A 71,652-nucleotide genomic window follows, 5' to 3' on the forward strand; every position below is an offset into this window, starting at 1 on the left:
GTTTCTGTGTCAGCTCTTAGGGGTGTAGCCACAATGACAAAAAAAAATAGGTTTGGGATCTTTTTTTCCCTCACCTGAGTAGAAAGTTAAAAGGAGAGGGAGGGGGAGGGAGTGGGAGATGCTCTGGCAGGGCACAAATCAGGATGGTCAGTTATGTCCTGAAATTACCTCAGGGGAAACTTCCCTTTTGTGGTCTGCAGAAAGATCCCCAAGAGCTCAGACCTCCCAACCTCACTTTCTGATGGCGCTTTGGAAATACCACCATGGAAAACTCTGAATAAAGTGGCACCACGGTGAGCCAGGACAGAGAACCACTTCCCTTTTGTGAACGTGAATCTATTTTAGAGTTGTGCTGACCTTTGCAAGAACCTTCACTTAATAATACCTCAAATAAAGAGACTGGCTCAGAGAGAGCACTTTCTAGCAAGGATACAAGGTGGGCAAGGGCCTCAGAAAAGTCATCAACCATTAAGCTGAAATGTCACCATAAGCCCATAGGAAATAGCTAAATGAGGTGTTATTATTGGTAACACAGACATTGCAGAAGAAAGATGAAGGAAAGGGAACTAAGCATTTATTTCTGTTAAAAGTGAGGGGTCATCCTTTTCCATCAGTCAGCAGGGAGTTGCTTTTATTTCCACCTCCATTTTATCATTTTTAACATAAAAAATTGCAAAGACTATCATTAAAAAAGATTCAGCCAAATTAGCTGCACCTATTCATCATCTTAGGTCTTTAGATGCTGAACAGGATCATTTTTTTTTGGTAGCTTATTTTATGTTTCCTTTCCTTTCCATGCCTCACACTCCTCTCAGCAAACCAAGCATGGCTAAAAGGAGAGATTTAACTCAGTGGGACAGAACAGGCTGTGCTAAAGTGCCTGGTTTTGGGTATCTGACTATGCCCATTGCTAAATGGGTATTTCTACAAGGCAGCCCAATGTGTCTCAGTCTGTTGTTGCACTTCACAGCTCAGAAATTAAAAAGTGCTGAGCTCACCTTTCCCTTGACTGGCTCAATTTCTGAATGTTGAGTAAATACCTTTACCTTGCTAAGTGGAAGAGATTCTACTTTGTGAATAAACCGAGTGTAGAAAATAAACCTTGATAGGGCCTCTTGAAGTATCAAGCCCATTTCATGCTTCCTACCTCCAGCCCATGTTGTATGTAACATTAATTCTAACTGGCTCTGTTCAAAAATCAGGCATGCAAGGGAAAAAAAGGCCCCAGCAGCTGAGGCTGAGAACTGCCAAACTTCACTTATCAGTCCATAAATATATTTCAAAGAAGGGATTTAACAATAGTGACAACTCCTGCTGTTCACTGGCCTTCTTATGTGTGAGCCTTACACTGATAAGGGTTTTCCCTCTCCAGCAAAATGCTCTGTCCTGATCCATGCCCTATCCCTGCCCATCCTGCACAGTAGAGGCATTTTTTGCCCTCTGAGAAAGTGAGGAATCCCAACATGTATTTTCATGAGGGAAGAGCAGAGATGAAGTGAGTTCATACTTGTTTCCTCTTTTGGCAGCCACTAACTATGCATCACTTGACCTGGTGACTTTAGCTTCCTTTTACTGGAATATGTTATGTGTAATTACTGTCAACACAGCAATAAAAAGGTTTCTGGATGAAGTGGAAAGAAAGGGTTTGGATGTCTCAACTTGATTATTCTTTTTCCTGTAAAAAGTCTGGCAAATTTTGGGACTGCTACGACACAAAGATCAGAGGTTGTTTTGGGGGCTGTGCTCTGTCTAAAAGATGAAAGACAAAGAAGAAGAGAGAAGCTCTTCTGAACCTCAGCTTTTTGCTATTACAGAGACCAAGAAAAATAATAATCCAGCAGCTCCCCCAGTCCCAGCAGCACTGCTGGGTGGTGCTTGGTGGATGGAGTCTCCTTTTTGGCCAAACCAGTTCTCTGCAGCTAGGGCAGGAGAAAAGGATGGGATCCCTAAGGTCCTCCCAGAGGTTAATACCGATAGGAGTGTTACCTCAGCCCTTTTGAAGCTGGGAGCCTTCTAAATCCATTATCTGAACAAGGATTTAGGGAAGAGACTCCCTGAGAATTTGCCCTTAACCTCCCCAAACTCACTGAAGTAAAGTAAGGGAACAAATCTACTTAAAACTTCCTTATCTCTCCACATCACAAGTTATAATTGTGGATCTTTTAAATCACATTAATTCCTTTGCCTGTACAGAGATTGAAAATTGTTAACTGGTAATTATGATGTCTTTTTACCTTCTAATTAAGAGGGGAACTGCCACAGGTAAGCGCCAGGTAACATCTGAGTCTCCACATCTTCACATCCTCTGCAGAGCTGAGCCAGTCGAGGACTCAAACCCCAGAACATTCCTCAGGCTTTCAAAAGTTTAGGGAGTTTGGCTTAAACTGAGAATGGTTTTCTTTACAAGTCTGTCCAAGTTAAGGACACAGCTCTGAATTAAATCCGTCAAAACTCTTTGGCCAGACAGAAGAATTGACACATATATTTGGGTGATTGGTTTTTGGGCTGTATTTTTTTAGGATGGAAAATGACTCACACTCTACAGTAAGTCATGTCTTGTAACTCTCCTGAGAAAAGACTCAATTTTTCAAATTATATTTGATATCTTTGTGACAACGACAGCGATAAGATTTTGTTGGAGCCATTGACTCATTCCTCTTGCATGGGAACAAAGGGTTAGCTTGTAACAAAGGCCCTCAGGCCCAGATCTTTAAAGGTATGCTGTTGATTAACTACCCCACAGCCATTAGCTTCTTAATTAAAAGGTAAGAAGGCATACTAATGGCAGATCAGCTGTGGAAACTGTCTCTTTAGATTTTTTCTTGGGCAAATTAGCTGATAAGTCTGAGATGACCAGTCATCCATCATCCAGCATCTGAGGTATGCTTGTTAAATCTATTGCCACCAAAGCCTATAATCACAGCATATTCTGTGATTAAGGCTGTGATCCAGATCCTCTCCTGCTTTCTAGGATTCAAAAGCATACATCTTTCTGAAACAAAAGCTTTCCATTTGAAATCAACATCCTTAATTTCACCTTCAACATGAACTTTTTTTTTTTCCCGGGAAGTTTGTGTGAAATTGTTCCTTCTCTTTAAAAATTCATAGTGTAAAACCAGCAAGAGGCAGAGGTTTCACTTCACTGTACCAATTTCAAATGCTGAGAAACTTCAGTTTTTGCAGTCACAGTCGAATTCAAATGTATTCTACCAAGCAGAGCAGTTCTGCTCTGATGGAATTTGGAATGCTGTTCAAGGCACAGCCGTATTTTCATTTTGATCTTTTTGGATTTGATTTGAATCAAATTTTGACTGAAAAATACAGCAGCCTGAGGGGAGATCTTCCCCTGCACTCTGTGGTACCTCCTGAAAGGAGTTTGGTGCCAGGTGAGGGTCAGGCTTTGCTCCCAGGTGACAAGTGACAGGACAAGAGGAAATGGCCTCAGGCTGGGCCCGGGGAGGCTCAGGTTGCACATCAGGAGGATTTTCTTCCTGGAAAGGGTGGTCAGACCCTGGAAGGGGCTGCTCAGAGAGGTTTGGAGTCCCCATCCTGGAGGTGTCCAAGGAAGGCCTGGACATGGCACTCAGAGCTCTGGGCTGGGTGACAAGAGGGGCGTTGGGCACAGCTGGGGCTTGATGGTCTTGGAGGTCTTTTCCAACTGAAGGATCCTGTGGTTTTGTCTCTTCTGGAGCAATTCTGTGCTTGTGATCAAACCACTTCACTTTGCAGACAATTTCAGTGGTGGGATCGAAAGCAAAGCGAGACTGTGCAGTTGTGTGTCGCTGTCGGTGACAAACACTGAGCACACAGTCTGCTCTCTCCTGGTACAAATACAGCACCAGAGGGGCACCTCTCCTGTGAGGAAAGGCTGAGGAAGTTGGGGCTGAAGAAAAGACTTTAGAGCCCCTTCCTGGAGGCTCCAAGAGAGCTGGAGAGGGATTTTTCACATGTACTGACAGGACAAGGGGGAATGGATTCAAACTGACAGGGGGCAGGGATGGGTGGAATGTTGGGAAGAAATTCTTCCCTGTGAGGGTGGTGAGGTCCAGGCACAGGTTGCCCAAGAGGTTGTGGACTCCCCACCCCTGGAACTGAAAGCTCTCTGGGCCTCTGAGCAACATGATGTAGTGGAAGATTCCCTGCCCACGGCAGGGGTTTGGAACAAGATGATCTTTAAGATCCTTCCAACCCAAATCATTCCCACACTTTGGCATACGCTTCTCCAATTATGGATTGCACAGTCTGGCAAAGAAGAGCCATCCTGAGTCCCCTCAAACAGGTGAAGCTCCTTGAAAGCCTGAGAGCCTTTCTGTTCCAACACCCAGCTCAGATTCTCTTCTCTTCTCTTGTCTCTGCTGAATTTTTCAGGTAAGTGGGAGTAAAAGGCAGTAAAATTGCAGTCATATGCCAGCAGACAAGATTGAACACACACTGAGTGCAGACTTGATGAATAAGAAGGTGGTATTTTAATAGTCAATTTTCAGAATATAATGGCTCTTGAAAATAGATTGCTTAGAATATTTTCTGTACTTAGAAGTGCTACTACTTAGCTGTGCACTTAAGTAAAAGCAGAACTTTGGGACACCTTGAAATTGAGGGATTGCCATGGGTTAGAAAGGCTGACAGGGAGAGGGGTACCTCAAAACTAAAATACGGTGCCATCATTCAGCATAAATGGCATGGTATAAATAAAACAACTACTAGAGCTACCTTTATTGTAAGAACCTTTGGAAAAGCTCAGGTTGCTGCTGCATTCCCAGAACTTGGGATTTGTCCATTTAAGATGGTTAGACCCACGATTTGGAGGCATCTGTGCGTCTGTGTTTGTGAATTGAAGAATAATTAAGTTCAGCAGGTCTGCACTGAGAAGTAGGAGAGGCACAGAGCATTTCAGCCCGAAGTTCATGTGTGGATTGCTCTGGCTGGCTCCAGAAATTTTCTGCAGCTATGACATGCAAAGCTGGGAGGCAGGGAACAAGATTTAGAGGGAGAGAGAGAACAGCTGCATCTCTGCAGGTCAAAGGCTTTCCCTGGCAGAGGGGAGCTCTGTGCTCACTCAGGAACCTGTCTGAGGGCAGATAATGCACCTTTTACTGTGTCTGCGCACCACAAAATGTGCAAATTGTCCTCAGAGCGGAGTCACTGCTTGGAGGGCACTGCCACACCTCAGCATTGTCCCCTAGAAGAGGCACCAGGCTGGGTGCTGTGTTTCCAGAGTGCCACCTCCTCGACACAGTTCAGCGTGCTCTCCAGGGTGCCTCCCTTGAAACTGTGACCTCCTCCAAACAGATCAGAAAATAAGGATTTTGTAGGTTCTTCTGCAGCATTTAGTGCAAAGAGCTTTCTCTGCTAACCTGCTTCTCGGGGCACACAGCTTGAATTATCACCAGGAGATTTTCTGCTTGGATTTGACACATTTATTTTGAGGGTGAAGAGCGAGACCGACGTGATTCCCCCTCAGAGTCAAAGGGACCTGAACAGATTTCCTCTCAGTGGTTTGTATCCCTTCCCATGACACTGGGAGCCCTTTGATCAGCAATACTCTGTTAATAATTTATGTTAGCATTGTGCCTTGTATCCATAAGCTGACAGACCAGTGGCACTCCTGTCAGAACAGGAATACTAATGCAATACACCCACAATTTCTCTTCACTGGAAAACGGTGTCACATGAAACACAGCTTCGTCAGGGGCTAAACTTCATCATCTTTATTTTGGGTCCTCACAAGGCAGCTCCTGAAGCTGCTCATGCAGTGAACTCTTACCATGTTTGTTGCCTGCTTGGGCCACTCACACCAAAATCTGGGACAATTCATGTAAATTTAAAAAAAATGCCAGATGCTGGTGGATGTCCTGGGAATAGTGGTATAATGAAAGAGGAAAAAATTGTGTTCAGTACCTCGGATTTCCTGTTTTGTTTCCAAAAAGGGTAAATTTTCTTTTCTCCTCCTTTTTTTGGCCAACACACTTGTAGAAGCCCTTATTGTTTTTCACATCCCTTGCCAAATTGAGCTCCAATTTTGCTTCAGCTGTCCTGATCCCATCCCTATGTATTTGGCCAGCATCCCTAAAATATTCCCAGGATACACACCCCTGGTTCCACTGCCTGTGGAGCCTCCTCATCCTCAGGTGAAGGATCCCAGCCCCTCCTGCCTCTCCAGCTCCAAGGGAAAATGTGATTTCTCATCAAGTTTATTTCCCTGCCTCTATTAATACCGGCCCTGAAGACATGTTGGCGAAGAGAGGAGGCTGCTGCAAGGTAGTCCCTGGAAGTGGGAGGGCTTGTCAAGCTTCTTGGGCTCTCCAACATAATACTTTAACTTTTTTATTGATTTGAGAAAAATTTGAGGGAGTTAAGTGCATTCCCAGAGCTAATTGAACCTATATATCTTCACAGATACGTGAGTCAGAGCATCTGAGTGTGTGTATATTGCCAAATATAGCGATTGTGTTCCATCAAAGGACGGATGCTGGAGCACAGCAGCACACATCCCAAAGTCTTGCTTTAATTAACCATTCAGAGAAACGACAGAAAGGGCTGTTTTCCGTGTATCTGTGGAAGAAATGCTGTATATTTTAACAGGGATGGCAGCAAGACTGATGAGACAGAGAGGAAAGGCAGGGGGGGATCAGAGCAGTGATTCCCTGCCTGGTTTATAGGATCGCAGGACATTAAAGGGGTTAGGAAAGGATCTTAAAGATCATTTCGCCCCAACCCCTCTGCCATGGGACACCTTCCACCATGCCAGGCTGCTCAAGGCTCCGACCTGCCTTTGAACACTGCCAGGCTTGAGGCATCCACAACCTCCCAGGCAAACCTGTTCCAGTGCCTCGCCACCCTCACCGTAAAAAACCCAAAAGCGTTCCCCATTTAATTTATTCATCCGATCTGCCGCAATAATTCCCCATTGCCGGGCTGCCTCCAGCACACAGCGAGTGCGTGTCTCTCCCCTGTGGGGATGCCCTGAAGCCACCTCAGAGTGGCGCGCATGGTGCCGGACACTCGGGGAAGTGCGGAGGGAATGGGGAAGAGGAAGAAAAGGAGGAAAAGGAGGAAGAAAAGGAAGAAAAAAAGAGGAGGATGAGGAGGAGGAGGACGCGGGGAGCGCTCCCGGCCGTGAGGGCTCTGAGGGCCGCCAGGGGGCGCCGCGCGCTCTCGGGATGCGGCGAGCGCGGGGATTGGGTGGGGCCCGCGCGCGCGCGGCGCTGATTGGCTGGCGCGGGCCGGGCCGGGCGCGCGGCGCCGCTTCTTAACGCGCGTCGCGGGGCGGCGGGAGCGCTGAGCGCCGGCGGGGCTGCTGCCACTGTCACGCCGTCACTGTCGCGACATGAGCGAGGTGAGTGAGACATGAGGGAACCGGGGAGGGGACAGGACAGCGGGTCAGTGTCACCTCGGCAGCCGGGGAGGGAACGCTGCGGAGGTCCCGGGAGGGGGTCTCAGCATTTCCTCGTGGGCGCGCCTGCAGAGCGTAAGGCAAGGTGCGGGTTTTGCCCTTTGAAGGACCAGGCACGACGATGGAGAATCCTAATTAAAAATCCGCGGTAATTGTGTCATAGCTGCCCAGCGCTTTGCTGTGTTGGAAGGAGGGTTTCGTTAAGTTGTGGGAAAGTTGCCTGGTAGAGCTCATGGAAAAAACCGCTCTGGTTTTGGTTGGGTGCTGATGTAAACTTTGTAAGTAGCGTCCTGAGAAGGATTACAATCGAGGCGAAAAAATGTAAATAGTGCCAAACATGTAAGGATCACTTGTCCCCTTGTAAATAAATAAGCTGAAATTTTGCACTTGTGGGGATTTTTTTCTCTCTGTAGCAGAAAAGTTCCGACTAGAAATTTTTTTAGTTAAATGTGTTATTAGACAGAATGACTCCTTAGACTCGGCTGAGAGATCCCACATTCTCCAGCTCAGCTCATTCTTTGGGAATCAGCAGAGGTACCTGTAACCCAGCACCTATTTTTGGAGGCTGTTTGTTACAAAACACCTGCTACTCCATTAACAAATGGGATTTTCCTTTTTTAGAAGCAAAATTGAGAGTGACACGGGGTAAGCTGTGACTCTTTTCTGTGCAGGTGTTACACTCAGCTGTGGTTTTCCACGAGGTGTAAAGCAGAGATGAAAAGCAGGAGCAGCCTGGTCTGTGGTGCAGGGATTTGTGAGGAGCAGCTCACATTTTGGCTTTCAGGTCATGCCAGGTGGGGAGAGCAGAGGAAATCCTCATCTCTGCTGCCTGCAGGGATCAGGCACAGGGAGCTCTTCATAAGAATCCTCTCCTCTGCTGCTGCCTGTATTTCTGTCACCTGGCTGGGGTTCATGCAAAGGAAGTTTGGGGCTTTTTTGCTTGGTTTTTTTGTTTTGTTTTGGGTGTTTTTTTTAATTTTTTTTTTTTGTTTGTTTTTGTTTCAGTCACTGTGACTTTGCCCAGGTTGGCTGAAGCCTGCTGTGAGATGCAGCAGGACTAAAATTTACTTCAAATTTATAATTTGGGGGGAAATTTTATGGAGAGGAGTGATGCTTGGGTGGTGCTGCTGTACCTGCTATAACTATACGAGGATTCTTGTCCCAGCTTTGTGCTGGCTTGTATTTGCTCAGTAATTGCCTTTCATAATTTGAATTAGACTGATTTCCTTTTGGATTTGAAGAGACACAGTGAAGATAAAGATCCTCCCTGCTACCAGCACAGGGATTCTTTATTCCCAGTGCATTTGTTGGTGCCTGACAGAGCTGTATTCCTGGCAAACCCCTGGAGCTGGGAGATGTTTCCCTGGTGCAGAGCTGCATCCTGTGCCTGTGACTCTGAGCACTGCACTCGGTGTCTTCAGTGCTGCTGTCATTCCCCTGACAAAACTGGGGAGTCAATCACTCCCAGCTCCAGTGAAGAAAAGCCTCCTTGCTGTTCCTTGCTGTCAGCTCTTCCCCAAAAGGCAAAGGAGAGAACTGCACCACCCCAAATCATCTCACTGCAAAAGATGGTTAAAAAATGAGGCAAAAAACCCCTGAACAGAAGGGAAGCTCTTGGATAGCTGTTGAGGGGCGGGGGGATCTCAGTGGTTTTTGTCTTGCAATGCTGCAATTGAAAGCTATTTTTATTTTTGGCTTAATCTGATTAAAAAAATATCTGTGGACAGGGTGATTGAAAAGAGGCTCAATTAGAGCCTTCAGTAGATTATCCCACATACAACAGAGTTGGGAGGGTGGGAAGGTGTTTTTTTCTTGCTTTGTTACCAACTGCCTGGATTTGAGCAGCGCTGGAAATGCAGTCACAGATCTCTGGAAAGAGCTTTCATCTCCCTGAGTTATTTACTGAGACTTTGCATGAATTCTCATTTTACTGCTTCAAGCAAAATTAACTTCTTTCCTGTTTATGGGCTGTGATTAGGGTGATTGATGAGTGTGCTGAGGGTCTTCAACAGGTTGTGCAGAGCACCTGTGGCTGCCCCTGGATCCCTGGAAGTGCCCAAGGAGAGGCTGGATGTGGCTCTGAGCAGCCTGGGATAGTGGGAGGTGTCCCTGCCCATGGCAAGGGGTGGAACAAGATGATCTTTAAGGTCCCTTCTAACCCAAACCATTCTGTGATCACCAATCTCCTGGAAGAAAAAGATGAAAAGGAAGCAGTTATTCATCTGACTGTAGCACTTTTCTATTTTCTAACAGCTATCTTATATTTTTTCAGGAAGGATAAGGACCTTTTCTGCAGGAAGACCATTACATTCCCTTCTTTGCAGTATTTGCAAATGTGTTTAATGAGTTCCTTTTGCTGGGCAGAAGTCTGGCCCTACAAGTAGTCAGTGGGAATGTGAGGTGTAAGAGTTGACCTAGTGGCTTTGCAAATTGTGATTTATGCTTCCTGCTGCCTGGTTTAGTGGCAGACATGTCCCTTAGCTGTATGGGAATTCCTTGGAAATGTCAGTGTATACTGAAACATGTTTTTAACTGTGAAAGTCTGTCCTCAAATAAGTGGGGAGCCTTTTCTGTAGGTCTGTGGCTGTTCTCTGTTGTTTTTAATGAGCCCAGAGAGGAGAGCTGTGCTGAAAAGTATCAGCTGCTGTCAATGAGCAGCCATGAGAGGCAGCCTGGCTTCCATTAAAGATCTCCAGTCACACAGGCTGAACTGAGGGAAGAGATCTTGGTTAGTGTGCCCACAAACCAGTGCCAAATCTTTATTCACAGTCAGCAGTTGTACCAGTGAGCCTCTAGACTCGCATCTGGCACAAACTCGATTCACCCAGGGAATCCTGTCATCTGGTCAGTCATTTAACTATCCTGACATGTTGCAGATGATGTTGGGTCGTGGTATTCCCCTGCCATGAGGCTTCACAAGAAGCATTCAATCACACAGACGTTTTTATGATGTTCACTCTTGCCTTCTGTGTGGAATGTTCGTGGTTGTCATCGGGAATCAGCTCTGGGCTTAGGAAGGAGAGCACTTAAACAATGTGGTGTTGCAGCCCTGGGTGCTGCTCCAGTGGCTCAGGGATCACAGAATAACGAGGCTGGAAGAGACTTCTAAGATCCTAACACCTCAACTCAGAATCTAGACTATAGCACCAAGTGCCATGTCCAGCCTGTTTTTAAACACATCCCAGAGATGGTGATTCCACCACCTCTCTGGGAAGAGCATTCCAGTACTTCATTATTCTTTTGGTGAAACATTTTTTCCTAATATCCAACCTATACCTTCCCTGACGTAGCTGAGATTGTGTCCTCTGGTTCTGTCAGTGCTGCCCAGTGGAAGAGACTGACCCCACCTGCCTACAGCCTCCTTCAGGAAGGTGTAGAGAGCAATAAGGTCACCTCCAAGCCTCCTCTTCTCCAGGCTAAACAACCCCAGCTCCTTCAAACGTTCCTCCTAGGGCTTGTCTTCCAAGCTCCTCACCAGCCTTGTTGCCCTCCTCTGGACACGTTCAAGCATCTCAACATCCTTCCTAAGCTGAGGGCCCAGAGCTGGACACAGTATTCAAGATGCTGTCTCACCAGTGCCCTGCTCCTGCTGGCCACACCATTCCTAATGCAGGCCAGGATGCCATTGCCTTCTTGGCCACCAAGGCACATTGCTGGCTCATATTTGATGAGGAGTCTCCAGCAGAGATTGCCTTGGATGCATTTATTTCCTTTTGATTTTAAAGGGTCAGAGTGGTTTTGCTGGTGTAGGGGACAAGATCAGCTTTAATACATGTCTTTTAGATGTGTGAGTTTAGGAGAGCCATTTGGGAAATCACTTTTTGATTGCCTGAGGCACCTATGATTGAAGAACATGGGCTGAAGATCCTTGTGCAATGTGAGTGAAGTGCAGCACTGATTGCCAGGGTGCTGATGTGTACCCCTTGAGTGGTGTGTACTTTGAGCCAGCAGCCTTTTATATTTGAGAATCAGCCTGGTTGCCAGACAGCAGCAAGAATATTCTGGCTTTCCTTTGGGAACAGGTGTCAAGCAGCCAGGCACATGAAATTCAGAGAGCTGTTAGGGTCTGACTCTCTTAGTTGGGAAGGTGAAGAGCTGGGGGCTTGATCTCTGCATAAATGCAGAATTTTTGATCAAGCTTTGAAAACAACACTAAATTTTTGCTTCTTTGAGCTACACCAGGCTCTTTCCATTTGTCTTAGGTTGGCACCAGAATCCTGCAGCCCCTGCTGTGCTGTGCCCACCTTCAAAGGGGTCATGGAGGGTGTTTGTGTGTCCTGTAACGGGGAGGTGCAGGGTGTTCCTGGGGGGTGAGCTGTCCTGGTGGCTGTGCTCATGCAGCTCTGCTCTGCAGCCTGGAGAGCTCAATCTTCCTTTGGAGCTCAGACCACCCTCACTGGGAGGTGTCTGAGCAGCCAGCTCAGCAAAGATGCAGGCTGACGTGGGGATAACTCTGGGGTCAAAGATGCCATTCTGAAAATCACCAGTGCCTGAGGTGTGTCTGCAACACACCCATGGTGCTGTGCCCACCTTCAAAGGGGTCATGGAGGGTGTTTGTGTGTCCTGTAACGGGGAGGTGCAGGGTGTTCCTGGGGGGTGAGCTGTCCTGGTGGCTGTGCTCATGCAGCTCTGCTCTGCAGCCTGGAGAGCTCAATCTTCCTTTGGAGCTCAGACCACCCTCACTGGGAGGTGTCTGAGCAGCCAGCTCAGCAAAGATGCAGGCTGACGTGGGGATAACTCTGGGGTCAAAGATGCCCTTCTGAAAAAGGAGCTTCACCATTGCCTGAGATGTGTCTCTAACACACCCATCAGCAAGGCAGCCTCTGCTTTCCAACAAGTGATACCCCATGGGTTGGGCATGTCCCACAGCAGGCAGGCTTGGAGAGAGTGTCCTTTTCCTGAGGGAGAACCTGAAACATGTCCCTGTCCCTCTGGACAGGTGTGTTCAGCAGGAGGCTGTTGGAGAAGGGCAGGCAATGTGTGAAATGTTAGGTGTAAGTGGAGGATTTTGGCTGGAACTGTGTCTGCTTCAGGTGGTTAAAGGTAAAACTGGGGTTCTCCCTGGGTTGTTCTCCTGAATTTTCTTGAAACCATTCCATTGAAATGGTATTTAGCATCTTGGAACCACGTGAACACAAGGGAGGGTTATACAACCATAATCCTGATGGCACGAAATCGGAGATCTGCTTTTTGTAAGGGAAGAACACACCATATTTGTGTAGAGGAGCTCCTGTTCTCTGCTCTGGTGTTTCCAGTCCTGGTGGGTGTCTGAGCCAGCCCCCCACCTTGGGGGAGCCCTTCTGGTTGCATTTTTCAGATATTGCCACATCCCCAATTGTTAATTATTTGCCTTATACCCACAGTAGGTACAAAAACACTGCAGCTCTAAAAACCCCAGCAAGAACATGGCAGAGAGGAGGAGGAAATTCTGCAGCTGTTACAGGATGGGGGTGGGATCGATAAGCACATGAACATCAGTTTTTAATTTTAACTCACATCTATTTATTAGCTGAGTGGTAAATTGCAGCTCAAAAGAGGAGGAAGAAGGGAGAACAATAAGTTTTACATCTGTCACTTTGCCTACTCTTTCCATCAGTGTGGTTTCAGTGGGATCAAGCATCTTCTAAAATAGCACTTAGAAGTGATGTTGGAAATTGATCTTAATTTGATGACACTGGCAGAAGCTCATGGGTTTTCTTGCCATGTATAGAATGCCAACAGATTCAGGCAACACACTAAAAAAGGACATTTAGCTTTAATAGTGTGCTTTGATGTCATGTTTCCTTGTAAAAGAGTAACTTATTCCAACCTTCATGCTGCAGGACTTGACAGTACAATATAATTTCAGGTTGCAGAGGAATATTAGTTTCCAGTCCAATATCCCTAAATTTGTAATGAATTGGCAAGCTTATAGGAGTCATCATCCAACAGTTATTACATTATCTAGATCATGCTAGTGATGAAATGTGGTGTAAAGTAGCAGTTAACTTCAGGAATAGCAGTGGCATTTCCATTAAAGATTTGCCTGCAGCCCCTGCTGGTGGTTTTTTTTTGTTTTTTTTTGTTTTTTTTTTTTTTTTTTTTTTTTAATTTGAATAAAATATTTGATTTCCAAACTGCCATTTGCTCTTGTCTGTCTCAGTTTTTTGTGGGAAAACATGGCTTGGAAAATGTGTTTGCATGTTTTGCCTCTAACTCAGCTATGGAAGAGCTTGTAACAGAGTGGGGTAAACACTGGGTCTGTCAATCCTGAGACACCCCACTGGCTGAAGAGGATGGAGGAAAGCAATTCCTTCCTTCAGCCTCTCACTTGGCAACAGAACCTTAAATTCCCTGAGCCATGTTCTCTGCAAGGCACAGGATCATCTCAGGAAGATAAACATGCATTCCCCTCTTTCTAAGGAAATATCTTCTGTTTCTTCAGTTGTTTGGGTATTGGGTTTCTAAATAAAATAAAAAAAGGCTAGATACCAATAAACTAGATCAAATTACAAATAATCCCTTTTTAACTTTGTCTTCTAATTTTAATTCAGAAAACCAACCTCTAGTTCTCTTATAAAAAAGAGGTGGGAAACAGACTGTAAACATTAGTCTTGTTAGGAAAATAAATGGCTAGCAACTGCAAAGAAAATCAGTTGTGAAATATTGTAAATGACAGGATTTGGGGTCACAGTTTATCCCCACTCTCCATGTCTGCTTCCTCTAAGTCTGCTTAGAGGTAAATGGGGCAGGTGTCACATAGGTCTTTGGCTGGTGCTGTCTCACCTCATCAATTCATACCTCATCAAGAGGGATAAAGCCTTATTTATGCACTAACATGGAATTTGGAGGGAGAAGCACAAGTTTAGTCAGAGAAGAAATGAAAATTGTTTGCCTACATGACTTGAATATTAGTTACAGCTGAACTGTCTTTCCTCTTAAAAAAAGTATTACTTTACAGACACTGAATGTTCTTGCATTCTCACCTTAGTCTAGAGTGCATGAAACATGACCTTAACCAGTGGTGTAGCTGACACTGAGAGTGCTGTAACAGCAGACAGAATGATGTTAGAGAGCTCTTTTGTGAGAGATGAAAGTAAGAAACAAAAGGAAAAAGAAGAAAGTAAAAAAACTTGCAAAATCTGGTGTCCTTCTGTCTGACCTTGGAGACCTCAGAGATCCCTGGGCTGAGACAAGGAGGTGGTGAGAAGGGTGGCACCAGGTAGGAGGGCATCATATCTTGGAAACACAGACTATCTAGCTCTGCCAAAAAGTTTGGAGGTGTGCATTTAATATCTTTAACACTGAGACTGAGTGTCCAAATGACTGACAGAAAGGTCTGAGCTGCTTTGTCACCAGCCTTACCTGGTGTTTCTTGGCTGGCAGTTGGATTCTTGGTGGGCTGTGGGGCCACAGCTACTGAATGGTGCCAGCAGAAGTGGAAAGCTGCATCAGTAGAACCAGAGAAACCTCAAATGTGATCAACTTACCATGGTTTAAAGTTGGAAGGAGTGAGCAGGGCTGTGGAGGTTCACTGCACAACAGGAGTCTCCTAAAAGGGAGAGATCCCATTGGGGATCCTGGCTGGCTGCACGCACTGGTGTGGATGGATTTGTAGGAATTTCAGGTGCACCTTTTCTGGGAGTGATGGAGCCCAGTTCAGAAATGCCCAAGCCAGCTCTGACCAGGGCTGACCCTGGAAATGAGACAGATCCATGTCCTGCTAAATCAGCTTGACAAGAGTTCACAGGCTCTTCTGGAGTCAGTCAGGGGGTGGAAGAAATCTTCAAAGAAGACTTGGGGTCTGCACATCTTCAAAATCCCTGGGCAGAGTGCTGGGAAGCTGACAGCACCCACTGCTAATATCTGGGGATGGTTTTGCATCTCCATGTGTCCACTGTGACCAACAAAATCAGCTTTGTTACCCAGCAGGTACCATGACCCCAACAGCCTTTTCCCAAAGTGCAAGTGTGTAACAGCAGATGAAGCAAAAATTAATAGAGCTGAGGACATAGGTGATATCTTGAGGATTTTGAGGATATTAGGCCTTTTCCTAGTGACACTCAGGACATGAAGGAACACCAGTGGTTTGTAAGAATGGTTTTCACAAACATCATAGCATTTTCCCATGAAATGTTACCTCACCAGGCAGTAGGTTGAGGGTGGTTTGCCAGGTGAGTATCAGAATGCAATGCCTAGATAAATTTGAAAACATATTTTAAAAGGCTGAAGTCCAAGTTTAGGTGAGAGGTATAGAGGCAGAAAAATAACCCTTATAAAAATCACAAGTGTGTTCTCCATTTGAATTCTAGTGATTATCATTCTCTAACCTTAATGTTCCAAGAAATGGGGTTCTTTTTCCCTTAGAGGAAAAAGGCTTTTCTTTGCCATAGCCAGCATTAAATTGCTCTTGTATTAAAATACTGAATACTCTGCATGTTGACTGTAAAGCACATAATTTTAACATTAATGGAAATGCTCTGAATAATGACTTTTATTTGAACTTTTTACTGTAGTGTTCCAGGAGGAAATCTGAACAACATGGAAATCTGTTTCTTGGAATTCCAAAAGAGTACTTATAAAATGTGAGGTCAAGGGAGGCAGAAGATAAACTGCCAGAAATTAGAAGCATTAAGTTGATGGGAAGGAAGGAGGAGGAAGGATGGCTGGGCAGGCAGATGACATGGGGGGGAAAATGAGCCATGTGGCTTCATGGCTGCTTCACACTTATCACTGCTGCAGTCAGAGCTGACAGATACACACCCCTGGAAGAGAGCAAACATATTGTTGGCTTGGCACATTTGAGGGTGCATGTGCCAGCACACATGTGCTGCAGTTTAAGCAGGGCAGCCAAATGCCTAAGGCAGGCCAGCTTGATGCCAATTTTAATTTGCCAGTCAGACTTGGCTAGTTATCACTTCTTTCCTTCAGCATATTTTGCAAGCTACTGGAGAGCACTAACACCCAAAGCAAGCTGAATGAACCTCTCAGGATAGATTACAGGAGATCCTCTCTTTCTCACAGGGCTTTTATTCTGAGCTTTGCTTTGTATCCCTTCCATGGATCAAAAGCTTTGTGCGCTTCTGCCCTGGAATTGGACTTAGGGGATGGATCTGCAGGTGTGGGAACATGGGTAGCAAAGGTCCTACCTTAATACTGTGCATTGCAGAGAACCCAGGTTGCAAATTACCTGAATTCTAGCAATAGCTTTTGCAGTCATGTTGTGTAAGTCTTTAATATGTTTTTATTATAATCATGTTTTTGTCTGACTGCAGTGTGTCAGGCAGCACAGCTGGATCTAAATCTGCTTTCTGCATGGAACTTCTAAGGAACCTATTTTCTTTCTAGTCACAGGATAAGTATGGGAGACTATTACCAAAATGCATGACTTTCCCTGTAGGGGCACCAAGGGCCATTTTTAATGGCATTGCTGGATGTTTTGTCGTGTTCACGTGTGAATGAGGTGTAAATGTTTTTTATTTTATTTCACGTGCAAAGTGCAGAATGGAACCTGGTTCATAATGTGAGACTGAAGACAGAGGGAATGAAAGAGGACTACATGGGGAAACTTGCAAGTTTTCATTGAATTTGAATTGGAAAACACAGTTTATAGGATCACAGAATGGTTTGGGTTGGAAAGGACTTTAAAGATCTTTTTGTTCCAACCCTGCCATGGGCAGGGACAGCTTTCACTATCCCAGGTTGCTCCAAGCCCTGTCCTGCTTGGCCTTGGACACTTCCAGGGATGGGGCATCCACAGATTCTCTGGCCAGCCAGTGCCAGGGCCTCCCCATCCTCGCAGGGATGGATTTAGTCGTAGGGCAGGTAACCTGGTCTGTCTCTGCTCGGCCAGGGAACCCGGGAACTCTTACAGCTTTTCTGTGAAAATTGCTTTCTTATCTTCTCTGCTGCTCTTAGCAGTGAAATGGATCGCAGCAACAATTTCCCCAAGCAGCTGCAGGGTCCTCAGAGTTTCTGATTTGTGGAAAACCCAATTTTCTGTCCATCTCTTGGACAGAGGCAATGACCTGACTTGTCTTCTGCTTGTTACATGTGAGCTTATTTGATCTCTGTCCCTGATTTGTGGCCGTCAAGGTGACCTTGTGCCTCACCCTGCCCATTTTCCTTTCACTGTGGCAGGGCTGTTTCCAATCCCTTGGCTGTGGTTTTTCCTCCCAGTGCCAAGAGCTCTGCTCTGAACCGCATCCCCGCCTTAACAAAGCGTTTCCTCTAAAGCTCTCAGCGGGTCATTCCCGATCCAGATTGGAACAATGCTGGACAAATCCTTTGTTGAGCTATGCTGCACGTCAAGGGCAGCTCCAGCAGCCCATCCTGGGTCCCCCCTGGGAGCAATGTGCCCGTGGCACAGAGCCAGGGGTGCCAGCTTTGCGTCATTCCCCTGGGCAAGGCTGGGCACACGCACGATCCAGAGATTCCCTGGTGCTGGAATGACCCTGGAGAAGTTCCTGCCATCCCAGCAGATGGCTGGGGGCTGCTCTGAGCCCCTCCCTGGGACCAGACTGGCTCTGGGGTGGGTGGAGCAGTGGAGTAAGTGATGCAGAAACATCCCTGCCACTTGGTCTTGCTCTTGTCTTGAAAATCAAAGGCTTTGCCCGAGGCTGAAGGCAGAAAGTTCCTTTGCGTGGTGGCTTGAAACTGCCATAATTAATATTTTTGGAAAATCCTGGCTGGCCCAGTTACTAGAGCAGTCTAACTGACTGTGGTAATACCTGTTTACCTCTGAAATATGTAGGCAAACAGCAGGGAAGTAAGAAACAGATTTTTTTTTTTCTTTTTAATTGTACAACTGGAAATAAAAACATGCCAGCAGGAAAGAAAAACAAGCACCAGAATTTTTGCAGTCTGGGAAGAAGCAGCCTGTTTTATTAATGACAGCCAATATGATCAGAGATGAAGCAATTTGTCAGCGCCGATTTTTGCTGTGAATAATCCAAGCTGGCCCTTGAGGACAACCTCTAACTCAATTACAGCTGGGTTTAGAGCTCAGCAAATTGCATTACCCAAAACTTCAGAAGGGCTTGGAAGAATAAAATATAAATTTTTTGCTACAAAACCACTATCCATAATCAGTTATATTATGCCTAGGCAGGGACTCTGACCCCTTAATTGGCTTAAGACACTCTTCCTATTTGGGGATGCTGATATGAAAGCATACCCAGGATACTGTCATCCAAATGCTGTTTCCAAATCCCCAAGGTTCTCTTGTTCCTTATGAGGCACCCTGCCTGTATTTCCTGCACAGGGGACCAAGGCTGATAATTTAGGTTGCCCTGGTACAACTGTTTGTGGATCAGAGACATCAACTACGTGAGTGAAATGATCAACAGAAAGAGCTGAAATATGTATTTCTTTTTTTAGCTGGATCATTTCAATGATTGTTTTCAACACAGCTCTGCTGAAGGGTTATTTTTAACTTGAATCATTTCAGTGCTCCTATTTTCCGTGTGACCTTGCAAACAATTGTTTCCAAAGAAATGAGGCCTTGGGGATGGGAAGGTGTGGTTGGATTGGGCTCTAATGGGAAGTAGGAGTTCTTAAGGCATGTTTCCTGCCCAAAAATGCCCTTTTTGGGACTGTAATGCCAGGTCTGATGCTACCAATAGATAAGAAGTAATAGGAGGAAAAAAAAGGGAGAAACCACCTTAAAAACCCCATTCAGTTTTTATTTATGCCATCTAGCTTAATCAATTTTTATGTAATTGAAATATTCCTCTTGGGTCACCTTGGAAATGGATAAAGAGGAGACCTCAGTGTAACTGGGATCTGGGCTGTATCGCCCATGTCCAATGAGAAATGAGGTCATTTTTTGGCAGGTGGTGTGAGAAGGTTTTTTTGTGGTTGATTTTACTCTCTTTGCCCTTTGCTAAACAAAACCCAACACGCAATTCAGGGAAATTCCACAGTACCACACTGAGGTTCCAATTCCACTCATAAAAGTAATTCTGCTTTGTTGAAGGCGACTCCTTGTGCACATATGAGTTAGCGCCCTGTAAATAAACCATGCTGGATCAAATCTTCCATTTCCTGCAGGAAAAAAAAAGAAAAGGGATTACTTCTCATGGCTGGCATGGTAATTAACAGGATTTGGGAAATACATTCTTGCAGCTGCTTTCAAAATTAACTTCAAAGATTCTATTAATCCCTGCCTTGGAAAAAAAAAAATTAAAACTTGTGATTACAATGTCTTTGGAGAAATAATGTTTTAATTCAAAATATGCTAATAACCTAAATATTAAGCAAGCTACTGTTTGTGCTAATTATGTTGATTACATTTGGTGTTGGTGTAAATATTCAGTTTACAACATTATATGGTATCTGAATACAAAATCAGCAGGTTCTCACTGTGCTGATTTATAAATTACAGCCCAGCATCGGCAAAAATGGGGCACAGCTAAAGTTCTTTTTCTGTGCTATTAGAATATTTAAAACCAGCACTGTAAGTAGGTTCCTCTATCCCAGGCAGTGATTCCTTCAGCCCATTTTCATCAGATGCCTCCTGATTTATCCTGGGATCTGCCTCCAGCCCTGGGGTGTCCCAGCACAGGGAGGAGCTGGAGCTGCTGCAGAGAGCCCAGAGGAGGCTCCAGGATGAGCAGAGGGATGGAGCAGCTCTGCTGGCAGGAAAGGCTGGCACAGCTGGGATTGTTCAGCTGCACAGGAGAAGCTTTGGGCTGAGCTCAGGGTGGCCTTGCAGGGCCTGAAGGAGCCCCAGGAAACCTGGAGAGAGACAATTTCCAGGGGATGCAGGGACAGGACACAAGGAATGGCTCCCAGTGCCAGAGGGCAGGGCTGGATGGGATCTTGGGATTTAGGAATTGTTCCCTGGCAGGGTGGGCAGGGGCTAGGATGGAATTGCCAGAGCAGCTGTGGCTGCCCCTGGATCCCTGGCAGTGCCCAAGGCCAGGCTGGACAGGGTTTGGAGCAGCCTGGCACAGTGGAAGGTGTCCCTGCCATGGCAGCGGTGGCACTGGATGATCTTTGAGGTCCCTTCCAACCCAAACCATTCCATGGTTCTAAGTGTGCTCAGCTCTGAAGGACCTCCTGCTGTCTGTGTACACTCTGAGCATTTACCTTAAGCCAGAAGTTCTATCTGGACAAAAATGAGCAAATCACACTTCCTAAACTAAAGCAAATGCCCTCAGCCTATGAGAAACTCTGTGATTAAGGGCTCAGTGTGCATTTTGTGTAGCCCTGTAAATAAAAACGTGTGTTCCACATGGGCAATGGCTATACTGCAAACAACACCATTTGTAGTTATCAGAGACTTGTAAATTTTGGACAGATTATACTGTGCTTTCCAGGATGACAGTGTGTATTCATGTGCATAACCATGTCCCTTCAGTGACTAAAAAGGTCACAAAAAACCACTGTCCCTCTGTCAGCTTGAAGCCACTGCAGTTAGAATCCCATCGGCTCATCTCAGCCCACCTGTGTAGTTTTAATTTATTAAAATAGCTGTAGGATAGCCTTAATAAAATCAGGGACAATCAGGAGCCCAGTCAAGTAGAAAACTGTCTGACCCATGAGGATAATTACAGGAGTTGTCAGAGTGCCAGGGATCATTTAGCTTTGACAGTCAGTATGGAAAGATGGATTTTGGTGCTCTTACTCTGGCAACATTGTGCTGCCCTGGCAAAGCAAAACAAACAGAAAACTGGCTGTGGAAAACTCCCTTGGAGTAGAGAAGCATGCAGGGAGGAGGGGATGCATAGGTGAGGAAGTATAAGATGATAAATCATTTTTCTTTCTGTCAGGCTGCTCAGGAAGTGTGGTCTGTGATCTCTTACAATGATGTGTAAGACAGAAATAACAGGCATGTTACCAGATTTATCCATCATTCCAACAAAATCTTGGCTAGGTGTTCTGTACCTTCTGCAATTCCCTTAAATGTGGCCTTTGAAGGACACTTCCATCTCATAAATATTCAGTCCCACTTCTATAAAAATGTGTGGAAGAGTGGAGGAACTTGTAAAGGAGGCACAAGTAGACAAGTGAGGAAGGTTTATTTGTGCAGTGTCTTGTGCAATTTTTATTGCTTTATCCCAGCTCCTGTCGGGGGTTCTTCAGCTCTGGCTGCAGATGTTCTTTAGGTGACTGATGTGAGTGAACCTGTACGTCACAGAGTTGGTTTGGGATTTGCCATCTGTCTGTGCTGCAGACCAGTTTGGAGAAGAAATAATTAGAAGGAAATGAGTGAAATGATAGAAGTTGTGCCTGGCTCTCCAGCAGTGTGCTTTATTTCTCCCAGCTGTTCATTTCTGTGCTTTCTGACATATAATTCCAAAAAATACTTTTTAATGGTGCTAAAATTGCAGTCCCATTACTGGAATCCCTTGCAGCTTCAGCAACCAAAATCTTTTTGTCACAGCATAATTTTCCCTGCTCTTAATTTTTATTTTTAAGCATTGTGATTTATTTTATCCCTTTCTAAACCAAATTATTACTGTGTGTGGCTAAGAGTAATGTTTTTCACACTTCAGGGTGTGAAATGCTGAGTGCCACAATGTCAGGTAGGTACATGACGTTAGAAAGAGGTAGTGACACAGAAATCTCCAGTAAGGAGAACTTACCCTAAATAATCATATTGAAATCCCAAATTCTGCAGTGTAGCCACTCATCTCAGGTCATACTGCTTTCTTCTTGCCCCTACTTAAATTTGGGATTTTCATTTAGATTCTGATTATCTCCTGGTCATTCTTCTGTAACTGGGAAGCTTTCCTTGCTTGGAAAACACCACAAGTCCCTAAGCAGGTGTTTTCAGTGATATTTTTATTTGCAGAAAGATCATAAACTCCATCAATCTTTGATAGGTAATTTTTTTCAGTACTTTTTTTCACACTGAGGCTGAAACAGCTGAGGTGTTTTTTTTTTTTAGTTGAAGCAGAATACTATAAAAAAATAAAGTCCTTATGAAATAGTTCAGCACACTGAGGCTGAAACAGCTGAGGGGTTTTTTTTTTTAATTAAAGCAGAATACTATAAGAAAATAATGTCCTTATGAAATAGTTCACTTGGATTTGATTTATGTTTCTTAAAGAAAAATCTTTGTATGGAGAATGGGTGGTGATTCAGAGGGAAGGCTTGCTTGGCACAGTGCTGGCAAAGCCACAGCTTTTTTTATGTTGCTTAGTACCAATGTGTATTTCCTTTTGTCACACCTTAAGGTATCAAAACAAAGCTTAGGAAAAGCTTAGGACATGCACAAATTTCCCTGCTGCTCTCCTTGCCAGGACAGAACATCCTAAATAACTTTTTGTGTGTGTCACCCTGTCAGTCCACGCTGACTTTTTCTGCTGTCCACTTTACTGAGACTTTCCACCTGTTTCTACTATTTTAATTCCACTCTTGGATCTTTTTTTTCCATTCTTTTATGTAGAAACACATCCTGTTGAAATTCTGCAGCCACTGCTTTCCTGGGATTCAGTCCCTTTGTACCTTGTTGACCCTGCACAGAGGCGAAGCATTGGCATGATGTTATTATCTGGAAGAGCCCATTTGTCAGAACGTTCTGGCAGCTTCATGTCCCTGATCTTGGACTTTCTGTGGCTTACCATAAAACAAACAGCCCTTCTGCCCCCAAAAATTCTCTAATCAACACCTGGCTGCAATCCCTAACACTGAGGTGCTAATTAAAAGCATTGCTGAAAAGGTCAGGCTATTTCAAGACAAGAACAGAATGTAAGATTAAAGGCAAAAATTAGGCTTGGGGGTGCAGCAGGGGCTAGAAGAATGAGTCAAAAAGCTGCTGCAGTAATTTAACATTCTTCTTGAAATGTCCTCGTGGCTCCAAGTTCACTTCTGACCTTAGTTTGCTCGCCTTGGGGACTAATTTAGTACAGATTTTCATACCACATTAAGTGGCCTCTGTGTGTAGCTCTGTGAGTTTAACAGGAAAGCAAACCTGTTCTTTTCTTACTGGGAATTTGAGCATATGGCAGAAGTCTTTTTAACTTCCTCTGCTGACAAATTGGGAGTCACTTTGATTTTTGAAGACATTTTTAATTATGTGTCTTTGGTGTTTTGTAAAACCACTGAGTTAAAAATTAATATAGCCTGAAGCAGTCATAAACTCTGTTTCCTCCTACGCAACATAGCAACAAAACTGTTGAGCATGTTTTACTGTATAATCATTACAGGTCTGCACTCTTGTTCATTTCAGCTCTGATGTTTCTTTGATGACTGGTGGAAAGTTTATTCAATGTTTCTGTCCTGGTGCTTGCCTTAAAAGATGTTGTGGAATTCCAGCAGCAGTCTCTGAAGGAAGGGAGCTGGCTGCAAGTTCTAGGGGATGGGAATCCTCTCTTGAAAGGCTGAAGGACCTGGGGCTGTTCAGCCTGTCAGATCCAAGAAATTAATATTGCTTTTCTTGTATTTCACTGATTTTAGTTTCATCTATTTTATGTATAGACAATATCTGCTATACCAGCATTTCATCCATTGCTTCTTGAAAATACCCCCAGTAACTCCTCCTTGTGTTTAGTCCCCTTTTGCTCTGAACCACATAAAAAAAGCTCAGCTTTGTTCTGCAACCTGCAGTAGCATCATGAAAGGTGATGAAAGAAGAAAGAAACTCCAGCTGCTAATAATAACAACACCTTGAAAATGTTTTGAAATGTAGGTCCACTGAATGTATTGAAATAAAAGACTAAAGGCTTTGCAGGAGGATGATCCCGTTGTATCTGGCTTTTTCCTGGGTTTCATTGCCTTGTTAATGAGCAGCTGATTCTGACTTTCAAACCCATTGCAGTCACTTGGAAGACAGCACAGGGCTTATAGATCAAAATACTTCTATAACTAAAGGAAAGGCTCTCAGAAGCTGGCTTGGCAGACTTTCAGGTTTCTTTCTGTACAAGTCCAGTGGTCACCAATCAAACAAATGGCTACAGAATATTGCAACTGATTTCAGACTTAAAGAAAAATACCGTGACCTCATGAATAGAAAAACCTTAATTTACCAAACCCAAGTTTTTATTCTTTTTCTTTGACAACATTCTGCTCTCCCCGAGGGGAAATCTCGAGACACGAAATAAATGTGTGAATCCATATTCCAGCACTCCATCATAGGCAGACTGAACCTGACAGGTATAGCCTAGGGAGGAAAGAGAAGCTTTCATAAAGCTTAAGTAGCACAGCCTGAAATGCTCAGGAAATAAGACAACTTGAAAAAGCATTTAAAAATATACAGGGGAAGAAAAAGGAATATAGGTTTCTTTTTATTGATAGGAAAAATAAAGTATTTTGTAAATGAACACTAAAATCTTCTTTAAAGTGCAGTTTAGAGTTGAAACATGGAATTATTAACCAGATTTTAAGTAAAGGCACAAAGCAAAACTGGCTGTTGGGTGGATATATTGATTTCTAGCTGTTGGTAACTTTGGCTTTTGTCAAAGGTGTTTATCCCTTTAGAATCCCATTCTCTGTTATTGGCCAAGTTTTTGTCTTGGCTTGGAGGCTCCAGGGAAAAAACAAATGTATTTCCATTTTCCATGTCAGAGCTAAGAGTACCCATGAAGGTTTTGTATTTACCTCATGATTAGGTCTATTATATACAAAAAATACCAGTGGAAATACCACCGTTTTGAAAAGCAAAAGACAGAAACCAAAGCAGAGAAGGTTTTAACCAGAAATTTTAGAGAAAATGCCTTCAGATAAGTATGGCTGTATGAATTTTCTTGGAAGAATTCACATGACTGTCCAGGTATTGGTTAAAAACATTTGGTTTACAGTGCTCCTGTACCTGTTCACTCCCCTGGTGCTTGAGGATGTGCTGCCTCTGATGGCTGAGTGCAGCTGGATTTATTCTCTGAATTTAATATTCCCAGATTTTTACGTGTGCAACCTTAGAGAGCGATTTCTTTAGCTCTATTTCAAGTAACACACACAAGCAAGAATAATTTTGCATAAGAAATACTAGTTTTGCCATACCCTTTAAATACCTTAATCCACCTTGAGATGCTTTCTTTGGGGGATACAGAATAATTTTCATAGAGCTACCACTCCTAAGCTGGGAAGTTCCCTACTACTGTAACCACTCTGGTACTCTGCCACTGTGAATATTTCCACTGCACTGGTGGAAACATGGATTTTGCCATCTGTCACTTAGCAGAGTGATCTAAATCGGTTCTTTTTCATGGAAATTCAGGAAGCTGTTCTTTGGACAAAGTGAATTAAAGTGGGAAATTCCATCTTCTCTTATGGCCAAAGCAGAAAAGGAATCTTCTAGCCAAAATGAGATCTGGAGATTCTCCTTAGCCCTCCTTCCGTTGCTAATGTATTTCTAGGGAACATTGTTATTGTGTCTTTTTTATGGCATTGTCCAAATTAACTTCAGGCTGGCTTTGACCCTTGTAGTTTTGTCCCTGCAAAACCTCATGACTTCCCTGTAGTCATCCTGAGTCATGGAAGGGTAGGCACAGCAAGGAGCTGAAGAAATGAAATGCTGCAGAGCATCTCCTACCCTTGTACTGCTGGGAACCTGATTACACACATACATATCACTCGTGGTGAAAATTACATCCAGAGGCACAAGCAGTGCTGCAGCTGGACCTAAATCTGAGTCTTTTATATTGGAGAAGAACTCCAGGATCACAAAGTTCAACCTTGAAATGGAACTAAGCATTCCTGGTTCACTAGCAGTGTCTCAAAGAAGCGTTGCTTGAGGGTGAATGGGTTATCCAATGTATTGAGGAGAAATCAGGCTGTAGTTACCAGGAATTCCAAGGGGAAAATGGATGTTCAGATGTGTTCTGACCTCTTGTTTTGTGTTTTTTTGTCCCCCCTAACAGAGACAAGGAACCGGGGCTACAAATGGGAAAGACAAGACGTCTGGTGAGAATGGTAAGGGTTGCCTTTATTTCTGGATGGAGGATACTGAGTAAAATGGAGCCAAAATACTTTTTACTGTAATGACAGATGTCTGTAATGAAGCCTTTGGTGTCATAACTTATCTTTTGATTGTGTTTGAGAAACTGGAAGAGCTTCAGCGGGTTTGTTTTCTTTTTATTTGCATGTTTAAACACTTTGCTAAAGTAGAGTCTCTTCTGAATGTGTACTGTGATAAACCAAAGGACTTTACAGAAGTCAGAGCAGACACAAATTGGGCTAAAACAAGGTTAGATCTTTGGTGAAACACCAGAAAACAAGGTAGGGTATTATGAGCTGCTCCATGAATGAGGAAGGTGACGAGAAATAAAGTTTCAAAGGATTTGTTCATAGAGTTTCTGTAGTCTGATTAATCCTACCTAACTTTAGGCCCAGAACTAAGACACCAAAGTTAAAGTCCACTTGTTTAGAGCTCATTTGAGTGTTGCTAGGGAGAAGCTATGGATGGAGCAGCTCTCATGGAAGGACCAGATGGCAAAGAGCTCCAAATTTCATCACTGCAGTGGTCTGGACTCATCTCCACTCCTCCAAGGGGTGACTCATGGGGCTTTTCAGACCTTAACAAAGGGGCTGGCAGAGACCAATCTCAGCCCTTTAAGTGGCACAAACAATTCTAATTAAAATGTTGATTTTTTTTTTTTTCCCTCCAGAAGAAGGCAAAATGGAATTTTCAGGAAAACAGTAATTGTTTGGGGTTTTATCAGCTGAAATCTCATTTTATTTCTTACAGGAGCAGAAATGCTTTACACACAAGTGATAATTGATTAAAAGCCGGTTACCATCAGAAACATTTTTCAAAGGAAAATATTTTAAAATATTTTACTTTTTTTTAATACAGCCAGAAAAAGAAGCAGCATCAGAAAGAGGATTGAACTATAAAACGTGCTCTCTGCTTCTGTTTGCTCATCCAGTTCTAATTGAACGAATGTGTTCTGTGTCCATCCCATCCCCTGAAAAGCAGGAAAGATCGAAGTCCCTTCTCTGAAAAGCCAAGGCTTTTCCAATGGGTCATTTGAGCAGTTATTTTGGATACGTTTTGGCCTTTTAAGTGTTGGTCAGAGTAGAATTTTTGGGCCCTTTGAGGTAACACATCCTAAAGCATTAAGAGCCTTCTTTATGGATAGTTTTCCTATTACAGGGAGGTGACTTTCCCATAAGGGCTGTTTGCATAATATTTCAGTAAATGAAATCCATAGATGATGCTCCCGCTATGATACAACACAAATTGGAGTGAAAAAAAAAATCCCAACAAATAAATATTTTGGCTTGTTATAATGTCTTGAATTAGTGGGAACAAATGTACCCTGACAGCAAAGCAATTTGCATTTTCAAGTTAACAGGGAAGGAGAGCAAGGAAAATTATATCAGCCATTCGGGCAGCGTGGGGAGCATGTTTTTCTCTTTTCTGTTTGAGCACATTATGAAGTCAGCTCATTTGCCTTGAATTTCTTTCCCAAATAAAAGTTTCTTCACAAATAAAATCGTCCTGTTGTCAAGTTTAGCTTAGATTTACTGATTCTGCAGCCTTTTTAAAAGCTTTTTTTTTTCCTTAGTGGGGATCTTGAGTGAGCAAGGGCTGCATCATTAATTCAAAAATATATGTGGTTCTAGTTGTAGCATAATTTTATGTATAGCATACACAGACAGATGCACAGTTAATCTTGGGTAAATAGATACCAATTATTTTTTGTAATGAAATTATAGCAGAAAAGCTGTCACCTACATAAAACACAGGAGCAGCAGGGGAGATGGAATAGAGTCCTCTGATCTCCCCAGCCCACATGCTTGCATAAAAATAAAGCAGAATCAGAACTTTGAACCTGAGATTGAATGCTAAATCAAAGAGGCAGAAATGTGTAACTCTTTGTCCTTATTAGCTCTGTGTGGTTCAAACTCAGGCACTGATTTATTGCTCTGAAAATTGGGGTGTGCTGGAAACCTACATACACAATATAAATCCTCTGTTCCATGTTTTTCTGGTCAGAAGTCTGCAATATGTCCATGTCTTAAATGTTATTAGCCTCTTCTTCAAGTGTTTGTTTCCCTGTCAAAAGGAAACTTTCCCTCTTGTTTCCCTTTTGTTGAAAAGGAAGGAGGGTGGAGAAACAAAAAAACTCTTTCATCCTATAAAAAGAAAGGAAGAAAAAAAGAAAAGTCATGCTCTGACAATGTTTGCAAAGGCAAACTGGTCTGGTTGCTGTCTTAGCTCTTGTTTACAGATGAGGAAAAGCTGCTGAAAACTGGCTCAGACAACAAGCAGAGATGCTTGGCTTTTTTCAGGGTTTGGTTCACGCAGTGAGACACTCTGGGGTCGAGCTTTGATTGTGCATTGCAGTAGAAAATGAATTTTGGGCTTGCCTCTAGGTTAGGTGAAAAGAAAATAAAATATTGACCATGGCAATCAGCAGTGTCCCTCTTTGAAGACATGTATGGCCTTGCTGTCACCGTGCGGCGCTCAGGGAAATTCAGTCTCTAAGGATTCCTTTTATAGCAGGGGTGGTTTGGGTAGACACAAATGCATGTTCTTGTTTGACCTTCCTTGGACAGGAACAGTCTATCCTTAATTGTGTTTAGTTCCTACCCCCACAGCAGCGGTGGCAGCTCTTAGCAAACCTCCCTTCAGCAGCAGGGACTGCTCTGCTGCACACAAGGGTGGCTGAGGATGGCAGGGACCGCAGGGGACAGCTGGTGCCACCTCCCTGCTCCAGCAGGGCCATCCCAGAGCACAGGGCACAGGGCTGTGTCCAGATGGCTCTGGAATGTCCCCAGGGAGGAGCCCCCAGAGCCCCTCTGGGCTCTGCTCAGGGCTGGGCACTGCCCAGGGCAGAAGTTGTGCCTCCTGTGAGGGGAATTGCTGGGCTCAGGCCCTGCCCGTGGCTCTGGGGCCATTGCTGGGCCTGGAGCAGAGCCTGGGCCTGCTCTGACCTCTGCACACAGGGACAGCAGGGACAGACACAGGGACACCAGGGACAGCCACAGGGACAGCCACAGGGACAGACAGGGACAGACACAGGGCCAGGCAGGGCTGGTTCCCCTCTCACTGGGGCTCCTCCCCAGGCTGAGCAGCCCCAGCTCCCTCAGCCTTTCCTGGGCACAGAGCTGCTCCAGGCCCTTTCTCAGCTCCAGGAGCTCCTGGCCCTGCTGTGCTGAGGAGCCAGAGCTGGACACAGCACCCAGAGGTGTCCCCAGGGCTGGGCACAGGGACAGGATCACCCCTGACCTGCTGGCAACGCCCATCCCAATGCTCCCCAGGATCCCATTGGCATTCCTGCCCCCAGGACACTCTGCTGGCCCAGGGACAGCTTGGTGTCCCTCAGGACTCCCACATCCTTCTCCAGCAGGTCACTTCCAGCCTGTGCTGGTACCTGGAGTTATTTATTCCCAGGTGCAGGACCCTGTATTTGCCCTGGTTGAGTTTCAGACAGTTCTCTGCACATTTCTCCAGCCTGTCGAGGTCCCTCTGAAGGGCTGCACAGCCCTAGGGGGGACCAGCTGCTCCTCCAAGCTCTGTGTCATCATCAAACTTCCTGAGGAGGCTTCTGCCCCTTCATCCAAGTCACTGGTGAACAAGTTAAACAATCTGGGCCCAGTGTTGAACCCACCTCACTGGGACCTTGAAGGACCTCAGTGTACCTGAAACTCAGGAGATGCTTATTTGTGAAACTGCAAATGGAACTTCTAAACATGTTCCATAACACTGTTCTCTGTGGTAGAAAATCCACAGGGAAGACAGCACTGCTATTCCCACACAGCTCAGTGTGGGATCAGAAGCTGTAATTTCTTTTATGCTCACCTGGTTTGATTAGTTGGGACAATCATATTTGCAGATGCAAATATGAAAACAGAATGTTCCCCCCGACTATTCTTGGTGAATAAGTGATTCTTCTCTTTGACCTTGGCAATGTCACAAAGTTCTTTCGTAGGTTAACACTTGTCACTTCTTGTTCTGTTTCACATTGCTCTGTGTTGTTTTTTTATTTTTTTTCCTCGTGGTGTAATTTGCAAGCTGCTCTCATGCAATCTACTCGTTAATAGCCCAGCACAACTGCCAGGGAAACAATTGCATCAGAAGCAATTATTTCTGTCTTCAAATTTAGAATCGCTCTTTTTCCTATTAATAGATCTCGCCCTTTCTTTTCAAACTACATAAAGCATGTGATTATTAATTGGTATTAATATTTTTTCTTGGAAGATGAGATTTATCATTCAGTAACATGAATATTTATGATAACAAAGTGAGTGTTTTCATGGGACAAATTCTATGCCTTCCTGGCTCTGAGTGAAATGAAAATGAGTAGGGTTTGCATGAACTGAGATGTCATGGTGGATTAATCCAATCACAGCAAGATGGTCAGTTGAATTTTCAGTTTCTTCTCATTCCCAGACACTTGTCAGTGTATGAGCTCTGCTTTGGGGCATTCAGAAAATGATACATGAATAAATATTCTGTGTTTCATTCTGTCCATGGGGTGCCTCTACATAAAAGATACAGTAGATTTATGAAGATAAATTCTTATATTTTACATCTAAAATGGAGTCACTTCAGTGTGAATGTTTCTAGAAAACATTAAGGGTAAGGGTAAGTAATTGCAAAGCAATTCTGTGAGGGAGAACAGAGATCTCTCTCTAGTAAGCTTTCCTGGTATAGGGATAGGCATCTTGAAGTGTTATCAACAGTCCATTCACCCACTCCCTCTACTCAAGAAATTTGGGAAATTCTGCTCACTGCACTCAGGAATAAAAAAAAAATCTTGCCAGATCTGACAGAGTGAATACTAATCTTCATAGTTATTTATGTAGAGTGCTTAGCTTAATAGAGCTTCAATTCCTGGCTAGAGGCCAGGATCATTATTGTAGTATGGGCTAATATAAATATCTCTTTAAGAACTCGAAATTAATTTTCCACTAATATTCTCCAATGACTGCGTAAAAAAATGTGCTGTTTTTGGGAACAGCCCTACAAATAAACTTACTGGTGGAAAAAAGGGTTCTGAGGAGGGAGGGGAACACATGAGGGTAATTTGTATAAATATTCAGAGGACCTCATGGAACATGGTTTGCTGTATCTTCTCGGGCCCAGAGGTCACATTTTTAGTCCAAGGAAAGGACAGAGCCTGAACTGCTGCATTGCAATGCTCCTGTATTTTCTTTCCCACAAAACATTGCTTGTGTGGCAAGAGATGGATCTTCAGTATTGCCAGCAACTGCTGAATCAATGTAAAAAAAACCCATCCAACCCTTTCAAATTGCTGCTCTCTGATATTTCACCCCCACAGCACTAATATCAAAAGTTAGGATGAGGAGTATTGGATGAAGGTAATTAATATTGAGTTTTCCTGGGTGATAGGTTGAGAGCTGGCAGGGAAATTAGCTTGCCTTGTTGTCTCTTTTCATTGTGGTGTTCTAAAATTCTCTCATCCCTTTTAAGTGGTGCTTCAAGGGATATGATCTGCCAGTAATGCACTCTCTCTTATTATACTTTCAGCCTACATCCAAAGCCAAATTCTGCCCTATTTCATCTAGTCTAACCAGTACTAGTGGGGATTTGGGAAGTGTAATGAGAATGATTTGTTGTACCTCATCCCACATCTCTTAAAATAAAAAGTCTGTGCCTCAGCAACATTCCCAGACGTGTCTGCAACCACCAAATACCATAACACCTTCACAGAGCCTAAATCCAAAAGTGTCTGAACCCTCAGCATGGTTACATAAGTTGTGTTCGGTCATGTACAGATCACTGAGGCTCAGAGAGAGGTGTAAAAATCCTGTGAGAACTCAACACTGTGGTCTGTAGCTGAGGGTGGATTAGATCAGAGGAGAAAAAGTCCCAAGTGAACAGTTCTAGATGAATCCCATCTCAAGGCAAGGCAGAAACACTGCAGGAAACTGCTGAGTTTCAGTTTAGGTGTTTTCCTGGGGACAGCTGCACATCAAGTTTGCCCAGAACCAAACCAAAGATGTCTCAGGTGCTCTCCTGGCCTGCTTCTCTTCCTTTGCCCATCCTGGTGTGTTTATCAAGGAATGTTTCCATCCCTGCAGCAGCCAGCAAGGGCTCAGCTAAAGGCAGATTGAGCCTTTAATAAAAAGGGTCTGGGATTGTTCACAGATCTTCTCTGGGGAGGATGCTGAGAGGAAGAGAAGGGAATTATACATGAACTTTATTTCCTCTCCTGGGTGAATTTCCATTTCTGGAGTCCAGGGATGAGCATGAGTCCTCCCCAGAGGGATGCTGTGTGCTTATTTATTTGGGGTGATGAAGGCAGTGAAGGATTGTTACAAAAATTCTCCGATCAGCAATTTTTTGGTGTTTATCCAGCAACAAAACTTCTGAAGTGGTGATTTTTATGTCTGAGGTAATGTGGGCACCTTCTGCACTGAAACTTCACCTACACCCACGTGTGCCAGTCCATGTGTAGTGACCATCTGGTTTCATGGAGAGGAGCCTCTGGGGGAGTTTAATCAATGTCTGATCTAAACTGAAGTAATACTTCTGAAATAGTAAATATTGTTCTTATTTTTCTGTTTCCTGTCAAGTTGGCTTTGGCACTGTGCATTGCAGCTGCAACTCATCTGGTAACGAGGAGCTTTCATTTTTTAAAAGTTTAGGCAGAAACATCTTTAAAAAAAAAAAGATTGTATTAAAAGTTTCATCAATTAATAGCAGTGCTCTTGTAGTCTGGCTTGTGCCCTGGCTCTGGAATTCCCCCCAAGTTTTCATCTTGTGTATCATTTATAACCACTCTCATGACTCCCAAATAAGTCCATCTTCCCACACAAACAAAATAGCGCTATCCACATGAAGGATATCTGTCAGTATGTTGCTATATAATGTTAATTATCAGCTTTTTATTGCATGTTTTGGGTTTCTTTTTTTTCTTTTTTTTAATGCAGAAGTCCCACAAGGAAAAAAAAACATGGAGCAGAACAGCACAAGCATAGAATAAAAATTTCAGCTTTTTATATCTGCTTTTTAAGGAGTTCAAAAATGGGAAATTATTTCAAAATATAAACCTTCTATTAACTGGTACCTTTGACAAAGAGAATCTTCACACAATACTCGTGCTACCAGTGAATCTCTTTAGGTACTTATATGGTCCTCACCACCATAGTAACTGAGAGTCTTCCAAGTATTTAAAAATAGAGATAACAATAACAATTCTTGCCCTGGTCCACCTCTTTCTTTCCAGTTTGCCAGGAGAACAACTTGATTAATTTATGGGATCTTTGTTTTGCACACAGTGCCTGCACACAGCTTGGGAGCCTTGTGTGCCTGTGTGGATGCGATGTTCTCAAAGCCAGTGCACCCAAAAATCCGGCTGCATTTCTAAAAATGTGAGAGATGAACACATGTACAGGAGTTATATATATTTCTATATGGTCCCTCTCAGTCTCCTCCTTTGCAGGAGGTAGAAGTCAGTAGAACTGCAGCATTCCTGCAGTGCTGAGATCAGGAGAAGCCCAAGGAAATCACCGTGAGGTGCCTCATTCTGAATTTGAACACCTGAAAGATGGTGGTAGCCCAGCTCCCTTTTGAGAAACTGTCCAGAAAATCAGCCAAGGTCACTAAGGGGGAAAAAAAAAGTCAGTGATTAGAAATGAAGAAAAAATTAAATTAAGCAAAAGAAAATAAAGCTGTGGTGATGCTGGTGGATTTTGCCTTTTGGATGAGTCATAAATAGGCTGGAGTTCCCATCAAGTGTTAACGAGGAAAGACAGAATTGAAATGATGCCTTTGACAAGTGCCATATTTCTTCTGGAAATCAGTCTGTAATTATCAGTGAGCTGCCTGACTGTGCACCAGGGAGAAGGAGCCTTCTTTCCCTGACTGGCACGTAACTGGCTGCCTTCCACAAATGTGCACTGCCTGGAAAATGTGGTTTTTTTGGGAGCAGTAGCCTTTAGTTCTGCTTTGGTGCTGGCGCTGACCCAAAGGGAGGACACAGCTCAGTCCAGCCCCTCAATAATCTTGGTAACACCTCCAAAGTTACCTCTAAAATGAATCTGCTCCTGCATCACCAAGGGCAGTTTGGGCTGTGTCAGGATTGGAATGTGAGAGCTGAAATATTTACCTAGGGAATCTATGGAGCCTCGGCTGACTGGCACAATTTGGAGATTCATCCCTCCACGTTCCCCACATGGAATCACTAACAACACATGATTAAAAGGCTACAAGAACAGCATATAGCTGAGCAGCATGTTTTTTTTAATTTAGTGGAAGTGAAAAATGAAAGAGGAGCACAATCAATGCCCGACAGTGGTTACCAGGATTTACTGTTGTGGAAACATCACTTTTCTTTTTGACTGTACACACATGACTGTACACAGACCTGCTTTACTTCACACCACAGGCTTTTGTTTTCTTCTGACTTGGGTTTGTAAATGGAATGAAAATACTTTCCTACTTAACAGCTCCTCTGTTAGCAATCGGTAAATGATTAATCAAATTTTTTTTTTCGAAGGTTTTTAAGATTTTAATTTGTAGCACACAGCTGTCTTCAGGCACTTAGCTCGATGCTCCAAAATTAGCTTGTAATTTGGTGTTATCAGGCTCCCTTGTGTAAGCAGGCACCAGAATTTAGAACAGCAGGAGTGTTACAGACATGATGAAAATGTGGTCCTTTGCTGAACTGGTGGCCAGAACAAAAAGCAGGAAGGAAGTAGATGCTGCATCAGGAACCAGCAAAACACTTCCCCTTCAGTCTCCATGCTCAGAGTATTTCAGGACCTTATTTTAAAATGCTCAGGTTGCTTGTCGAAGGGAAGAGAGGGGTGTCTCAAAGCCAGCCCCACGTGTGTCTTGGGTTCCTATGCCTCTCTCTGTAAGTTTGGGGTGAAATTCTTCATGTCTGGCTCTTTGAGTGCACATCCATGTGAGAGACCTAAAGCTCTGTTTGTTCTCAACAGATGAAAATGTGGGTTTTGGTGACTTTTTTTTTGTGAGAATGACCTCCTCTGGAGAGCCTGGTGTTCATAGATCTTCATTTGATTTAGGCTTCTAATTTGCGTGACTCTCTCAAGGCTGAGGAATTTGTGGGTAATACAAACATTACAAAATAATAAAAATAATATAATAAAGTAAATCATAAATGATTTTGTCTATCTCTGGAGTTAAGTGGATGCTCAGCAGGGTATTTCAGAATGTCTGGTTTGTACCTGGGCATTTAACTTTTCCTTAAATCCGTCTCAAACCACTCCATCCTTATTCAGATTTGACTTATCCTGACCACCTTGTGCCAGCTCTCATTTATCTGTAAAAACATCCAGATATTTTCTAGCTTGAGGATTTTGTTAGCCAGGATACTGGATTTCATGGAAGCATTTGCTTTAGCCAAGCACTCTTAGTATTGGTTCATTTTTCCCCCAGCCTACATTGGGTTAGGAATAGGAAAGACTGAGAAAAAGACATATTTTCCAAGGAGGAATTTCCAAGAACAGAAGAAAGTTGGATAGCACCAGATATGGAAGAGGCATTTTGAAAGTCACATTGGAAAAAAAAAACAAAATAGGGCAGGGTGCTGTAACAGCTCCTGGGAGATGGTGTGGGTATTCCAGAGCTGGAAATCAGCTCTCAGCAATTCTCCAGGGTCTCACAGTGACATTATTTAATCACCACTGATGAATGAGTTCTCTAACTGTATTTTGAGTATCTCATCTTTCATTCTAATTTATACCTAAACCCCCTGAGACTGCTGGTTGACTCTAGGTGGAGAAAGCATTAATTATTCCTTAGGTTTTAGTAAAACACTGGCACTCCACAGTGACCAATTTACTACTCCTGTAAAAGCTGCCAATAAAAGATGGACATGTACAAATATATTCATTAGCACAAACTAATTAAAACCCAGGCTAATAGCCAGGAGCACAACACGTTCCTGCAGGATTTTGGAATTCATTATGTGCCTGTGCTAATCCAACAGTAACTATCAGTGCAGCTCCTAATCTAAGGTAAAGATCTCATACTGATAGACACCTAAAATTTAGTTTGTAGTGCCCACAGACACTGCAGAGGATTTCTGACCCAGGTGTCTGACAGGAAACAGGGATTGGCCATGGGGAAAATTCTGGGCTACAGGAATTGGCCATGGAGCAAATTCTGGCCTACAGGAATTGGCTGTGGGGGAAAATTCTGAGTTACATCCTTTGTTGTGTGGTAGAACCAAACAGAAGGATGGGAGAGGTGAGATTAATTAAGCCTGAAGAATTGTCTATTCTTCTGGCCTTTGATTTCAGAGCTGAATGTAGGTTATCAGGTGTGGTACCTTTGAGGGAAGGTGTGGATACACCTGTGTGTATTCCAGACCTCCAGCAGCATTTGGGTCCCATCCTGAGGAATGATGGGAGCACATAAATCCCATCCTGGCTCATCCAGGTTCATAGAGCACAGGTGAGGATCAGACAACCTCCTTCTTTTCACCTCTTGGGACAGAACCCATCGAGGGAAGGACTTTGAGACTGAGCTGAGCGGGATCCAAGGCTGTTTGGTGTCCTGAAGCAGCCACCTCTGGGTCTAGCAGCCAGCGGAATAATTACCAGCAGAAAATGTGTATTTTAATCTCACCTAATGGTTGTATTCATCAGGCAGACTGCTGTATTTGTCAATGGCAGAAATTTCTTGGTGACCTTTCCAATGAATCTGTTCACAGCAAAACTCCATGTCTCTGGTGAGAGATCTGTGTCTCTCGTGTGAGCTCTGCCTCTGGCAGACAAAGATTTGGAGAAACTGGGGGAAGAAGCATTCCTGGCTTATTTTAGCCAAGTAGGTAAGAAGACAAATGGAAGATGTGGAGGTTTGGACCTTTTCTGTCAAAGGGTGATGGATGCTGTCAGCAGAAGGCATGACACTGGCTTTGCCAATCAATCATTCTTTCCATCAGCACCACTCAGGTCTCATCTCAGACAAACTTCTTTGGCTTAAATTCCTTCCTCTGTCGAATTAAAGAGAAAGAAATAGCTTTTCTAGACCCCAGTGGGAAGGAGTTTGGAGATTAATGATCCATAAACAAGGGTGTATATTCCTGTGCCATTTGCCCAGCGGGACCAGGTGTGGGAGGCTTGGTGGATGTTGTCTGCTCTCACTGCTGGATCTCTGTGAAGCTTTTCCACAGCTGTGCCAGAGAAAAGTGTCACAATTCTTGTGTAAGTATTTATGGTTTTCACAGGAGGGACCACGGAAATAAAAAGCAAAAGATTTAAGTCATGAGATGGAATCCTCTGGAGGTTCCTCAGCTCAGAACCATTCCATTATGGAAGAACATCAAAAGAAAATGTAATTTTTGGCAATTCCCTCCCATTCCTCCCCATGCCACGGGCAAACCTTGGGGACAGCACAGTCTAGAAACTGTTCTCAGATGCAGCAGAATTGTGTAGATTTTTGGTCTCTATTCATCATCTTAAGAAGATTACTGCAGCTAACATTAGCATTTTTGCTATTACATGGTGGACTGGCTGAAGTCCAGACTGAGTTGGAATTAGAATACTTAGTTCTTTTCTTTTATTAGTTCTTTTTCTTCTTGCAGTAGATGATGGACACAAAAAAAGCCAGTGAAGAAAGCTGCATCAAGGGATACCAGTGCTTTGTAGTTTCTCCCCATATACTGTTTATGTGAGCTTTTAATTCCAACTCAGTTTGGTTCTAAGTTTCAAGTTTAAATGAAGTTAAATATAAGCACATCCACAACTGACATTATTTTTGAGTGGGTACTGTGTGAGGCCACTAAGAAGTTACTGTTTTCCTCTCCAAACTATAAATATATCCAAATTTACTTGAAACTTGGCATGAAAAGATTTTATAACTACCATAAATTTGACCTTTGTTTTGAGTCTCCCACAGCTCTTTGGACACCACAGTAGTTTTCTGTGGCTGTAAGTAGTTTACTGCAGGATTCTGTAGTACTGTGGTGCATATTTGGGGCTGAATTTCTTGACAGAACTTGCAGAGTAGAAACCAACAATTAACCTGAGCTGAGTTAGAGAGCAGCTGCTTCTATTGTGCTGTGGATTTCTGGGGTTTCTGGCCTGGCAGAGTTTCTTTTTTCTGGCAAAAGGCTGAGGTGTTGTTTTTTTTTTTTTTTTTTAAATTTTATTCCAGTATAATTGCTAAGATAGGGAGTGATGCAGCCCAGAGCTGCAGCCTCATTTGCTGGTGTCAGGGATACCTTTTGTTGTTGTAAGTGATGCTGTCTGAATGTGACAAAACACTTGATAAGCTTGGCCAAGCGTGCCAGAAAACAAAACAAAAACCAAAAAGCAATATGGACTTCCAGCCCAGGCAGTTTAAAAAACCTCCAGGGTGTTCTGTCCCCACCAGTGAGTTGTTTCAGGAGAAAATCTGATTGATTTGGTTAAAAAAACAAGAAGAAAGTTTTGCTTTTTGCTCGTCAGGAGAAGCTGCACAGATGGAGGTGAGCACTAGAAAACATTCAGATCGTGGTTGCCAGAGCTCTCCTGGCAGTAGTTTCTGCTGGTTTTTGCAAGGCCCAAGAGACATTCACTCACAATATTGAAGTTTTTAACCAGTCACTGGCTTGTGTAAGCAGATATTTTCCTGCCACTGAGGCCCCTTGTTCCAGGCATGTGCTATGGGAATGGGTGAAGGCTGTGGTGCAGTGGGATGCTCCAGGCTGAATCCAAACTCCCGGTCCTTCCTGCCAGGCAGGCCAGGCTGCTGTGATGGGTCAAGTCAGTTATTCCTTACTTTCTTCAGAAAACCTGAGGTTTGCCTTTCATCTTTTCCACAAGTAGGGTCTTCTCTGTCTGCCCCTCTTCCTGTCTCCCTCATTTCTTCTGTCTCACCTCTCATTCCTTCTCCTTCCCCAGAGAATTTTGTGTCTTCCCAGCACAGCCAGGTCCAGTGCTGCTTCTCCCTCTGACTGCCTCATTTCACCTCCTATTTTCCCAGGCAAATTTGCAGTCTGGCTCATAGTACAGAAAATTCATTTGCCAAAAAGAAGATTCCTGACTAATGCTCTAATTTGCAGTCAGAGTGACCCTCACCTGAAGTCCTCTCCAGACTTACAAACAATTTCCTAGACTAGGTTTAAGGAAGGGATAGGTGAGGAGACACCTGGAAGGAGAGAAACACATGTAAGAGACAAAGCAGTTTTTAAAGGAGCGAGAGGAGAGGAGAGGAGAGGAGAGGAGAGCAGAGGAGAGGAGAGGAGAGAGGAGAACATAATTGGATTTCCTTAGCAAAAGAGGAGAAAAAAGAAATTTAATTGGTTCTGTTTACATTCAGATCTAAAATTTGAGCGGTAAAGACAGTTAGTTGGGTTTTAGTGGAACAGGGACTGGGTGTGCTGGGTGTGTGGCATTCTGCCCATGCCAGCATTTTGGAGGCAGTGAGGGATGCGAGTCCCAGCTTAAGTCCTTCCTTGCACCAACCCAGCTTGTGTTTTCTGAAGCAGAACAGATGCATGAAAGGTTTAGTCCTTCTTCCAGATGCTTGTAAGCTTTGTCCTTGTAATCCTCAGAAACAGGGGGAGGAAGAATGGATCTCTCTAGATCAGAAAACATGGGCTGGAGAGATGATCTGAGGATGGCCAACCTTGTGTGTCAGCTCAGATGCTCTTTCTGATCAGCTTTATTGACAATCTGACATGTCTGTAAATCCAGACAATCCTTAAAAAGTGCCTGTTAGTGTTTGAATTCACACAAGGGAAGATGTTTTCTAGAGAATTTTTAAATGAGTAGCAGAGATAAGTCGAGAGAAATCCTCAATATAGAATGTATAAAGCACTACTCAGATTAATTTTTGTCTTCCATGTAATCATTTTAAGTGACTCAACTGTTTTCAGTTTTTTTCCCTTGCTTAAATCTTCAAGAAGTCATTGGCAACCCTCAAAACACCAGCAGAGTAACATTCACCCTTTGATTTTGATCCCTTTTAAAGATCTTCCAGCTATCTGTAACTTTTATTTCATTTAGTTTACATTCCTTCACTGTTATTACATGCACTTATTTTGTTTATTGCAATCTGGGCTGGTGGCAAGGCCGATTAACAGCTGCTGAACTCTGCTGGTTAAAAGCTCCCTTTCAGTTGTACACAACCTTGCCAAAATCCAATTGCTCAGGCTGAAATTTGTCATTTTGATTGCTTGCCTCAAGCAGAATTATTTCGGAAGGGTTCAGCAAAGTCATTCCAGTACTTTCCAAAAATGAGGCTTGAGCAAAATGTTAGCACATCAAGAAATTAAAAACAATTTCTGGTGGCCTTTTGTCTGACTGCTTTGAGCCTTTGTCATTTTGAACAGAAATGTGAGATTTGTCATCTGGGATGTGTCTTTTCTATCTGTTATACAAGTCCTACATTTATGTGAGCTCAGTGAAGCAGTTAATTATATTTTTCCGTGAAAACTGAACATCACTGAGCCAAATAGTAAACACTAAAGCAATTAAACCAACACTGTCTTTGAAAGGCTTAAGGAAATCATAGTTTTCCTTAATTGCTGCCACATTCAGCGATGCTTTGGCCAGGAGCTGAAGCCAAAGGCAGGGTCGTGCCCTTTCCATGCTCCCAAAACATCACGGTTGCTTAGGAAAAAATGTCCCTCCTTGCTTGGGAGCAGAGGGTCCCAGAAGCTGGAGCAGGGAGGTCAAAGGATGGGATGACAAAGGAGTTCAGTAGGGCTCCTCAGGAAGCTGACCCACAGAGGATTAGGCAGGATTTGATACTTTTGGGATGGGGACTGAGACTGGGAGGGAGGAATATGGAGTGGCTGGGCTGGAATTTTGAGGTTAGGGAATGTCCTGGAGCAGTTCTGGGGAGCAGGAGTAGCCAAATAAAGACACAGCGTTGTTGAGGTCTGCTGGGAGCCGTGGTGAGCGTCGGGGCTGGGGCAGAGCTGGGATGGACGAGGTGGAGCAGGAGCAGCTGCCACATCTGAGGGCAGCAGAGTTTTCTCATTGTTCCTTTCCCGTCAGCTTCATGAATCCCACCCAAAAAACAGTCAAGTTCATTCCCTTTCCTGCTGATTCAGGAACAGGACAGCAGCCTCCCACCAGTGCCAGTCACTCCATTAAAACTGGTGTTAACAGTTCCAGGCAGCAGTGCTGAGGAGCCATGTGGGTGTCCATATGTTGCATCAAAATACATTTTTTGTGCTTTAAATTTAGGAAACACTGTGCTCCTAAGACCATGGAAGTTTCAATGTCAAAAATTCAAGTTGCCCACTCAGTGATTCAGTTAATTTTGCCTAATGGTATCAGTTCTTTTTGTCATTTATTAACTTTCTCGTGTTCAACTTTGCAACCTGAATGTTCTTTTAAGATAGCTTTATGTGTGCAATAAACTTAGAGCTGAAGCAGGAGGGAAACCTTTATCCCCCGGCCTCAGTCAGATTTTCATGTCAATTAGACTATCTGGCACAGGGTTTAATAACTTTCTAATTGCAATTGCAGCACTTAGCTGAATCAATGGCCACCCCTCCTGATAAAATTGATTTTAAATAGCCGTTGTTAAAAGGCACCAGGTAAAAACTTAGTGAGGTGAAAACCAAGATAAGATGAATAGGAAGCCTCCTTTTCTTCTAGACAGCTCATATTAATAAAACTTGCCTTTTGTTTTGTTTTGCCTTAACATGTTTTTGCATTAAAAAAAAATTGACATTACAGAGGAATCTTTCTGAGCTTCCTTTGAGATGTTGCAGGATGGGAGGATTAAAACTGGGGACAGTCCCTTCTGGAGAAGGAGGCAGAGGATGACAAAAGGGATTTGTGCCAGCTCTGAGGACTGGAAAGCAGCAAGGCTGGAGGGCCAGTGTGGTACCTCACACACCACTTCTCTGGCAGCTCAGAAATGCACCACACTTCCAGCACGTACAACCTTCCTTTGTGTCCTCACTGTTCTGTGTGGGTTTGTTAAGTGCACCATCTGTCAGGATAATGAGACCATTTTCACTTCCCTGCTCCATAACCTCCTGATGTAGATAAAGGACTTGGAATATGGACCTACTTTCTCCTTCTGCAGGGGCTTTATTGGAAAAACATGCTTGCTTTTACCCACATTAAAAAAAAATAAAATAAAATAAAAAGATGTGTGGGTGTGATTAATCAATACACAGGCTATAAAAAGGTGGATGCTCCTCCTTGCTACACACCTGAGAATAAACCCACTGCAAGGGCAGCATTAATGATCTACACTTCAGTCAGATGCTTGTCAGAACACAGAACTGCACTCTTAGGGGAGAACAACCCCTCCACCCTTTTCTGAAATAGCATCAGGTTCAAAAGAGGATGTTGCTGAGTCAGTGCCTAGGACCTAGAAGGTTTGGAATTCTGTTTTTTTTCATGAGGTGGGGGAAAGAGGGAAAAATGCAGAAGTAGGATTTGAAGTACTGTCTAGTGGCTTTGGAGCCTGACCTTGCTCATTATTTTTGCTGCTTTGGAAAGGCTTGGAAAATTACATTACCCTACAACCATCAGTCCTCACTCAATAAATACAGAGGCTAAAGGCAGGGACAAGAAATCCCACAGAGCTTTGGTATTGACTCGTTACAATTCCAGGCTTTAGCCTCCCAGTACAGTTACTGCCTTTGGGTAATGAAAGGGCTGCTCAGAAGGACACCTTGCCCTTCTGGATTCATTCCCCCCCTCTTTTATAGGATCTGTTCACTGCCATTTTTTACTCCCTTATGCTAAACAGTAAATTGTCCTATGTGACAATAAGGTCTTTTTTATTACTCTGGGACAGGAAATTAGTGGAAGAGCAGAGCTGTGCTCCAGTTCTGCGTCTGAGCCAAGAGTCGTGTCCACCTCAGCATCAGTTTGCACAGTAGGGAAGGGGAAAGAAAAAAACATGGCAAGGATGCATGGTGGAGCTGGATTTCTTCCATTAAGGAATGATGAAGTAGTAACTTATGTGCTTGGGCATGTAAGGAACGTGTGAGTGCAATTGTGCTGTGAAATCTGAATTCTCTGTTGAGTGCACCACGATGGGGAGCTGCACTAGGTGGTGGTCACTGGGGTTTTCTGAGCTCTGCATGCAGATCCCAGTCTGATGTCAGTGATCCTTGGCTTGGATCAGCCATGAGAATCATGGCAATACCTTTTGAAGTGTTCTGGTCTTCTACAGATGGCCACCCAGCACGACTAACACCCACATTTAATTGTGGTCTCAGCACTGATTTGGCTGCCTTGCCACATGCTGGCTGCAGCAAGGTTCCTTGGTTCAGCAAGGTTCCTTGGAGCACCTCCACCCTTCAGGATGGCAGCCGCCATCACCTGGCTCATTCTTAGCTAAGTAGCAGAGCAGAGGTTTGGAGTTTGCTGTAGCTGCTGAATTCAATTACAGCTCTCACAGAAACTGTCATTTGGCTACTTGTTCACATGAAGCATTTGATATTGCTTGTCGTGGTGTTAGCTGTAATCCCTTATTAGAGGTATAGAAGGAGTCTTATTGATGTACACATAAAGGCACACAGTGTACACAAAAATTCACTATCTCTGAATTAAATTGAAAGGAGAGCAAGAGGTACTGATACAGTTTTTTTTTGTCTGTTCAACTATATTTCTATAAAAAGAAAAGTGTATGCACAGTGTTCAGTCAGCTCCTGAGGGAGCATGAGAGCATCCAGATCAGCTCCACAACTGGCAGCTTCCCTGGCCATCTCAGCAGAGGGAACAAATGTTCATTCTGACCCTCTGCTGAAGGTGAGCTGTTCTCTTCTCCATCCCATGGGATCAGAGCACGCAGCTGGAATTGTGGGAGAAGGTGTGCCTGCCTTTATTTTATTTTCTTCCTTCCTGGAGCAAACAAGATTTCTTAGCTGCTGCAGTTTCAGTGTAGTACTTTTCATAAGGGCTAAATAATTCATTTGGTGAGAAAGGATTTCTCACGAAATAGCAGATAAGTGTGTTCATCTGAAATTCTACAGTGTGTAGTTCAGGCACCACTCAGGCTCAGGCAATGTAACTCGTTTAAGGAACAATACCTACATCTTACATCTGAACCAGTCCCTCTGAGCTGCCTTTAACACTAATGCAGAATTAACCAGTGAAGGAAGGGGATTCAAGGGTGAGATTCATGCTGTCGAAAAAAATTGGAATTGCACCCTTGGAATCCTTGCTTTTCTCCATTTCTAAACACCTGCAAGTTTGGCTTGCTTTATGGCTGGACTTGATGATGTCAAAGATCTTTTCCAACCTAAATTATTCTATGATTCTAAGTTAGATTAAGGATTTTTCCGCCCTAGAAATTGGCCAGATCTTTTTACCTGGAATCTGGTTTTGAAATATTTGGCTTAACGAGCTTCTGCAGAATATGTAACATGGCTTTCCAAGTGGCTCTTGGGCAAGACAGCCTGAAACACACTCACAGTACCCTCCAGCGTTTAATTCCTTCTCATCCTCTTTCAGAGCCACATTGCCACTGGATCTTAATTTATCTCCCCTGTGCTGCTGTTTCAGTGTTATCCTACATTCTCCTGAGCAGCCCCTCCTCTCTTCCTAAGAAAGTTAAGCAAGCCAGCCTGCAGGGGAAATAAACAGAGAATGTGGCTTTTTGCGTTCAGTGGAGACATGTAAACTCAAATTAATGATTCTGTTCGGGTAACAGCCCAAGCAAAAGAAAACAGTGGAAATTTCCTAGAACCAGCCCTCCTGCAACAGGGTTTCTTTGCTTTATGGTGGAAAACTACAGCTGGGTGACTGCTTTCAGGAGTCAGAGATGTTAAAATTCTGTACCTTTTGTGAGAAAATTTCATTCTGTGGAACTTTCAGTAAAATTCTGGTCAGACTGAGTCTATCCAGCATTCTGGCTGAGCTTGTGGATGCTGGGGCAGAAGTGACAAAGCCAAGTGATGGAGGAGCATGTGAGACCCACTGGCAGTCCAAGTTTCATGGTAAATCGATGTCTGTCGGAATTTCCTGGTCTTTGCTCAGACTGAACTACCTTGGAGCTGCTCCAGAAGACTGGATTTTATATCCATCACATCTCTGGGGCTCTCCTGAAGGGATGAGTTTGGTTTTACGGAGGGGTGACAAACTTTCTTTCGCCAAACGCTCTCCTGAAAGAATCTCTTAGAGCAGTTTTGTTCATCCCAGCCTGTTTTTTACCCTCTGGCAATTCTGTTCTGTCAATAAAGAACTCCAGGTACTTCCTTGGGCATTTTTAACCTCACAAGCTCCACTTCTACCCAATTACTGACTAGCTGCCTCCACCAGCATCCCCAAACTGGCAGGTAGTGCAAAATGTTAAAAAAAACCATGGTACATGTATAAAGCAGTGGCTTTTTTTTGTGGTGTGCTTGTGCTAAATTAATTTATCCTATTGCATCATGAGCAATGCCCACGTTTGTGCAAATAAAAGCTGCACTGTTTGGCCATTATTAAAGTTGTTTGTTCCTTGCACTTAATCTGTGCAATAGAGTGCTTCTTACTGATAATATTTACAAGGCTTAGAAGATACTGAAATAGAATCATAGAATAGTTTGGATGGGAAGGGTTCTTCAAGCTCATCTTGTTCCAGCCACCTCTTCCATAGGAAAGGAACATCCACTGTGCCAGGCTGCTCCAAGCCCCAGTGTCCAACCTGGCCTTGGGCATTTCCAGGGATCCAGGGGCAGCCCCAGCTGCTCTGGGCACCCTGTGCCAGGGCCTGCCCACCCTGCCAGGGAAGGATTTCTCTGCAATATATCCTTTGCTTCAGAATGTGATATTGAATGGCAGAGCTCATTGCTGTATCTTACCTCTGAGTGTGGGAATATATCCTTTGCTTCAGAATGTGATATTGAATGGCAGAGCTCAGTTCCTGTATCTTACCTCTGAGTGTGCAATTAAGTAATTTGTGATTAAAAGCTGTGATAGATTTTACAAGAGGAGAGTGTTTTCTCACTGTGACTTTCTAAGTGCTGATAAAGTAGTTTTTATTAAAATCACCCTGTAAACTTAAAATAGCCTCTCATTAGTTGCTAACAGATATGCTGGTATCCAGTGACTCCAATAAAATGCCTTTATTTTCCACTTTGAAGATGAGCAGGGCTAAGTCTCACAGTTCTTTGTGTGTGGAAAAAACCATCTTCTGCCTTCATAACCACGGTGCTTTTGATTGATTCCTCTCCTCTGTGTGACTGACAGGTTTTGCTGCGTAACCCATGCCACCTTCCCCAGCTCCTGTCAGGCAGGGGTTTGATCCCCCTTTCCTGCCACTCCTGTGTGGCATGTTGTGATCGCTGCCACTTCTCCGAGCTCCTTCCCCAGCTGCTCTTGAGGGAGCATCCCTGGAAAGCAAAGCTGAGGGAGGCAGTGCCACACTGGAAGATAAAACCCTCTGTTTTTTGTTTTCCTGGCGAGTGCTCTCAGGTATCATCGGTCACCCCACGATGAACAGCAAGTGCCAGCTCATTTTGAAGCAGTTCCTTTGCAATCTGGAGCAGGAAAGTGTTTGGAAGTGCTGGGGGCAACGTCCCTCTTAGAAAACAAAATGGGTTGAGAGCCTTTTATATGGTTTTGATGCATGGCTTGAATCAAAAGGGCTAAACTCTCTTTCTCTCAACACCCCAGGGCTCCCACCCTCTGCCACCACAGTCCCTTGGCAGAGTGTGTGTGGAACAATCCCAGCCATGCCCGTGGCTGCACCAGCTCTCAGATATTTAGGGAAGCTGTGGATGATGCCTGAGCTGTGCTGGGGCCTTGGATAATGTGCTTGTGTCGAGGTAGCCCTGAGGAAGTTCTCCCGTTGTTATTTTAAACGTTACTGCTGAAGACACTTTTGCAAAGGTCAGAGCACTGAGGGGTGGTGGAGGGGAAAGAATTTATTGTTCTGCATTTGTAACCACATTAGGGCTCCCAGCTCGGGCTGGGAGCACCTGCATGCTACCATAATAGGGAAATAACTGATCATATATTAATCAAGCAGCCGAGGAGCCAGGCAGGAGGGCAGCTTGCTTCGTGCACTGCTGAAATGCAGCTCCCTCCACAGCAAAGCTGGATAAAGGCACTGTGTTTAACTGGGAAATGAGAACTGGAAATGGCAGAGGAAATTAAAACCACGTTGTAACAATTCCCATTTCGAACTTGGCTGGAGCCTTGGGCATCACGGGCAGCTGCAGAACGAGACTGCCACAGCTCAGGGCTGAATTTGTGAGGAGGATCTTGGCATCCTGACCTGCAGGGGAGGCTGAGTTAGGGCTGGGTGTGCTGTCCCTGCTGTGGGGCATCGTTCTGCAGGGACACAGGGACCTGACAGGAGCTGGACTGCCTGGTCCTTGGGGGTCCCTTCCAGGGCAGGAAATTCTGTGATTCTGTGCCAGCACTTGATCCCCAGCACCATTCCTTGCAGATCCCAGAGGCTCTCCCTGAATTTGCCAGTTTAGCACCCCTCAGACACAGCTTTGGCTGGTGAGAGATGAGATTGTAGAGCTGAAAACAGGCTGGTTTTATTTGCTAGGCGACCAGTTAAACTTGCACAAAGTTTGATCTCCATGGGAAATGTGAATTAGGGCCTCTGGTTTCACTCCCAGAATGCCTCCCATGAATTATGTACCTATCTGTGCATCAGTTACGTGTTTGTAAACCATTTTAAAAGGCTGGCAGTGATCCATTAATTACTTTGACGATGAGGAATAATTGCTTAAATAATATTAGCATTTAAGGAAAAACAATATTTGTCTCTATATTAATTGTTGAGCAGAATCAATTCATCTGTAGTTGGCTACAATCTACTCGAGAATGCAATTTTTGTAAACTGAATTTTATTGCTATTTCTTTCCGTTCCATTATATTATACCAATATACATATTTTTTGTGCTACTTCATTTATCTTATGTCAGAAATAATATTCCTGTTCTCAAACATTATTACAACTAGGAAAAAAAAAAGATTAATCAGACATTTCAAAAGCTTCATGCTGAAATAACATTTTTAAAATTATAGAAGAACAACCATTATTTTTTACAGCAAAACTGATTTTTCAAGTTCGAGATAACAACACCATATTCTGAAAGTAAAGGTCAATTTGAAAAATAAAAGATTCTGGTTGCCTAATAAGGTCATGTTCTTTATACCAAATTGTAATTTACAGTTGAATCAAATGATATTAATTATTTCTGGCTTGCTTTGAGTGATATTCTGGGGCCAGTTGGTGTAGTTCAGATAAAAATAGATGTTACATTTAGTCTTATCATTAATGATAACCTTATTTTTTTTCCACATGGAGCTTTTGAAGTCTCAGGAGACTACTGAGCTCCAGGGGTTGCTTTTCACTTTCAGAGATGGTTCCTTTACGGACTTTACATTTCCCCAGCATCTTCCACCTTCAAAAACCTGAAAAGAAAAACCCCTTGTGTAAAGCTGTAATTCCCCACCATCGAGTGCCTCTCTCCTGACAAACACAACAGGGAGCCCTGGACTCTGAAGGTGGTCCTGGAATGTCTGCGTTCCTTTTGGAGGGACAAAACAGGAACAGCTTTAGGAGGGATGGAGTCCTTGTCACAAAACAAGCATCTCACCCTGCAGCACTTCCAATGGGATTGTTCAGCTGCACAGGAGAAGCTTTGGGCTGAGCTCAGGGTGCCTGAAGGAGCTGGGAAGAGAGAGACAATTCCAAATACAAGGAGGAATGGCTTCAAACTGACAGAGAATAGGTTTAGGTTAGATATTAGAAGAAATTCTTTACCGTGAGCTTAGTGAGGAACTTTAACAGTTTGCCCAGGAATTTTATGGATTCCCCATCCCTGGAAGTGTCCAAAGCCACGCTGGACATTGGGACTTGGAGCAGCCTGGGACAGTGGAAGGTGTCCCTGCCCATGGCTTGGGTGGCAGCTGCCCCAGCCCTGTCCCAGCACAGGGAGGAGCTGGAGCTGCTGCAGAGAGCCCAGAGGAGGCTCCAGGATGAGCAGAGGGATGGAGCAGCTCTGCTGGCAGGAAAGGCTGGCACAGCTGGGATTGTTCAGCTGCACAGGAGAAGCTTTGGGCTGAGCTCAGGGTGCCTGAAGGAGCTGGGAAGAGAGAGACAATTCCAAGTACAAGGAGGAATGGCTTCAAACTGACAGAGAATAGGTTTAGGTTAGATATTAGAAGAAATTCTTTACTGTGAGCTTAGTGAGGAACTGTAACAGTTTGCCCAGGAATTTTATGGATTCCCCATCCCTGGAAGTGTCCAAAGCCACGCTGCAGAGAGCCCAGAGGAGGCTCCAGGATGAGCAGAGGGATGGAGCAGCTCTGCTGGCAGGAAAGGCTGGCACAGCTGGGATTGTTCAGCTGCACAGGAGAAGCTTTGGGCTGAGCTCAGGGTGCCTGAAGGAGCTGGGAAGAGAGAGACAATTCCAAGTACAAGGAGGAATGGCTTCAAACTGACAGAGAATAGGTTTAGGTTAGATATTAGAAGAAATTCTTTACTGTGAGCTTAGTGAGGAACTGTAACAGTTTGCCCAGGAATTTTATGGATTCCCCATCCCTGGAAGTGTCTAAAGACACACTGGACACTGAGACTTGGAGCAGCCTTGCACAGTAGAAGGTGTCCCTGCCCATGGCTTGGGTGGCACTGGACGATCTCTAAGGTCCCCTCCAACCCAGGCCATTCCATGATTCTGTAACTCCTCTAAAAAATGAGTAATTTACTTCCTCACCCTCAAGCAGATACAGAGGGTAGAGAATGGCCAACATCAGCTCTTGGTTTTTAAAACTGTTCCTCATGAGGAGATAAGTGTGGCCTCCACACCTCTGAGCATCCATATGTTTTCTCCAACTGGCTGGTTTCTCTGTGGAGCCTGGGCAGACAAAATGACTCTTCCCATCACATAAGGATAATGCTGCACATGGATGTCAACATCCATGTGATTCCTGCCCATTTTGGTCCTCGTTAATTAGGGGCTGTTCTGCCTCATTGGACAGGCTGGTGTAATAGCTTGGGATAAAGATTGTCACAGCTTGAAAAATCTTTGGAGCAGTGGGAGGTAATGATCCTGCCTGAGGCAAACACTGCTTCTGGCCCTGTGATTCTGTCCCACACTCCATTGAATCTTTTTTCCCAAACACTGCAGTTTAGCCCCTGAAAAATGCAGTATTTTTATGAGTGTATTCCATCCTCGGTCTGGTCCCATAATTCCTGTTAGATGTGAGCAGGGTGAGTAGGGGCAGAGGATGGCACCTGAGACATGAAATGCCAGGTAGAGGCTACAGCCCATGTGGTTTTTCATGCTGAATGGTTTTCCAGAATGTGACAAGCAATTTCTGTTTCATCTGGAAGATGGGAATTTCTGAGAATAAAGACTGAGTCCCCTTTTCCACCCCACTAACCTTTTCCCTTCCCTGAGCAGTTTTGGGAAGGACTAGTCTGTTTAGGCTGTGTTCAAACGTCACAAAAGACTGCTTTAAACTTTTGGCCCATATGGAATAAGCAATGTTTCCTTTTCCCAGCGTTATCACAATTCATTTTACTTCATAGCTGAAAAGTAAATGAAAGAAATAGCTGGAGGCACATTTGTGAATAATTACATTTGCACCACATTTCTTCAGAGTTTGATGGGTAGATTTATGTGTAAGATTTTATTGTTTTCCTTCGGCTTCATTATCCATCCAGTGTTTGCCATGGATCACAAGGCGCTGTAGCAGATCATGGAGGCAGCATTCTAATGCTGTTTCATCTGGAAAGGGAAAACATAGATCTTTGTTTTCAGCTGCAGCAGTGCAAGATGCTGGGAGACTTGGAAAGCAGCTCATTAGTTGCTGCTTCAGGCTCTCCTGCTGGGATGAGTGCTGCCTGTGGTGAGGGAAAACCTGTGCCCTATAAATTGTCTCTGACTGCAGCCCTGCAGTGCGATGGAGCTGGGGTGTGGGGTGCCCCGTGTCAGCAGGCAGGTGATGCCCCAAGGAGTTTTGCATCAGATCAGTTTTGATCAGATTTGCCTCAGCTGGCACCAGAGCCAGTCCATGGTTAATTGTGATTTTGGAAAATTCATTGGGTAACAATCTTTTGTTATGGCCAACAGCTGCTGGCAGTGATCAGAGCCCAGCAGGGGCATGCACTGGCTGCCCTGGGTGTCAGAACAGGCCAGCAAAGTATGAAGGAATCTTTCAGGGAAAGCCTTGAAATAGCTGAGTTTAGTGGGAAGGGTTAGGGGGGTTTATTTATTATGAAAGCAGATCACCCCTCAGAAAGCAGAAAATGCAGGCCAGGGCTTATCAACCATCTCTGAATTGTGTAAAGTCACAAGAAGGTTGTGAGTTTAAGTCTGCTGACAACAGTTTTGTTTTCCCTGGTTTTCTCCTGGGGGTGGGTGTAGTCCAGGGATCCTCAGATATCCATGTGGAAGGAATCATGTAATTTGGAAAGTGAAAATACCAACAAAAGGTTGTGTGTGGCAGAAGGTGGGGAGGGAATCCTGACCCACCTTTATTGCCACATCAAGGTAGCTTGGAAGAATGTGGTTTGTTATCAGAATGGTTGGCCCCCACCAGCAGGAATAAAAAAATCAAATCCAGGAGTAAAACCTGTGCCAAGTGCTTACCTGTGCTCTGGCCTGCTGAGAGCAAGAATTTCCTGGGTTTTCAGACCATTTCCAAGCTAATTATCCCTTGTGAAAGGAAAACCAGGAGTGCATGAAAGAGGAGCATTTCTACAGCCTTGCTTTCGGCTCTCTGCAGAAATTTAATGATTTGAGGACTCAAATCCAACAGCCTGCACTCTTGAGATATGTGAACAACTACTGACAGGTAAAAGTTACTGTGGCATGGGTGGATGTGGAGTAGGAAGGGTGCAAAAAGGCTTTAATCTTTTTTATCAGTGCAGTGAGGTGATTTCTGCTCTGTGCAGGTCCTGGGCCCAGGCTGGGTTTCCATTGTTATTAATTGGTTAATTCTTAATTTGTAGAATCAGACAATGGTGTGGGTTGGAAGGGACCTTAAAGATCACCTGGTTCCAGCTCCTCTGTCACAAGGGAGTTGGAACTCCTGCTCCCAACCAGTAAAATCGTGTTGTTTGCAGGATGTGACACTTTTTAAATCACAAGGCTGCTTTTAGGGAAGCAGCTCAAGGTAAAAGCTAAAATTTTACTCCCTTAGACAAAGTCCAAGCTGGCACCCCACTGAATTTTCTCTCCAGACTGACAGTCCATCTGGTAAAGTATCTATGTTGTGACAGGTATCAATAGGAAATGGTTTAGGGAGAACTCCAAGAAAATCCACTCCCAAAATTTGGGAAATACCCAATCCAGCTCTTTTCAGTTTAACATAGGACTTAAACTCTTTAAGCAAATATGTCTGTGCAATTATATATTAATGTATATTCTCTCTGTATGGAAATATGGATGGACCATCCATGTGTAAAAAAGTGAAATATGGGCATAGGGAGAAAGAAAATTATACAGATATGTTCATTATATTACATTACCTGTATAGATAATGCACATGTTGTTTTATAATGTATATTATGCACATATGTGTAATCATTATATTTCCCTACCATCTGCTAATTATGAATTTCTTCTTTATTAATAGAAATATCTTGGCCCTTTTGAACACTTCTGATTTCTTAATTGCAAGTCTAAGTCATGGCTGAAAACTTCTTGCCCTAGCATTTCTCCCTGGTGATAGGAAAATAGAAATATAGGAAGAGCTCATGTGGAATTTTGGTTTTGATGTCAACAACTGTAGGTAAAAAAAAAATAAAAGGAAGTAAAACCTTAAGGTAGTGTGAATTGTTGTATTACAGTTGATTTTAAGGCAGTGATGATGGTACACATCAAGCAAAGATTTAAGTGTCCTGGTAATTTTAGAGACAAATTACACTAAATGCTGCATTTTCCTAAGTCTTAACGTGAGATTGCTGAGTCACAGTTGTGAGTTAAGATAGTGCTAAAACTTGGCTGTAATAGGAAATGAGCTGTACAAGCCAGATTTCATCAAGAGGTACAGACCCAATTGTGTCTATTCATCCACCCATCTGGTTTTCCCAACTGGCATCTCCAAAGGACAGCAATTATTCCACTGAAAGGCTAAAATCGATGGATAGAGTCCACTTCTACTGTTAGGTTGCCTTTAACCCATAAATACCAAATAAAAATCAGTTCCAGTTTCTCCTTGGGCTGTGTCACTTCTGACCTTCACGTCCCTTTCCCCACGGAAGATAAACTATAATTTATTTCTGTACTTAGGGTGGTTGTATTGCTTGAATAGCTACACAAACCATGCAGATTCTCAGATTTAATGACATGATTCTGTGATTTAATGACATAAAGTTAATGGATTGATTTTGTTCCACAAAAATCTTTGTTTTGATAGCTTAGCTTTTCATTAGCCTGCATAATAAAAATTGGTGAGCTCTCAAGCTGTTCTTTTTTATCCAGATTTTCTCTTTCTTCTTCCATTTTCATCTTTCTTCTTAAATGTTTTCTAAATAAAACAAAAAACAAAGTGAACATTTATCTTACATTAGCATAGCTGCATTTATTTGGTTAATGTAGTTAAAATGAAGTCAATATGGGATATTGCAAAACCTTCCCTTCAAATATTTCCTCCATTTAGAGTGCTCCATAGAAAATGGACACAAAAACTGACTTCTGAGTAAGAACCAGAAGTAAATGTAAGAAATCCTGCAAGACTCATGCTAAAGCCATGGAATGGCATCCCTGTTTTCTAGTGTGCAGGACAGAGACAATGGGGCACAAGTTTATTTTCATTTTAATAATACATTGAATTGAATACATACTTTTATTTGCATTGATGCTACTTGGGGATGAGCATCCTGGAGGTATTAATGTCAAGAATTAAAAGCAAAGTGGTTCAGAATGGGTGAATTCCCCCAGGAAGAGCTCCCTGCAGACTCCTGGCACACAACAGTTGCATCAGTGAGTTTAACAAACCAGTTTATGGTGAAAAACCCGGTGCTCTGACAAGGTTAGTGGGGCGAAGGTGTGCTCCCACCAACTCAGTCCAGGCAGTTTAGGGTTATCTTTGCAACCAGGGCAGGAATTTTCCCAGGGCTGCACTTTTAACTTGTAGGTGGGTGAAGGAAAATTCAGCAGAGTCAGCTGGGTTGTCCATGTGGAGGCCGAATGCAGCTGAAGGGAAAGCTGAGGCCTGGGAATAAAGGAAGGCAAAGAGCCAAGGATTGAGGATGAAAGACAAGAGCAGAGCCTGGAGAGAAGTGAGGGAAGCAGCACAGTGGTGGAGAGATTGGACATAAATGATTCAGAGGGGAAGAGCTGTGCGTGTTGGAAGGGATGAGGCAGGAAACGAGTGGAAAGGATGGAAATTAGCCTTAGGAAGTATTATCTCTTCCTCTCATGTTGGAGGTGTGATAAGAACAGGGTCTTTAATGCCTCTACTTTAAAATATTTTAATCTGCCTCTTTTTTTAGAGTAAACATAGAATAATTTAGGTTGGAAAGGAACTTTAAGTTCTCCCTGCTGGGTGGCAAGGAGGAGTCCCTCTGTCCCTCCCCCTTGGCTCCCTGGGCTGGGGGGACTTGCCAGATGCTGGATGAGTGCTGAGCACCCTCTGGATGTTGCTCCTCAGTGCCCAGCTCCCCAGACTCTGTCACTGGGAGGGGTTTGATGTAACTTGTGCCAGGCTTTTTCCCTGAATCTGTTCCCCATTGCCATGGCTGTGTCTATTGATGCCTTTTCCTTGGTCTGAAAGTTGAGAGCCAGATACAGGTAAGGGATAAAGGGCTTTTACCTTGGTACTTAAAAAGCATCTTTGGGAAGAAGGAGAAAGAAGTAGAATTTTCCACCTGTGCTGTTCAGTGGTCATCCCTGTCTGAAAAAGCTGTTGATGTCTTTGTTCTGTTTCCTTTGAGCAGATGGGCAAAAGAAGGTCCAAGAGGAGTTTGACATAGACATGGACGCGCCAGAGACAGAGCGGGCGGCCGTGGCGATACAGTCCCAGTTCAGAAAATTCCAGAAGAAAAAAGCTGGGTCCCAGTCCTAGTAGCTACCTCACAGCTCAAAACAAAGTAATCCTGAGATGATTTATCGAAATCAGAAATAACACAAAGATGCATGTACAGAAATTATCAATATTTAAAACCCCGTTGGCAGATAACAACCCATGAGCTTGTGTGCGACTTCATCCCAGATGTTTCACGCCCATTATCCTCTGTAACTCACCATTTTACTTGATGTTGTAATAAAAAGTTAGGGTGAAGTAATTAAAGTGTCTGCCTTCATCTGTCTTTCCATATTAATCCAGCAAGTGCAGCGTTACAAATGAACCCAGCCCAGATGCCTGTTTCCCTCTCCACCTAAAGCTCAGAGTCATAACAGCACCGTATGTTGCAGGGATTTTTTGCTGAGGGATGAGATAGATGCATCTCAGCCCTGCTTCCCTCATTTGGAGAATTCCAGCTGCCAGCAAAATGTGAAAATAAAATGACTTTCTTGTAATGAGCTGAAAGTAAAAAAAAAAAAAAGAAAGAAAAGTTGCAGACAGAAGCTGGCATGAGGGGTGTAGGAAGCAGGGAGCAGTTTATTTTTGTCTTGCAAGTGTCAATAAAGTGGTTTGAGTGGGGAAATTGTGCCTGTCCTTCCTCTTTGCATGATAACATTCAGAGATCTTGGACCACATTGACTGTTATGGAAAGAAAATAATAAACCAGACACAAAATACCTTTGGAAGTTTGGGATTGATTTTTATCTGTAAAAATAGAAACTGACCGTCTAAACTCTTATTTCTTGATGCGGTTTTTCAGTCTCTGCATAATCAGCAACTGTTTCTGTGCCATCTCTCTGTTTCCATATGATTTTCAGTGTTTGAGGAGTAAATCATAACAGGCTTCCTGTGTCCATTTGCACTGTTCTGTATTCAGCTTTTAGCCCCTTTATTGCTGTGTCAGCCCAGCTTTGGATCAACAAAAAGCAGCTACAACGTGTCTGAAATGGGGAGGTGAGTGGTGACAGCCTGCCAGCCTTTCACTCCTTCAGGGGGCACAGATCCAGGTGTCATTCCCAGCTCTGCCCAGGGGGATTCTCTTCTTCCTCTCCCACCTTCCACAGGAATGTTTGATCACCAGGGCAAGGGACAAATGCATCATTAGTCACCTTCAAACAGAAAGCCAGAGCAGGGGGCAGGAACAGAGGGAAAGGGGGGATCTCATGGCCTTCCCACAGGAGCCCATCAGGACAGCAGAGCTGGAGAGGTGCAGAGCTGTGGGATTACAAAGGAAAAGGAAAAACCTTCTGCAGGTTAAGGCACTTGTGGTGCTGGGCATCATTTTAGAGGTGGTGCCAAGAGCTCTGGCCCTGTGCTGGTTACAGGGAGCCCTCAGGGATGCTGAGCAGGAGAAATCCTGTGGGCAGTGAAGAAAGTATGTGCAAATATGATTTGTGAGCTGCTTGAGGCTGGGTGGGAAGGCACAGAGTTTTCTAGAAGTCATTTTGGGAGGGAACACCCAGACCCTGCTGCGGCACCTCTTTCTGTGTGTCAGGCATGACTTTCCCACTCATCACCTGCAATGTCAGTGTCCTCCAACCTGCAGCTCGGTGCTTTCATTGTTTATTTTTTTTTTTATCAGCACTGCTCCTCTGCATTTAGGAATTTCACAAATAAACCTCAAATAACAGTGCTGCTGTGCTCAGAGTGTGGTTTGTGGAGGCCCCAGTTCCCCCACTTGTCTTTCACAGCAACTGCTCACCATATAATGATAGCCTAAGCATAATAATCTAAAAATTGTAATGGCTTTGGATTGTTTTGGTGCCATTTTGTTTAGATGAACATATATTTGTAATAAAAGACTGCATTTGTGTTCTGCATTATGTCATTTGAAACAGCATGAGCTCTGTAATGGCTACTTAATTGAATAAAAACTATGGGTAAGCACTAGGCTTTTATATTTGATCTGACATTCCTTGGACTTAAATTTCCTACACAACAGGAATAATCATATGGTTGGGACACAGAGAAAATGATTGCATTATTGAAGCACAGCTACAGGGGCTGTTAGTAAATGAATTATGGCTCTTTCAGCAGCAGGGCTTTTCTTCAATGTGCAGTTCAGAGTGCATCTTACAGACACAGCCCTAATGTACAGAGAAACATAATGAGGAAACAACTGACCTGCCATGAAATTTGGAATAATTGTGGCTGCCCCTCTCAGACAATTTCCTTTTTTTTTAATAAATGTGTTTGCACACAGATTCATGTTCCCAGGAGAGCTTTTTTGCTCCTGAGTCTTGCTCTTCAATCATCTTTTGCCCATATCTAAGGTGACAGCTGTTAATTTCTTTTCTTACCACTAACTCACACTTTTCAAAGACCTCTCTGGGTTTGGCTGAGGTGAGAAAAGGAATTGGATTCAACCAGAATGGGTGAGAGAGGACAGTTAAATGTTCCAGGGATAATGTGTGTCTTTTAACTTCCAGACACTCACAGAGCTCTGCCTGATTGTGAGTAACGCAGTAATGGAAAGAAAGATTTAAATTAGGGGGCTATCTGTGCTGATAACCCCAAAGTTCCCGTAGGTAGCATGGAAGAATACTCAGAGCAGAAGATTTTGCAGGAAACGGGGTTATGGCTCCCACCACTGACACCCACACCCTCCCCAGACACATCCATGCTGCCTCTGCTCCAAATTGCTGGCAGATTATCCCAGAAGAGAATAACCCACAGCTGAGTGATCAGAACAATTGCCTGAGCCTGGGAAATCCTTAGTTCACATCGCTGCCTTGGACCGTAAAATAACCTGTGGAAATAAACACAGAGGAGACCAACAGAATGAACCAAAAGCCATCAAAAAGCACAGGAATGCCCACACGAGGAAAACAGCAAAGAATGTGGAGTCTGTCAAGTTAAAGAGAGAAAAGCAAGACACAGCCAAACCTGTGGGGGAAGTGGAGGTTTTACAGAAAGCAGAAATGAGTCTTGGGTTAATGCCCAGAGCAGCGGCTCCCACAACTCAGTCAGAGTTTGGAGCAACCTGGCAAAATCACAGAATCAAGCCATGGAACAGGTTGGGTTGGGAGGGTTCTTACAGCTCAGCTCTTTCTGATCTTGTTTTCCATAAAAAGGGAACATCCACTGTCCCAGGCTGCCCCAAGCCCCAGTGCCCAACCTGGCCTTGGACAATTCCAGGGATCCAGGGGCAGCCCCAGCTGCTCTGGGCACCCTGTGCCAGGGCCTGCCCACCCTGCCAGGGAGAAACTCCTTCCCAATATCCCATCTGAACTGATTCTCTTAGTATCAACAAATGAATACCAACAAATCACCAGGAGTGCACGAGGTTCACCCATGGCTGCTGGAGGAGCTCAGCTGCACAACATCTGCCTTGCTCAAACCACTTCTCCCACCGGCCTCAGCTCCAGGGAAAATTAACAACATATTTCAGAAATGTCATTTAGAAAGGGCTCTAGCAGAATTCAGGGATTTCCAAAGAGCAACTTCATTAGGAGTCTTGAGAGAGAGCCAAAGATATGAAGTGATCCAGCAGTGACACATCACCACCAGCCACGCAGCAGCTGTGATTCCCAAACCTGCTGCTGGTGGAGATGACAGGTGGGAACTGGGAACCCAGGGACACCTGGATTTTCCAGAAGTTTTAATAGGACTCCCTTGAGTGCCTCTCAGAGGAGCTGAGGTGTGGGAACAAAGTGTCCCACGTTAAAACAAGGTGACAATTTGTTGTACGGACTCCCCAGGGCAGAGGGCACAGCTCCAAGGCTGCCAGAACTCAAGGAGTGTTTGGACAAAGCTCTCAGGCACAGGGTAGGATTTTGGGATGTCTGTGCAGGGCCAGGAGTTGGGCTTTGATGATCCCTGTGGGTCTCTTCCCACTCAGGATATTCCATGATTCAAGAATTCTATTTTCAGTATTAGCTCTATACAAATGTTCAAAGTCTGATGGGAAAAAAGCAGTGTACTATCAATATGATGAAATTAATATTTAGACATCTATCTCCTGGAAGCATTTAAATGCAAATATCCTTCTCAATCTGAAAACAGCAGAAATCCCTTGTATTGGTTTATGTGATCAAGACAATCTCCAGAGGGAGAAGATCCAGGAACTTCCCCTCAAAAGAAAAGCTCTGCCCTTTCTAATCCATTAAAGTCTAGTCATGAATGGGTTATTTAGCTCAATTCTTAAATTAAGGCAGTGCTTTATTTTTTTATTTTTTTTTTAATCCCCACACTCTCCCTAACAGATGGTCTCCTGCCTTTTAGTATCTCTAGTGATGGTAAGGCTAAAACCTTCCTTGGCAGCTTGTTCCATGGCTGAACTTTTCTTCCAGCTATAAAGGTTGGTTTGTACTTAAAACCTAAATCCTCCGTCCTGCCATTTAGATTAATTTGTTCCAGTCCAGCTATACCCAGTTTCCCTAATCTTATCTTGCAGGTCTCCTTTTCTACCCTTTTCCTTATTTTTTTGTTATTCCCCTTTGAACTCTGCCTGTTTATCTGTGTGCCTGGAAGGAAATGCAGCCATCCAGATGAAATGTACCCAGTGCCAGGCACAGCAGCATAATTATCTCCACTATTTTACAAGTGACGAGCCCCCCACCACAAATTTACACAGCTTTTGGCATTTTTTTTGTGGCAGCATTATTTTGCTGGCTTGTGGTCAGAACATAATTTCCCAAGAATATGGAGCTGCTCTGTGATCTCTCTGGCGGGTCAGGATTTCACCTTTTTTTTTTTTTTTTTTTTCTTCAGAAGACTACTCTGGGTGTAAAATATCTTTATTTTTTAAATTTTATAATCCCCCTGCACCTCTGCAATACTGTGATGACACAGAAATCTGGGTAAATGTCTTTATCTGTAGCACTTTTTCCTTCAAATAAGGGAGGAATTGTAATAGTTTCAATTTTTTTTTTTTAATTTTTTTTGTGCTTTCCCATTTTCTTTTACTAAATAATTACAGTCAGGTGCAGAGGCTTCAGTGATCTCTAAATCAACCTTTTTTGGAAATTCAGAAAAGGTTTCAATGACTTCCTATTTTATTCTGAAAAGTTAACTTGCCTTTACTGGTGATGACTAATTATTTGATAAGAAAAGTCTTCATATCCACAGCTAAAAATAGCTTTTGAAATAAGCCTGAGGACTCTTGTCCCTTCTCAGTGCGTTGTGATTTAATGATCTTTTCACAAAGGCCAAACTTATACTGTTACTCACATTCAGTGGTAGTTTCCAGCACGAATATTCCTGCAGAAATCTTCAGGAATAATGTTACAAAGGGAGGGGGTGTGAGCACACGATCTCTTGGCCTCATCAAGTACACAAAGTACAGTGACTTTCTGTGCTTGGTTTGCAGATCTTGGCAAAATTATATCCCTGTATTCCTTGTAATTTCTTGTTGGGAGCCAAGCCTGTATTTAATAGAGTGAATTAGTGAAAAAAAATAAAATAACCAGCAGATGATGGCAATGATTAATAACAGATACAATAATTACCACAGCAAGGGGAAAATTGACAGGTTTCCAGAAGACTGGAAGCAACTGGTGACAGGACAAGGGAGAAAGAAGCAGGTTTAAATTGGATATTAGGGGAAAATTGTACTCTGTGAGGGTGGGCAGGCCCTGGCACAGGAGCCCAGAGCAGCTGGGGCTGCCCCTGGATCCCTGGCAGTGCCCAAGGCCAGGTTGGACACTGGGGCTGGAGCAGCCTGGGACAGTGGAAGGTGTCCCTGCCATGGCAGGGATGGAATTCCTTGACCTTCAAGAACCCTCCCAACCCCAACCATTCCATGACTCCATGATCTCTCCAAGCACATTTAGTTCAGGCCATACACACAAGCCACAGTGACCCTTTCCTTGTGTGGCATGGGCAGAGCTGTCACCCTGCTCCTGCTGTGACCCAACCCAGCTGCAGGGGCAGTAAATTGTCTCCCCTGCTGTAGCTGTAATATTTTATGAAAAATCCTTTGCCAGGACTTTTCTCCTTTTCTAGCTGAGAAGCCTCAGAAAAGAAATATAAACAATTAACTGTCTGCTGCTGTGGAATACAACAGGTACACCTGTGACTGGTGCATGGTGGTTGTTTCTAATTAATGGCCAATCACAGTCAGCTGGCTTGGACTCTCTGAGAGTCACAGGCTTTTGTTATTTATTCCATTCCACTCCTTTCTAGCCTTCTGATGAATCCTTTTCTCTCTATTCTTTTAGTATAGCTTTTAGATTGTAATTGTAATATAATATATATATTACATATATATATAATATAATATATATTATATATATATATATAATCATAATATAATAAATCAGCCTTCTGAAACATGGAGTCAAGATTTGCATCTCCTCACACAAAGCACCAACCATACCCTGGCACCAGGGACATTTCTGGCCACGTCCCTGCTGTTCTGTGCCCCTGCCCAGGGCTGGCAGCATCCCACCTCCCCCATCTCTGCCCAGGGGATGCAGAGTCTGCTCCCCACTTTAGGATCACGTGGGGATGGAGCAGTACCCTCTAGACTCTCTTCTGTTTGTGTCAGATCTCCCATTATCACAGCATCACAGAATAATGAGGTTGGAGAGTCCTCTAAGATCATCGAGTCCAACCTATGCCCTAAGATCTCAACTCAGAATCCAGACTACAGCACCAAGTGCCATGTCCAGCCTGCCTGTCTTTAAACACATCCAGAGAGGGTGATTCCACCACCTCTCTGGGAAGAGCATTCCAGTACTTCATTATTCTTTTGGTGAAAATTTTTTCCTAATATCCAACCTATACCTTCCCTGGTGTAGCTGAGGCTGTGTCCTCTGGTTCTGTTAGTGCTGCCCAGTGGAAGAGACCGACCCCACCTGTCTACAGCCTCCTTCAGGAAGGTGTAGAGCATCAGGTGCTTTGACAACACTCCAACCAATCCTGCAAACCTTGAGGTGGAGCCTTTTAGGGGCTGATGGGGGGCACATACCTGCCTGCCTGGCTGGGTGACCTGAACAGGCAAATCCCATTGCCAAACGTGAGAAACAACTGCTCACTTTGAAAATTTAAAAGGGTTTATTAAACCTTGACAAAAATACAACAAAAATACAACAAAATACAAGATTCAGAGCTCTGGGAGCTGCCCCTCGTGCATACCACGTGGCTGGTTCATCTTCGAGGTGGATGCTCAGTCTTTTATACCCCTGGGGGTTGCATCAGCCAACCCTGGCCCCTCCAGAGTCTGTCAGTCAGCTCTTCTTTGCCATTTATCAGTGGAAACTGCTTTCTTGTAACTTGGTTGGAGATCAGGTGTTACCATGCTCCCCCCAAGCACCAAGCTTTTCCATTCCCCACTGCCCCATGCAAGGGGCACATGTGCACACCTTGTTTTTACTTATCCTAGACAACCCAGGCTGTCTGATGGCAGAAATACAGGGGGAAAAGGGAACTATGGGGAGAACAGAGGACATCTAAACTACAATAACACAGCTATACATTAATAAAGCTTTTCTTAATAGTCACACAATAGTCATCCCTTAATTGCGAGAGCCAATCATCTCATTGTCCATCTATAACATGAAATACCAGCAAAAAAAGGCCAAAAGAGGCATCAGCATGAGAGCTTTGAGCTGATCACCCTGCCCTAAAGCCCAGAGCAGCCCCAGCTGCTCGGGTACCACAGGCAGGGGATGGAGATGGCAGCAGGGAAGGGGATTTCTGCAGTGAAAGGGGCTTGGAAAAGGTGAAGGGCACAGGTGTAACAACTGCTGTTTGAGGGGAGGCACAGGGTGTGGGCAGAGAGCCTGGCAGGAAGGGTGGGCAGGGATGGAGGGAGGTGATGGTGCCAGGGACCTGCAGCTCTTCATTTCCCACTCACTCTCGAGCCGATGGGTGGAACTGCTTCAGAGATTTCCCCTTTGGTTATGTAAAAGGGCACACGTGGCGGTGCCTTCAGGGATACCTGGGAGCAGCACTGAGGTATCAGCGAGCCCAGGTTATGCAAGGCAGCTGGCAGGCAGGGAGCAGCACAGCTGTGCACTGCAAATTCTGGCAGAGTTAAAAATAAAAGCCTCCCTGTTTGATCAGCCAGCCTGGAGTTTGCCCTCCAGTTTTCCCCCTGACATATGGTGCCTCCAGCCTCTGGAGAGCACCCAAAACCACCTCTTGCATCCAGGGCTTAAAAAGAATTGGGAGACATCATCTGTGGAGAAATTAAAATCATTGTTTGCGGGAAAAGCAATTTTATTCCGCTAGAATTCTTGTGCCATCAATGTTCCCCTGTTCACAAAGGCCTTTTCTTTACAAAGGATAGGCTGAAGCAATCAATTGTTTTTATCTGGTAAATGAAAATGAATAAAATGCAATTTGGGTGTAGGTAAACAGAGAAGTCATTTTCCACTCAGTATTAGCTCACATCTCAATGGACATTAGCCCTGTGTTTATTGAAGGACAGGTTATTGCCTGGGACATTGGGATTTTAGTGGAATGGAACACAAACTCCAGTTTATTGACATCTGCTGCATAGCAAAAAATGGATGATTACTCCTCTATTTCTGCTCTTTTTCAGAACTGCTGTGTGGATGCCCACAAGGGGAAAGCTTGGATTATGCATCATATTCTTCATACTTTTATATAGAAAAAGTTAATAGTCCTTTCATAGAAGCACTTTCCATTAATACAAGTTTTCTTGGCATCAGAGATCTACCTGCTTTTGCTTCGTTCTCTCAGATGTACATGACTTAGTGCCTGTCATCTGAATTAAAAGTCCATTATCTTGATTCTGTGCTGCACATGGAAATTGCTGCATGCTTTGTAGTCAATAGTACTAATTTTCAATAGTATTTTTAGTTTAGAGCTGCCAAAACTTCAAGGACTAGCAACAAAGCAAAAAGTAAAAGTAAAGAGAATAAAGGAAATCCTGAAAGTATCCGGCAAGGAGGGGAAATTCTCTCAGTGACAGTTGTTTTTTTTTGGTTTTTTTTTTTGCCTGCACAGAAACAGATAATTCTCCTTTGAGGAAAAAAAAGAACCCAAATAATAAACATCCCTTTTCCATCTGCACAGCATTTCCTTCGGTGCCAGTGCACAGTCAGAGCTCAGGCTCATGTGCACAGCAGCCATGAGCAGCTGCTTCCCTGGCTGCGCCCGCACGACATAAACCTTGTCCCTGCCCTTGATTTTGATTTTCCTCAGGTGCCACCTCACTGCAGGGCTGCAGCACAAGGGAGGATGTGCTCCATAAAGGTGAGATACAACTCCTGGAGCTGCTGCCCTGCTCCTGCTGCTGGAAGTTATCACCTCAGGATTTATCACCCCGTGGCTGAGAGTCTGCTGGAGCTCAGCCTCCCCTGCTGGGGAGGGCAGGGGGCTTCAGGATGGGCCAGGGCAGGTTCAGGCTGGGCATCAGGAGGAATTTCCTCTGAAAGGATTGTTAAACATTGTCCTCAGGGTGGCAGTGGGGTCCCCATCCCTGGAGGTGCCCAAGGAGGTGGCACTCAGTGCTCTGAGCTGATGGCAGGGAGGGGGAGGTGGCACTCAGTGCTCTGAGCTGGTGGCAGGGAGGGGATGGGTCACAGGTTGGACTCAATCTTGGAGCTGTTTTCTAACCTTGAAGGTGTTTTTTCCAATTTCCTCTGAAATTCAGGTCTTCCCACCTGAAGGGATTTTTTAACATTGGGACAGATGTTCAGGGTGGCAGTGGGGTCCCCATCCCTGGAGGTGCCCAAGGAGGTGGCACTCAGTGCTCTGGGCTGGTGGCAGGGAGGGGATGTGTCACAGCTTGGACTCAATCTTGGAGGTGTTTTCCATCCTCAGTGATTCTGTGACTCTGCAGGCACAGGGGGGAAGCCCTTGGGCTGCTTTGGTGGGTTCCCACACAGCCAGACCCCAGTGAAATGATAATATATGATACAAAAGCAGATCACCCTCTGTGTGTGTGGAAGCCACTGCTTCATCCAGAAGAATAATTCATCAGAAACCCTTGAAGACATCCCCACCTACTTGCCACTTCTGGAGTGTCCTTCTCCCTCTCTGCCCTGGAAAGAGCCAACAATAAGCAGGTGATGGATCTGGGACTTGCAAAACGCCACTGAAAAATGTTTTGCAGCTCAGGAATATAAAACCACACGGCCAAGGAGGACTCATGCACGTAGAAAGTTTGGTTTTCAGCTCTTCCAGGCTTTCAGGGCATGCCTTAGACACTGTGGGATGAGCAGACATGCACTTGGGTCGCTTGTTCTTTGCCCCAGCAACCGAATTTCACTCTCAATTTTCCCACTGCTCCTTGCTAAAGCATTCCCAGCTGAAAAGCTTTGCTCCTGATACACTGCATAAGGCTTGTTTGGGCTGCTGGAGTCAACATTAGTATTTTTAGACAATGGTCCACAGCCTCTGATGCAAATCAACTTTAAAAGGTTACTTTTGTTTGTGTGCTTTAGGCTATTCTGTTCCCTCTTGTAACTCCTTTTTCCTGTGCTCTGTCAGCAGTGATATTCTTTAGGTGAGATGATTAGTCAAGGCCACTTAATTCTTTTTGCCTGTCACTTCTCTGACATAAAACCTGTTGATTCCCACTGAAAAAAAAAATCTGATCTGTTGGCTGTTAGGAACTTTTGTATTTGTCAGCCTTGGAGTTAAGCATGGTTAAAAAATCTACTTTCCAGTCTGATCATTTTATTAAAAAAACCCTAGAAAACCCAGTCATTTCTGCTTTTCCCTTAAAATATCAATCAAATTAAAACAAAAGCAAGACTTGCTCAGCTTATGTGAAGCTGGATTGCACTTCAGACTGTATTTTTGTGCATTATTAAGTTTACTGAAGTCTCAGGGGATGAAATTTGCAAAAGCAAGTACCATTTAAAGTCATTGGCACTCGTGCACTTTAATCCCCTGGGTGCTTTTGCAAATCTTTCACAGACTGTGTAAATGTGCCATATTCAAACTGCAGCAATTCTGTGATGGATGAGGCTTCTGCCAAGCAGGGAGATTTAGCAGAGCCTCTCTTCCTCGTGCATTTCACTGTTATTAACAAGCTCTCACCTAGAGCGAAATAAATCTGACTTAATTTGCACCAGCTTCCAGTTATTAGCCATCCATTTGTAAATATAGCTGCAGTGACATCTGATTGTTTTCTGATATGTCTGTTGCATCAGAAACAAAGCCAAACAAATTCTGTCTGGTTACATATCAGCATCTATTATCTGCTGTGCAGAGAGAGTTTGGAGGAGCTCTGGAGGAACAGGACCTTTTCCTGGTGCTGAAATTCCCATTTTTGGACAGCAACCACTGCCTATTTAAGCCCTTCCACAGGTTTTAGTCTGGCTTCCAACCCTTGAAAGTGTCCAGCCTCCTTCTGCAGAAAAATCACCTCAGTTTGGTGAGACAGAGAGGAGTTTATCCCATTTCCAGATGGAGCTGATCCAATCCACTGCTCCTTCCTTATTTATCAATATAAATAAGGCTCAATATTTATCAATGTAAATAATGGCTCAACAGCCATCTCCATTCACTGCAGCAGGGTTTATGTTAGAAAAGCCCATGTGATACCAGAGCTAAATAGTTAATAGACTGGAAAGTCACAGTTGATGGAGGCTTGGAAGCTCCTCCAATAAATCCCTCAAGGGCAGGGGCCAAGTGTTGGAGGTGGGCTCCTTGCAAGGCAGTTTTCACCAAAGTTGGGAAAAAATGAGGAATTAGTAAATGATGCTGAAGACATCACTTTTAATGAGGATGTGAGGCTGGGTTATATAACCCAGGGTATTTATGACTTCACGGCAATTTAGGGATTTTCACTCTGCAGTCAAAAATTAGTTGGGAATCACAATTGACAAAACTGACAATTTTTACAGGATCCTTCTTCCTCTAACCTGAAAAGAAAGAAAAAGAGCTCATTGCTCCAGCCTGACACTGACACAGCCTGATCACTTCTCTGATTAACTAAGGCCAAATATTTCAGAGAAATCTGTTTCTCGCCTACATACAGTCAGCCAAGTTAATTGATCTAAGAGAGATTTCTTTCTAAATACCCTGTACAGCAGAATAACTGTGTTATTCTCCCACTTAGTGCAACATGAGAGATTCTGGATTTAGCTGAAGTTTTAGAAAAGTGCACTGCACCTCTGCTACCTCACCTTGGTAAGAGCTGCATTGCTAAAATAAGAAACAAGTTGCAGTCTCTGGGGTTCTGAGGTCTTTTTCTCTCTTTTTTTTTTCTCCTACTGTTTGTAGGTTTTTCTGGGGTTTTTTTTTTTGTTTACTAGAGTAGTTTCAAGAGTCATGTAATTTCTAGGGAAAAAAATGAGAAGCCACCTTTTAAAACTTTGTTGAGCTGTTGGTGGAAGTTGGCTGTCCTTGCTCTTCATTAACAAAACAACTGAAGCAGTTGGGATTTTTGTCTGGGCTCTGGGCTGTGCCCCTTGTCTTTTGTCTAGGAACTGTGAACTCAATAAAGTGAGATTGAAGAGAAAACCAGGGGTAATACCTTTCCTTGCCTGTGATATTTATCTTCAGACCTCCCAGGATTATCTAGTTAAGCTCATTAACTGAGCTGTCAGTCAAAGCACAGGTTATTTCCAGCTCTTTTTTTTCTGGACAATCAATCAATTAAAGATGATAGCAGCTCTGAGATATGAAGATACCAGGTGAGTTTTTGGCCAGGGCATCCAATTGTTGTGTTTAGCTCCAGCTATTTCCCATGTGGGCACAGACACATGGACATTAAAAAAATTCTGGGAGATGAAAGCATTTTGATTTGGTATTTTGATTCAGCTCAAGTTTTAGGGAAGCTAAGAGAGCTTCTGCCTTTCTTGGATGAAAAATAGGGGATCTGGTGGAGTCTGTCTCCCTTAGCATCCCAAGATGATCTTTTCCCCTGAATTTTCCTGTGGCAGTGACCTAAAAGTCAGTTATTAAAACTTAACTTTCTTGTCTAAGATATTATGTAAGTTCAGTGTAGCTGTGATGCGTATTTGTATTTCATAATCATTTCTTGAAACTTCTTTGCATGTGTGAGTGAAGCCTAAGCCTTAAGGGATTTAATATTTAGCATATTTCTGCAATCTGGCAAGGTCATCTTTCTGCTGATATATTTGAGTTAGGAATTTACACAGCAAATGCCATAACTATTAAGTGTGAGAGAAAGCCAGAGTCCTGAAAAATAAAGATGTTTGAAAATAGAGCCTGACCTTCTCTAATACAGGATTCCTGATGGCCTCCCTACACCCTTTACTGAATATTTCCAGTTCCCATCACACATGGTACAAACAAACATAAATCAATCAGGAGTTTTCCCCCATTTGCAGACATCAACAGTTTTCAAAGTGACCTTTTTCCTTCCTTCAGAAACTACTTCGAACAGGGAATGAAAATTTCCCTCCCAGAACTCAATATGTGAATCCAGCTACTGGAGAAAAAATGTGTGGCAGTGAATTAAATAATTTTATGGGGTTTTTAAAGAGAAGTTTTACTCTTCTGAACTTTTCAGCTGTACTTTGTTATAATTTAACCTTCAGCTAATATATTGTGTCAAACTTCAGCACATACAAGATGAAACTGTTCTAATTATAAGATTGCCATAGTTTTTAGTATTAAAAAAATCTGCGTTTGCCCATCTGCATCTTCACCATCTTTAAGAGGCTTAAGAGTCACAACTTAGCAAATATAAATTAACATTAAAGTCATGTGCTGTACCTGCAGAACGTGCAGAGCTGAGCCCTCTGTGCCTCCAAGTTTCCCCTTTGTCAAGGCTGACAGGAGCAATCTGCTGGCAGGGAGGGAAATGTGACAGAAACCTCCTGTCCTGTCCTCTTCAGAAGCTGAACTCCTGTCTCAGAGAGAGTGTGGTTGCTGTTCCTGCAGTGCCTGAGCTAAACAAGCACTCAGTAATTCCCTTTTCCACTTGAAGATGCAGGGATCTCTTCAAAAGTTGATTTTAGCGCTGCACAGCCAAAACAGTTTTATGGTGAAACAGTGTTTGTGTTTACAAACAGTGCTGACCATCCACTCCAGCCTTGGAAATATTTATCCAAGCCTATTCCCCTTTGAAATAATTGTACACCTGGAAACATTTTGACATGGATTTGAGTCAGCAGTGACCACATCAAACCAAGCTCTCCTCTCTTCATCAGGTCTTTGCCACCTTCCTCAGCTGATACATGGCTGGCAATGCAAGGAATGCACTTCTTAGCAACGTTTTTATTTTTTAAGGTGTGTAAAGTCCTGGAAAAAGGTCACAGTCATATTTTCTGGAAAAATCCCTTTGCCCAGGATTCTTCTCTTGGGAAGCTGAGAAGCCTCAGAGAAAAAGGAAAACAATAATTTTCTCATTTGCTTCTCTGTTTTGCTGCTTTGGAATGTGTTTGGAGATTGTTCACCAACCCGTGATTGTTTCATTGGTTTAATGTGAATTGTTTTTACTTATTGTCCAATCAGTGCCAAGCTGTGTTGGGACTCTGGAGAGAGAATCACAAGTTTCATTATTACCTTTTTAGCCTTCTGTAAGTATCCTTTCTGTATTCTTTATTATAGTTTAGTTTAGTATTCTTTAATGTAATATAGATCATAAAATAATAAAATAGCCTTTTGAGAACATGGAGTCAGATCCATCAATCCTTCCTTTGTCTGGGAACCCCACAAATAGAATAAAAAACAACCTTTTGTCATTGTCTAACTAAAAGATGGGATCAAGCCTGGACAGCAGCAGGCTGTATTTTTTATGGTACAGCACTCATGCTGCCTGCTGTATTCCCACATTTCTAGGCAACAAAAGTGGCTTTTGAGTTGTTGTTCTCCCAGGCTCTGCTGCTGAGCTGCTCTGCAGGCTGCCTGGCAATCAGCCCCCCAGTTCAGGAGCTGCCACTGCCTTCAGCTGGAGCTATGCTGAATCTCAGGGCTGTTCCCTGATCTGCCATGCAGACCTGTCCACATTTTTGCTGCAGGAACCCTTTCTCCTTTCTGGAGGTGCTGCTTGCCTCCCTGATGGGCCTCTTCTGCTTTTAAATGTCACACACCACCACTGTAAAAGTTACTTTTACAGTCACAGTACAGGAAAGGATGTAGCTTGACCAGCTGACATAAATAAATGAATTCTAGCTTCAAAATTAGACAGTGGTTGTGCTGACTGCTCTGCATCCCTTGTGTGCTGGGCTAACAAGTGGCTCCAGATGCTTTGCCACACACACAGTGAGTATTTATTGCCTGGAAAAAAAAATAAAATTATGGGATAAATTGATCATCAAACACAAGCCACAGTAAAATGCCAGAGCAATCCTAGCCTGGCCTGCCAGGATAAAGCTGGCAGGTGCCTGAGCAAACTGCAATCTTCTGGAACATGATTAAAATGTTTGCTCTTTGCAGTTGCAGTCCTCGTGGTGGCTGAAGGCGTATTTATATAAATTAATGGAAATACTGACAATACTTTGGTGGCACTATGTAAATTTTTTTGTGATAACATCCTAGAATTTGGTCTCAAATGATGACCTCATTTGGGGGAAACAAAGCAGCGTGTGGTGACCAGCTCAGACACTCAGGAGGTGGAGAGAAACATTTTGCAAGGACATTTAGTGACAGAACAAGGGGAAATTGCTTTAGACTGAAAGAGGGCAGGTTTAGATGGGATATTGGGAAGAAATTATTTTCTGTGAGGGTGGGGAGGGGCTGGGATGGAATTCCCAGAGCAGCTGGGGCTGCCCCTGGATCCCTGGCAGTGCCCAAGGCCAGGTTGGACACTGGGGCTTGGAGCAGCCTGGCACAGTGGAAGGTGTCCCTGCCATGGCAGGGGTGGCACTGGATGAGCTTTAAGATTCCTTCCAGCCCAACCCATTCCATGATTTCTGGAGAGGTGGGGAAGCTCTCACCATCACCCCCTGGCTCATCCCAGGTCCCTGCCCCTCTCTGGAGCTGTTCCAGGGCTCCAGCAGCCCCAGGCTCAGCAGCAGGGCATGGCAGAGGCCCCAGGGGCCACAAACCCACCCCTGTCCCCTGCTCCCTCCTGCCTGAGGGTTTTTTGTCAGAGCCCAACTTCATTCCTGTCCATCTGAGGTCAAACCTGGGGCAGGACATCTGCTTCAAGCATGGCAGAAAGCAGCTCTCCTTCTTTACCCCAGTCTGGGGCTCCAGCACACAACTCCTGGGGAAGCATAGGTGAACCTATTTAAATAACTCCATTTTGAGCTTCTCCTTTGCAGCAGTACTTCTTTAGTCCCAATACTTGAGGTAATCCATGTTCCTCAGGGAGGAAAAAGAAAAAGAGGCAATTTGATATAAAATGACAGCAATTCCACACAGCTTGGACTTTCATGAAGGTGAGATTTTTCCTTTTCTCCTCCTCTCCTCATCTAATTTCCATCTCTGCTCAGCTTTTGGCACCATTTTGTCCTGCCAGAAGAGCTCCTCCATCCCTTTTGTGCCTTCTGCCAGCTCTGCACTGTCCCTTCCTTTCCTGTTTTACAATTTGATAAAGTCATGACATTAATTACTGAGCAGAATCATGTTTCTCTCTATGGTGGGTAATTTCTAGAAAAAACACCTTCTATCAGCAGCAAGTGCCCTGCCACATATGTCCCTGCCCGTTTGAGACTCCAGGAAACCAGCCC

At 43.9% G+C, this 71,652-nt stretch overlaps 1 protein-coding gene across 1 annotated transcript; it reads left to right on the plus strand.

Annotated features, from left to right (window-relative positions):
• The first annotated feature begins 7,228 nt into the window (after positions 1-7,228).
• PCP4 (Purkinje cell protein 4) lies at positions 7,229-55,815 on the plus strand. Its single transcript, XM_041399817.1, has 3 exons — positions 7,229-7,336; positions 26,179-26,230; positions 55,011-55,815. The coding sequence occupies exons 1-3, from the start codon at positions 7,328-7,330 to the stop codon at positions 55,136-55,138; spliced, it is 189 nt and encodes a 62-aa protein (XP_041255751.1). The 5' UTR covers positions 7,229-7,327; the 3' UTR covers positions 55,139-55,815.
• The last annotated feature ends 15,837 nt before the right edge of the window (positions 55,816-71,652 follow it).

The sequence above is a fragment of the Onychostruthus taczanowskii genome, unplaced genomic scaffold, assembly GCF_017590055.1.
Source record: "Onychostruthus taczanowskii isolate IOZ18803 unplaced genomic scaffold, ASM1759005v1 scaffold17, whole genome shotgun sequence".
Taxonomy (NCBI): Eukaryota; Metazoa; Chordata; class Aves; order Passeriformes; family Passeridae; genus Onychostruthus; species Onychostruthus taczanowskii.

What these genes read in the sequence shown, in the direction of transcription:
- PCP4 (XM_041399817.1), top strand. An exon ending in CAAGACGTCTGGTGAGAATG is followed by an intron (nt 26,231 to 55,010) that starts GTAAGGGTTGCC and finishes TCCTTTGAGCAG; the next exon opens with ATGGGCAAAAGAAGGTCCAA.